Source organism: Monomorium pharaonis, chromosome 1, assembly GCF_013373865.1.
Source record: "Monomorium pharaonis isolate MP-MQ-018 chromosome 1, ASM1337386v2, whole genome shotgun sequence".
Classification (NCBI taxonomy): Eukaryota; Metazoa; Arthropoda; class Insecta; order Hymenoptera; family Formicidae; genus Monomorium; species Monomorium pharaonis.
Window position 1 is genome coordinate 31,909,212 of NC_050467.1, and position 69,184 is coordinate 31,978,395.

At 33.6% G+C, this 69,184-nt stretch overlaps 2 protein-coding genes and 2 pseudogenes across 4 annotated transcripts; 2 read left to right on the forward strand and 2 right to left on the reverse strand.

Annotated features, from left to right (window-relative positions):
* Window positions 1–23,291: 23,291 nt before the first annotated feature.
* LOC118646130 lies at window positions 23,292–28,241 on the reverse strand. Of its 2 annotated transcripts, none has more exons than XM_036288434.1 (11): window positions 26,671–28,241; window positions 26,165–26,313; window positions 25,828–25,968; window positions 25,590–25,649; window positions 25,224–25,375; window positions 24,912–24,978; window positions 24,598–24,745; window positions 24,272–24,465; window positions 24,077–24,179; window positions 23,757–23,887; window positions 23,292–23,652 (listed from the first exon to the last, which is right to left on the reverse strand). In XM_036288434.1, the coding sequence occupies exons 1-11, from the start codon at window positions 26,735–26,737 to the stop codon at window positions 23,317–23,319; spliced, it is 1,548 nt and encodes a 515-aa protein (XP_036144327.1). In that variant the 5' UTR covers window positions 26,738–28,241; the 3' UTR covers window positions 23,292–23,316. The 2 variants fall into 2 exon arrangements, with proteins under 2 accessions (XP_036144327.1, XP_036144329.1); XM_036288436.1 differs by having other exon boundaries at window positions 26,183–26,313; window positions 26,671–28,240.
* Window positions 28,124–34,430, forward strand: LOC114255275. Of its 2 annotated transcripts, XM_036288444.1 has the most exons (5): window positions 28,124–28,260; window positions 31,179–31,330; window positions 32,247–32,609; window positions 32,694–32,888; window positions 33,274–34,430. In XM_036288444.1, the coding sequence occupies exons 2-5, from the start codon at window positions 31,183–31,185 to the stop codon at window positions 33,765–33,767; spliced, it is 1,200 nt and encodes a 399-aa protein (XP_036144337.1). In that variant the 5' UTR covers window positions 28,124–28,260; window positions 31,179–31,182; the 3' UTR covers window positions 33,768–34,430. The 2 variants fall into 2 exon arrangements, with proteins under 2 accessions (XP_036144337.1, XP_036144341.1); XM_036288448.1 differs by lacking the exon at window positions 28,124–28,260 and having other exon boundaries at window positions 30,699–31,330.
* Window positions 34,431–36,296: 1,866 nt separating this feature from the next.
* Window positions 36,297–37,263, forward strand: LOC118646053 (annotated as a pseudogene).
* An 18,565-nt stretch (window positions 37,264–55,828) lies between these two features.
* LOC114254128 lies at window positions 55,829–60,637 on the reverse strand (annotated as a pseudogene).
* Window positions 60,638–69,184: the final 8,547 nt, after the last annotated feature.

Below are 69,184 nucleotides of genomic sequence, written 5' to 3' on the forward strand. Positions count from 1 at the left end.
TCTCTGTCTCTCTGTCTCTCTGTCTCTCTGTCTCTCTGTCTCTCTGTCTCTCTGTCTCTCTGTCTCTCTGTCTCTCTGTCTCTCTGTCTCTCTGTCTCTCTGTCTCTCTGTCTCTCTGTCTCTCTGTCTCTCTGTCTCTCTGTCTCTCTGTCTCTCTGTCTCTCTGTCTCTCTGTCTCTCTGTCTCTCTGTCTCTCTGTCTCTCTGTCTCTCTGTCTCTCTGTCTGTCTGTCTGTCTGTCTGTCTGTCTGTCTGTTTGTCTCTATCTGTCTATATATCTATCTATTTTTCTATCTATCGATCTATCAAGAGGCACGGCAGTGCCTCGCGCCAAGTATACGCGCAGCGAGGCACTACCGTGCTTCTTTTACGCGAGACGTCGTTTGCGATAAGACCGTAATTATTGGATTCTCAATAACGACTGAATTAATTAATTTCTAAATAGGTTTAATGGATAGCTTACATCCGCCCTGCTAAAAAAATCCGATAGAATCAGATAAGAAAAAGTTCTATCTAATTGAATCGTGTTTTTGGTTCGTAAATATTAGATCGGTTATCTGAAATATACGATAGGCTTTCTATATTTCTGTATCGTATTTTTCATATAGTTACCTATCGTTTTTAATCAATTTCTATCGTCATTTTTTATATAAATTAATCGTGTTCTATCGTGTTTTTGGTTCGTAAATATAAGATCGGTTATCTGAAATATAGGATAGGCTTTCTATATTTCTGTATTGTATTTTTCATATAGTTACCTATCGTTTTTAATCAATTTCTATCGTCATTTTTTATATAAATTAATTGTGTTCTATCGTGTTTTTGGTTTGTAAATATTAGATCGGTTATCTGAAATATACGATAGGCTTTCTATATTTTTGTATCGTATTTTTCATATAGTTACCTATTGGTTTTAATCAATTTCTATCGTCATGTTTTAAATAAATTAATCGTATTCTATCGTGTTTTTGGTTCGTAAATATTAGATTGGTTATCTGAAATATACGATAGGCTTTCTATATTTCTGTATCGTATTTTTCGTATAGATTACCTATCGTTTTTAATCAATTTCTATCGTCATGTGTTATATAAATTAATCGTATTCTATCGTGTTTTTGGTTCGCAAATATTAGATTGCTTATCTAAAACTTATAATAAACTTTTTATCTTTCTGTATCGTATTTTTCGTATAGATTACCTATCGTAAATCTAGTTCAAAAAATGTAAACGTTTTACTTTTCTTGTACAGAATCGTTTACTCAATTAAAATGAGTAAATTATAAAAGTAATGTGGCAGTCGTCTTCCACATCGTCCTCTCGTAGCGAAAGAAACTGATTATTGCTTGTCTTAATCGTATTGCGGGTGGTCTTTATATAGCGGGTCGGCTGCATTTGACTCACGAGAGAGTAATCGCCTACCAGCCTATCGGCGGCGCCGCGTACTAACTAAAAAGTTGGATAGAAAATGATAAAAACATATAGAAATTTGATAGAAAATTTATAAAATTCTATCGTTCTTTATCGTATCTTAATTAAACGATTAAATCTTTATCTGAATATGGATACTTTCCTATATGATCTTACCTAATTATCTTACTGACCCAGGTAGCAAGCCCACGTCATTTTGACATCCCAAAATGGTCATATCTGGTCATATGTCGTCAAAATGACCATTTTTTTACATGGCCTAAAATTGACGTCATGATGTGACGTCATTTCGAAAGCATATTTCAGTCATGATCTGACGATTATTTTCCCAGACAGCACGCATCCAAGATCGGGACATAAAGACGTCATTAAGACGTATTTTAGACACGGTCTAAAGTGGTGTCTACAATGAGATTTAAGGCGTAAGGTATTAGTATATTACATAAGCATATTAGATTCAACTTTAAGGCTGGTATTCATAGTCGAATCTTATTTCAAGATCGTCTCAAGCAATATCTTAAGATGCTAATACAGCTCTGTGATTGGCTGATGGCATCTTAAGACAGTACTTAAGATGATCTTAAATATAAGATCTGACTATGAATACTGGCCTAAGAGAACTTTTTTAAGAAAACATTTAGATATCTTGGAAATGATGTCAAAATAATAACATTTATCAGAGACGTCTACTAAGAGCGGTCTTTGAGATATCTCATTGAAAATGTTATCCTTATGATATCCGCTAAACGATATCAGCTTATTGTCTCATAAAAGATATCACAATGCTGTTCGATTTTTGAGTCGTTTATGCGCGTCGTAGTTGATTCAGAAATCAGACAACACCATGGCTGCGTTCCGATATTCACTGCTAGTACTGAAAATCTATAGTTTACGTCACATATACTGTAGATTTTCAGTACTGACAGTAAATATCGGAACGCAGCCTATAACATCTTGAATGAGAGATATTAAAAAAAATTATCATAAAGATAATGTTTTTAAAAATAACGGTTTTCTACAATTACTGCGCACAAAAAATGCACAAAATCTAAATTCATCATGTACTGTATAAAAACAGGATAATAAATGTACTATAATTTTTCTTAGAATGTATGATCTATATAGTTAACTATCTAATTAACCATTTGCACGCTTCGAAGTATTAGTGCTAAATAGATCGCAATTTCCATCAAATTATTAAAGTTATGGAAAAAGATAAATTTAACAATGAAATTAATAAGTAAATAAATTAATGCTATTTATTTTTAATGTTTTGCAAAATTTAATTGCTTTTATAAAAAATAATATAGTTGCGTCAGTTTATAACATATAGGTATATGTAAACAATAACAAGTACTCATATCGATGAGTCAAATTGGCGTAGCAGATAGAGTACAAGGTTCGTCATCCTAAGGTCTCGGGTTCAAACCTACCAGCGGCAAGTAAGAATAAAATAAAATAATATAATTTAAATTTAATTAATCAATAAAAATTTGTCCTAAATTTAGTATGTGCTGTTGATAAAAATAATTTAAAAAAAAATGAAATTTTTATTTTATTTTATTTTTCTCTACTTGCATTAAAGATATCCAATTTAAGAAATCTTTTAGATATCAGTTTCATGATATCTTTCTTTTTTCAAAAAACGACGCATTAGTTACATTCTGACATTATAATATTATCTTTTAGAAGTCTCTTTATGTTATTATATTCAGAAACAGGATAATTTAAGAGATTTTTTTGACTACATATTGTTCACGTCATTCCATGACGTCAAAATACGGTACATTTCATGACGTAAGGAATTTGTGACATTCGGCCGTCATTTTAACGTCATAAGGACGTCATTTCGTGACGTCAAGAATAGTCAGTAAATGACCATTTTGGGACGTCAAAATGACGAAAAGCTTGCTATCTGGGGAATAGAAAAATTACGATTTAAAGTCTATACAAATTAATCTGAAATTGTCTCTATCAAATATATGTTATGGAACAATAATCGTTTTCTATCGTTGTCTTTATAATAGGAGATATTTCAAAGAAGAACAATTATCACAGGCACACAAAAAAAGTGATCCGGCGGACCAGACTAGTCAATCCTTATGTATTTTGACTCGCTGAATCCGAATTCAAGGTCAGAATTGCAAAGTTAGCTCGCATTTTCTAACCTTAAAAAAAATTTTTTTTAAATGTTGGTCTGGCGGACCAGACTATATAATCAGTCAATCCTTATGTATTTTGACCCGCTGAATCCAAATCCAAGGTCAGAATTACTAAATTTGCTCATTTTTTCTAACCTCAAAAAAACTTTTTTTTAATGTTGGTCCGGCGGACCAAAGTAGTCTATCCTTATGTATTTGGATCCGCTGAATCCAAATCCAAGGTCAGAATTATTAAATTTGCTCATTTTTTCTAACCTCAAAAAAAATTTTTTTTAATGTTGGTCCGGCGGACCAGAGTCTATCCTTATGTATTTTGACCCGCTGAATCGAAATTCAAGGTCAGAATTGCTGAATTGGTTTATTTTTTTCTAACCTCAAAAAAACACCTTGTAAAAGCAGTTTGGATCTTAAATGTATAATTTGGAGCGTGCAAGCTTGGGTAAGCACATTATCCGGGGAAAATTCAATACTTATAACAAGTCTGAGCTTCTGTGAATGAATAGCGTAGAAAATTCACTCCCTTTTCCTATTATATTTAACTCTTTTATTCTGATCTTGGATTTGGATTCAGCGGGTCAAAATACATAAGGATTGACTGATTATATAGTCTGGTCCGCCAGACCAACATTTAAAAAAAAATTTTTTTTGAGGTTAGGAAATGAGAGCTAACTTTGCAATTTTGACTTTGGATTCGTATTCAGCGGGTCCAAATACATAAGGATTGACTAGTCTAGTCCGCCGGACCAACCTTTTTTTTTGTGTGTCTGTGTTATTTTATAATTCTGCCGGACAGAACATTCTGATGTTCTTTATAGTATCCGAATTAAACGATTAAAACTTTATCTGAATATGGATATTTTCCCCACTAAACACAGACTGTAACAGTTATATACCTTTAAAATAACACGTAATGTTACAAATTTTACGTTTGTGCAATATAACGGTGGTATAACTTGTTATCCAAAAGTAATATAACCATAATAATGTACAAATGACGTATAAGTTTTGTAACATAGTCTCCATAAATGTTATGTTACAAATGTTACATTTATTATGTGTTTCTGCAATGAATTCGTGCAATATGGATGCAACATTTATGTTACATAAATGATATATAATATATTTGCTGCGGATGCGCAAAAAATCTTGCTTTCCAATTGCACTATATTACAATTAATGTCAATTCTTGTCGCTGCCTAATCTTTTTACATTCTGAGACCTGCATTACGTCGTCGTAGACCACGTTAAAGCATCTTTAACGTGCCCTGATTGGTCGACGCAAGTTACGCATTGCGTAAGTTACATACCGCATGTGAAAGCGGCCTTATTTGTGTTTTACCTGGTGCATTGTTAGTTGGCTAAAAGTATTCTTTTGTAGATTGTTGTAGATCTGATATCACGAATCAATTAAATTATATCATACAATAAAATATCATAAATTATATCATATCATAAAAAAGAAGGTACAATTGATCTGTGTCGTGGGTCATCATTCTGTGCAGTAAGTTGTCATTTAATTATATATTATAGTTTTATATATATAAACTACATTGTAACGAACCTCCCGTCCGCCGGCATCACCAACCGCGCGCGGTCCGGCCAAACACCCGCCGGACCGCACAAACGGGCACCGGCCCGTCCTAATCGCCCGCAATAAAAAGCGTTGAGACGAGACATCGTCTCCGCTCCGCGTATTTCCCCGCACGCTCCCAACCTCCACGGGAGGGGAGCGAGTGCGGGGAAACCCGAAGATCCGCGAGGATCCCCAATCCTCCACCCGAGTGGGTATAAAAAGCCGCTCCGGTGGAGGCTGCGACACTTCTCGCTCCGACCGTACGCTGGATTCCGATCCCGACCAGAGTACGATCCTGAGAAGCTTCCTGCGACCGGCAAATAGGGTAGAGTGTTCTCCGCCTTAACCGAGAGCTCTCGGTACCGCTCGCATTCTAGATCCTAGTCGTCTCCATAACAGAGGATAGAGCGTACTCCGCCTTCGCCGAGAGTTCTCGGCTACGGTCTTTCCTTAGTCGCCCGATCACCCGGGTCGAACACAACGGGGGTGGAGAGTTCTCCGTCTCCCTCGAGAGATCTCGAGATCGACCGGCGTTTCCTCGATCACCAGAGAAATCACCGCGCGGCATAACACCCCGCGATTCACGCCGCGCACCGCGCACCACCGATCTCGAGGCACCGACAATTACCGCCCGCCATACCGCTCGCCTCACCGCGCCACGAAACGCCGCTTAACGCGCCAGGGCATTGCCCGCCGGCCCGTCGCCGCGCACCGCGACCGTCACCAAGCGAACTACGCGCCCGACAGCAAAACAGCTGTTTCGGCCCGTGACGCGCAACTTACACGAACACACACACACACACACTACACTTGTAAATAACGCATTCCGTCACACGACTCGTCATACACGCGGACACACCAACGATTGTAAATAGCCTGTACATAGTCACGAATTATTAAAATATATATCTATTCTTTATTCCGGAGAAAACTGCGTCTATTGTCTCAGCGACCTTCCTACACCCGATCCTAGCAGATTAAGCCCGCGTAGGAAATACGGTCCGTTACAACATTAAAAAACTTTTTCGTTACATATACAATATATATAAATTTTTAAATTAACTTTACTTATATATATTAAACAGTAACCTAACCTTGAGACCGTCCACTAGGAGCTCCCAACATCCCGAAACATCCACACCGGCGGAGAAGTCCAGAGAACTCCCCAAAAAGATTTTCACAACGACCAGAACCGAGAGAAAGAAGGTCGATGGTAAGACCGTTCTAAGCGTCACGGTAGAGCGAGCTAAGACGTCAGTCGATGTCGAAACTACGCCGAAAACGGCGTGAGAACGCTAAATTTTATGCAAAGCAATAAGCTTAATTATCATTTATATTTTCTATTTTATCATTACGGAAACTATTTTAGTTTATCTTGACTGCGTTTAAATAATTCTTTTATTTGGCCAGAGTCATGACCAGTATTTCCTAACAGTCATATTTTTCAAATTTTACATATTCTAAAGTTTGCATTTGTCATTTCAAACTATTAGCTTAATCAAGCAAAAGATTTTATGTCTACTATTTTCTTTCTGTGTGTTATAGAAAATTCATTTTCGTTCAAGTAACAAATTTTATATCTAGTTTAAGTTTTAGGTTTAAGTATTGAATTATGCGTTAAAAAGTCATTTTATTATTATATTTTATTATTTAGTCTACGCACGAAAACTTTGTGATTAATTATGCCAAAAATCGAGTCATTACTCGTACAATATACATTAGTATTATTTTTTGCGTTAATTTTGCAATTGCTAATTTCTTTTTTAATTTCTTACGTTTTGTATGTACGTGTGTGTAACGTAACCTAAAATGGTTAAAGATCAATCGTTTACTAAGATACAATCATTTCTGTTGATTGCACTTTAAGTGTAATGTAATTGCACTTTGAGTGCAAAAGCGAAAATATGCTAATTTTGAATAAAACACCGAAAATACAACTCGGTGCATCACTACGGACCGTCTACACTCATTTCCTATTGGCCGAGACGACCACAGAGGGGAGAAAGCGGCTCCCGCGTGCAGACAGGCGCGAGATGGCGCGCATTGGCCAACGAGCACGGAGTGGGGGAAGCGCGGCTGCCCGAGAAGCGTCCCAGCGACATCGGACGCGGATTGGCGGAGGAACAAGGAGTGGGGAGACAGGACGGCGTCCCGTATATAATCAGGGGGAAAGAGCTCTCGTGAGCTTTTCCCGCTCGATTTTACTGCGCTAACATCGCGACGAACTAAGACACGTTTTCGCGCGCAAATTCTTTCATCACCGAATGCGAGTAAGTGACGACGGGCGGAAGTTCCGCGAATCGAACGACTCTATCGTTTCGCGTAATACGAGTTACCCGAATGCGAGTAGGTGTAACAAAATCTGAAATCACGTCAAAAGACACATTCGTTTACTTGTTTGTGAAGAAGCGTCGCGGACGGGATTTGTGCATTCCGAACACCCGAATGAACTTTCCGTTTACACGTATGTGAAGGAAGCGACGCGGACGGGTAGTGTCTGTGATATAAAGGAATATTTTGACAATTTAATAAATTTTATATTTTATTATTAACTAAATATCAAAGTGAACTGATTTACTTACCTTTGTGTTGTGCGACGATCCTGATCCTGGGAGACGATCCTTGATTAACCTAAAAATAAAATAAAAGGAATTAAAAGAGGAAAAATAACGCTTCTCGAGACTGTGAACGCGGGTTGAAAATAAATCATTAGATACTTACCTGAGACTGTTCCTGGGGAGAGAGCCGATCCTGATACGTTCCTGGGAGAAGCAGCAGCACCTGAAAAATAAAAGATACAATTAGTTCTAAATATTAAGTGCAGATCCCGAGTGTGCGTTGACCGCGAGTGTCATAGGATTACGTTCGAGTTTGTATCCAGCCGAGACGTCGGGAATCCGTACGAGAGCTCGAGACCGTTGCAGTTACCACGAGGCCATCGAGGCAACCTTGCTTCTGGTAAAGGTGAAAGAAGCTGGCGACCGTGTAGGGGACCTGTTAACAGAGCGACGAAAGGTTTGTGAGTTTCCAATTATCCGAAAGTTCCAATTCCGTGTATCATATTTCCGGTCACAGTGAAAGGGTGTATTCGTAGGGTAAATCCTGGGCTTGTAAATTCGAGGACGAGGTCCGATGCTAAAATTATCCTCTGGCAAGTCGTAAATCGGTAATTCGCCAAGTAGTCCATTTAGACGCCAAGTAGACTCATTTTACAATTTTCCTTGGCGACCGTGACAGGACGTTACATACCCGAATAATTAAACTTCGATTTAGAATCGTGAAAAAGGTTATCGGTGCAGCGTAACGGATAATAATCTTGCGTATACAGTACTGAAAAGTGCCGAGTTTTTTTTTTTAAGAGATAGTAAATCGGAAACGAGGACAGGATGAGTAAAAGCGACGACAACGAACCGAGCGCCGTGCACGATTATACGAAACCGCGTGTAGCGCATTCGCCGAAAAAGAAGTCCAACGACGAGAGAGTAACGAGGTCCAAAGCTAAAAACGTGACCGAAACCGAAATCGAAATGAGTGCCGCGGATATAAATCGTTTAATTGAGGAGAACGAAATCCTGCGTAAACGCTTGCAACATAGCGAATTGGCACGCAAGGAGGAGAGTAGTTCCGGTAAAAGTGACGAGATCGTTTTGCTATTGGCGGAAGTACTTCAGAGGTTAGAGGTTTTAGAAGCGCGTGAACAACGGTTGCACGAGAAAACCGAAGACGAGCGTTCCGAACGTGAGTCAACGAGGGGATTGGAAGTTGCACCGACGCGCGAGCCGACGGCCCGCGACGGAAATAACGTTATGCAAGCGAAACTACCGAAAGGGGGATGGTTGAAAAGCCCGTTTGAAGATTTAAAATTTTACGGGAAATCAGACTCCCAAAACCCGATGAAGTTTATAAATCGTTTCGATAAGATCGCGAAATACGAGGAAATCAGCGAAACCGAGCAGTTGTACTTTTTCGGAAAGTGCATGCGAGGTAATGCGTCGAGTTGGTTCGACGTACGCGAGCCCGAAAATATAAACGAAGCGAAAGAAACATTTATAGAATACTTCTGGAAAGAGGAACAACAAGCGAGGTTCCGAGAACAAATTTACGCTGGAAGTTACAGGGAAACCGAGCATAAATCCATGGCCGAGTACACCCTGAACTTCGCAAAGCAAGCTAAACATTTAAGTCCACCGATGTCAGAACTCGAAATCATTCGAAACGTTAAGAGACATTTCGGTCGAGAAATCGCGAGGGAAATACGTCCGACCACTGTAAAGAATGTCGAGGAATTTATAAAATTATTGGACGAACTCGAATACGAGCGAGAACGTAATAAAAAACAAAAATCGCGTGACGAAACCCAGAAAACCGCGAAGGAAAAAACCGCGATAACCAAGCAAGCGAGCGTGTTGAAGCATGCACCGTCCGTTGTAAACAAACGTCGCGAGTCAAGCGATGAAGGGACGGAGGAAAGACGCGTAGCGAGCTGGAAAAACAAATCGTGGCCTAGCGAAAACAAAAGAAGGGAACGTACCGCGTGGCAACCTAACAAGGCGCGTTTCGAAAAAAACGTCTAAACCGGAGATTACAGAAATATCCGACACGGACGAGGAGGAAACGACCACTCGTGAAATCGTACCGTACGATAGAAAAATCGCGAATAAAGCCAAGAAAGAGTTAGCGTTAGCCGAAAGAAAAAAGTCGAATTTTGACAAGCGAATTACGCTCGAAAAGGGCGCGAAGGAAAAAGGAAAGGTTGCAGCGATAACGTCAGTCGTAGAAAATGTTGAAAGTAACACCGACGACGAAACCGTTGACAAAACCGCGGAGGAAAAACATCTAGCTATAATTCGGACAAGGGAGATCTTACGCGATATTAAAGAGGTGTCAGATTTAGACCAAAGCGCGGACAGCAAAAAACCCTCACCATACGTGGAGGTTACTATGCAGAACATCCGTATAACTGCATTGATACCGGGGCACAAATTTCCGCGTTAACGAAGGACCTGTTCGATCGGCTAAATTCCGAAGCAATTAAGTTAAAGATTATACCGATAAGAAAATTCTTGTTACGTGGCGCGTTCAACGACAAGGGACAACCGATCGCGAATCGCGTGCAAATTGAATTTAAAATCGGGAATCGAGATTTCATTCACGAGTTCTACGTCGTGAAGAGCCTATCATACGACATGATACTCGGAATGGATTTCTTGATGGATCAAGCCGTGATACTAGATTGCAACAAAGAAAAGTTTGCGGTGAAATTTAACGAAGCGAAAATCGAAGGTACGTTGTGTAATCTCGAAGTGTCAAACGAAGAGAGCGCACGCGAAGCGGAAAGACTGCTTAAAAAGACCCTAAGTCGATTTAGCGAGTTATTTAAAGACGAAATCGGTTGCGTGACGCACTACCAGCATCGCATAAAAATGAAAACGGAGCGTGCGTTCAAGACAAAAGTCTATCCGATCGCAGAAGTGCATCGTGAAAAGGTGCGCGAGCATATTCTCGATTTAGAAAAGGATGGTATCGTCGAGCGAGCGCCTACGCAATATATTAGTCCGTTAGTAGTAGTAGTGAAGAAGTCGGGGGAAATACGACTTTGTCTCGATGCGCGTGAATTGAATAAACGCATGGAAAATGATCACGACCAACCGCCGACGATAGAAGAAGTTTTTCGCAGAATCGGAAGTAAACAATTTTTTACTACGCTGGATATCGCGAAAGCTTTTTGGCAAGTACCGCTCGAAGCGGAAAGCGAAAAATTCACCGGATTTATGTACGATAATCAAACTTACGTGTTCAAACGAATGCCGTTTGGGTTGAAGACCGCAGGGGCATCGTTCACTCGCGCGATTAGAAAGGCGTTGGGGGACGAATGCGATGCGTTCACGATCGTTTATTTAGATGACATATTGATCGCGTCTAACACCCTTAAGGAACATATATTCCATTTGAACTACGTATTCGAAAAATTACAAAAGGTAGGTTTTCGACTTAATCCGGAAAAATGTGACTTTATGAAAACCGAAATTAGGTTCCTCGGACATACGTTCGATCAAATTAATGCCGAGATGAACGAGGACACCAAAAACGCTATAAAAAATTTCGAACGTCCTAAAAACAAGACGGGAATTCAGGCCTTTCTGGGACTAATAAATTGGGATAGAAGATTCGTGAAGGGACTCGCGAGAATGGCGAAACTGTTAGAAAATTTATTGCGGAAAAACGTCAAATTTGCGTGGACCGATAACGAACAAACCGCGTTCAACGCGATAAAACGCGCGTTTGACGAAGCGGAAAAACTTTTTGTCATCCAGCCAAACAGAAAATTCGGAATTTTCGTCGATGCTTCTAAATATGGTTTAGGTGCGCGATTGTACCAATATAGGGATGACAAACCCGATCATAAATATACAATAGCTTACGCGAGCCGGTCTTTGAAGGGCGCCGAACTAAATTACACAGTCACCGAGATCGAGTGCCTGGCGCTCGTTTGGGCGCTAAAGAAATGGCACACCACTCTTTTGGGACGAAAGGTTCGCGTTCACACGGACCATCGCGCGCTAAAGTTTTTGAAATCATGTTCGAGTGACAGCGGCAGAATTGCCAGATGGATGTCATTTCTAAACGAATTTGACTTGGAGATATGTCACATTCCGGGAAAAGAAAACACAATAGCAGATACTTTGTCTAGAAATAACGTGCAAAATGGATACGCGAAAAAAAACGAATTAACCAAAACGATAGCCGCGATACAACAACCCAACGACGAATTAGAAACAAGCGAATGGGTAGATTGTATTAAAGACGCGCAAGACCAAGACCTAGATTTATTAGACAAGGCCGCGAATGAACCGGAAGCGTACATATTAAGAGACGATTTAATTAGATTAGCCACTAACGAAGGGGACAAAATAATAGTTCCGGATAGCATAAGATGGCGACTCATGAATAAAGTGCACAAATATCTTTTACACTTTGGCACTGACAAGACACTAGATTTTGCTAGAAGACACTTTGCAATAAACAATTTGGATAAATTAGTTAGAGACGTGGTAGCATCGTGCGACGTGTGTCAAGCGACTAAATATTACACTCGCGCGACAAGAGGTATCGAATATTACGACCTGCCAGAGAAACCGGGTGTAGTAGTATCAATCGATATTTTTGGACCACTTCCACAAACGGCAAATGGAAATAAATACATATTGGTAATCATGGATCAATTTTCGAAATTAACTAAATTATACCCGATGCCAAATCAAAAATTAGATACGATTATTGATACTTTGCAGCTAAAGTACTTTAACAAAGTCGGGATTTTAAATGAAATTTTGACCGATAACGGGGGTCAATTTATTACGAATAAATGGCGCGAATTTTCGGTAGAAATGGGACTCACAATCCGTAAAACATCGCCTTACAATCCCCAATCTAATCCCGTAGAGCGTGTGATGCGAGAAATCGGTCGCATTATTCGCGTCTACGCGTTTGACCGTCAAATAAGATGGGACAGAATAATTAAACGTGCCGAGGACACTATTAACTGTACTACGCACGCGAGTACGGGGTGCAGACCCGCGGACTTACACAGGATACATGAAGATCTACTGCATATCGATCAGCGCTTAAAACCGCGAGAGGAGATAGAAACGGAGGACGAAGAAGACGCGGAGGCCAAATTACAACAATTAATCGGACAAGCAGCGGAAATCCTAAGGAAACGGGCCACTCAAAGAAAGGTGCAAACAGACAAATCGGAAGAAGCAAAACCATACGAGATCGGCGACAAGGTTTGGATAAAGCTTCATCGAAGAAGCGACGCGAGCAGAAGACTTACCAAGAAAATCCACCTCGTTTACGACGGGCCATATAAAATTGGTCAAATTATTCGAACAAATGCATACCTGATTGTGGACAGCGACGACAACGCGTTAGGAGTTTTCAACGCACGACAGCTCAAACCGCACAGGGAAGCCAGAATGATGGACACAATGGAAGTCAACTCGATCAGCAAATCCAGCAGCACACCAAACGCCACGAAGAAACCTGAAAAAGAAGAAAAAGGAATTAGTAACATTGACAAAGATGTAGTAACGATAAACATGCTACAAGCTCCGGTTGATATGAACCGAATAACGAAAGGAAAAATCGATAAATATATAGAACAACTCAAAGAAAAACCGTTGGGAGAGAGATTACTTTCCGACGATTCCGACAACAGTCACAAATCATCCGAAAACGGGGTTATCCAACGTCGAAGAAGACGAAAAAGCCATTTGATAAGCGAAAAGGGTATGAGGCATACATCCCGCATACGAAATATATTATCAGGACAGTTAAAAACAAACTGGATTACCGGGATAGTAGAAAACAAAACCCTAAAGATCATCATGGATACGCAAGGAGAATTCAATGTGATTTCAAGCAAAGCGGTAGAATTGATTGAATCAGACGGAAGAAGACTAGTAAGAACAACCGAATCTGATAACATACCAGCTTATTTAAAAAGAGAAAAATGGACAAAAATAGAAGCAGTCACAGTGCAAGCAAAAATCTTCTCGAAAAATCTTAGCGTTGAAGCCATGATACTAGAGGAATCAGAACCATCTCTGTTAATCGTACGAAATACACGAAAAATACTAGCGGGAATGCTAAGGAACGAAACAAAAGACAAACCGAAGCTCGAACGTTGGAGAAAATTTAAATCTAAATTGACTGTGTCACGAATCGACAAACAACTATACGAAGCGGAATACGACGCTGAAATGAAAAAACCAGCGAACACCCAAAAAAACGACTTAGCGACAAAGAAAGCTAATGACAAAACGCAACAGCGCACAATTAAAAAATCAAATAACAAATCCGAATCAATAAACGAAGACAGCAGTCTCGAAATAGTTCAACCCAGCGAGATATCCATATCGGACGATAATCGATACAGTCCAGCTGAAGAAACGAGTAAATCTCGGAAAAACACACCCAAAAATAAGAAAATTCCAAACTACACTCGAAAGTGCAATGTAATGACCGAAATTCCACTCGAAAGTGCAGAAATCAGAAACATCATAGAACAAACTATACGAGCAAGCTTCAGTGAAATTGAGGAACAACCAGACGAACCATGCAATAATACCAGCAATTCAGACGTGGAAATCACAAAAATCGAGTATAACCTCACCAGTGATAAAATACGTGATAAAATATATAAGAAGAGCTTAGCAAAGCAAAGCGAAAAAATTTGCGAAGAACTCAAATTACCTCATCCACACGAAAAAAGAAATTCTGATAAAATAACGAGATTAAATATCGCGAACAACAAAACATCTGTTTTTGAAATTATATGCGATCCAGACGAAAACGCCTATGAATGGTTTATACGCGACAAAATTGACAATAAAACACGAAAAGTGATAAACCTTAATAAGAATAACGACATTTCAAAATTAACAGGTGGCACAATCTCACCGGAATCATCTGATTCGATATAAATAAGCCAACCAATCAGCGCTAGCCCAATCCCAAGAGGCACCAAGCAATCGCGAACGACTTCGCAGAGCGAACCAAAGCCCTGTATAAATAGCTCTGAAGAAACGAGCAGAAGACCAGTAATCGTCGAAACGTGGAGTATACGACAACCAACGACATCGTTGGATAGTGGAAAAGCGGAATTTGAAAGTACATCGCGAGTGCATAGAAGAAAACTATTAAAAATAATGGAAGCGCTTAAAGATATAAAACTCGATAGCGACGAGAAAATAATAATCGACCAACTATTAAAAAGCATTCTTAACCAAGAATTAGCAAACCGGAAGGAAAAAAGAATGGCATTTCTGAAAAGCCTCGTGAAAAAAGATGACACATCCGAAGAACCATACAACCCCGAGAAAGCAACGGAAATAATCCGAGAGGACATGAGGAAGAATAGTGCCATAGCCAGTTTAATAAACGATCACTACAAAAAGGTGGCAAAAAAGAACTGCATATTCGATACAGCATTAATAAACGACAAAAAGGGAAATCCCATCGGGAAAATAAAAGTCATGATCGAAATCGAAATGTTCGACGAAAATAAGTACAGACCACCTAACCTAGAAATTTATATCACGGTTACGGACGGAAACGTACAACTCCAGTATTACAAAGTACTCGAAAAACAACCACATACAGAGGAACAAGAGGAGGAAACAAACGACCCTAACCTAGAAAAGGAAACAATTCCTGAGCCAGCATCGCCCTCAGAAATAGCACCTCAATCCACAGAAGATGCTAACCTAAAAGACAACGAACAACAAGAAGCTGAGGCCGAAGACAGACAATCACCTGTTCTGAGCCAAAATAACGACTCAGAAAGCGAAAAAGAAAATCGCCTCTCAATTAAGCAAAGGCGAATCAGCGAAATCAAACCAACTCCATCCACAAGTAAGGGAAGGACAACACAAAAGAGGACGTGGACATTTAGAAAACGTCTAAGCCCTAAGGGAAGAAGACAAAAGTACCTGGAAGAATCTTCCGAGGAGAGCGACTCCGAATACGACTATCCACCCACACCATCGAAGAAAGGTAAGGCGCTTAGCCCAGACCGGAAGTCTAGGCAAAGCACCTTGGAAGGGGTAATGAGACCGTCCACCAGGAGCTCCCAATATCCCGAAACATCCACACCGGCGGAGAAGTCCAGAGAACTCCCCAAAAAGATTTTCACAACGACCAGAACCGAGAGAAAGAAGGTCGATGGTAAGACCGTTTTAAGCGTCACGGTAGAGCGAGCTAAGACGTCAGTCAATGTCGAAACCACGCCGAAAACGGCGTGAGAACGCTAAATTTTATGCAAAGCAATAAGCTTAATTATCATTTATATTTTCTATTTTATCATTACGGAAACTATTTTAGTTTATCTTGACTGCGTTTAAATAATTCTTTTATTTGGCCAGAGTCATGACCAGTATTTCCTAACAGTCATATTTTTCAAATTTTACATATTCTAAAGTTTGCATTTGTCATTTCAAACTATTAGCTTAATCAAGCAAAAGATTTTATGTCTAATATTTTCTTTCTGTGTGTTATAGAAAATTCATTTTCGTTCAAGTAACAAATTTTATATCTAGTTTAAGTTTTAGGTTTAAGTATTGAATTATGCGTTAAAAAGTCATTTTATTATTATATTTTATTATTTAGTCTACGCACGAAAACTTTGTGATTAATTATGCCAAAAATCGAGTCATTACTCGTACAATATACATTAGTATTATTTTTTGCGTTAATTTTGCAATTGCTAATTTCTTTTTTAATTTCTTACGTTTTGTATGTACGTGTGTGTAACGTTGAAACCGTCCCCCAGGGTCAGCCTACGCCCCGGCCCATCAACATCGGCGGAGGACATAGCCGGGACAGCCACAGCAGAACCAACCGAATCCAAGGGGGCCCAGGTAAAGGAAGTAGTCAGCATTGTCCTGAAGCGCACAGAACACCACATGGGCGAGGAAGACAGCGGACAGCTGCAAGCCCAAACCCCCTAGCGCATCCGAGCACATAGTGCATTTAAGATTTTACATTTTCTTTTTCCGCGCGTTAACCCCTAATTTTAGAACTAACAACAAACGCGCGTTCACAGTTCCTGTTTTCTAATAAATAAATATATTGATTTTTGTTGTGCGTGTCGACCTTAATTTTAAGTTAGACGTAAACGCTCTCACATTACCTTATTTTTATATACTATTATATGTTAATCATATTTCATCATTTTGTGTGCTTAAATATTCTTTCAAAAATATAAAAATGTTTTATGTGCTTATTATGACTCTGCTTACGCTAGTCATCATATTATTATTAGTCATTCTTGTAATTGTCTTATGCCTTTCAGATTAGTTATAAAAATGTTATACTTACCTACTATTGTCATAAGTATTTTAGTAGTCATCCTTTTGATAGTCATTGTCATTATAATTCTATGTTTGCCAGTATTCGCGTAGCAGCGATTATCATTGTAGTTTCCTTAATTCTAATTACGTGCGATACAGTCAGATTAAAGTCATTCATAAAACAGTTCATACTGAGCCATATTATCTTTGTTTTAGTCCACATAGTAAAAACCTGTTATTTTGACATGTTAGAAGCACAACTATTGTGCTACGTTTATTTTCTTTCCAATATTATTATTTTAAGGCTCAACATAACATTCCTAATTTCTTATGCATATTCAATGCACTTCTTAGTATCATGGCTTTATCAGTATCATTGCAAGTGCAATCTCCACTCGATGAAGGGGATACGCCAAGCTGGAGGGGGCAACATGCACGATAGTGATGGGCGATACAGTATCGATATTACAAATATCGATACTTCAATACTCAAATATCGGTATTTTTGTATCGATACTTTATTATTCGATATTTTGGCATATCGATCCCTGAATATCGATCTTCGATACACCTATGAATGTGGTCTATTCGACGCTACAGACCTAGTTTACACCGAGCACTTGGTACGCGTATCAAATAGTAAATAACTAGTGAATGTGTTTAATCATTGGCTGATCAGCTTAAATTCACTACTTGATACGCGTACCAAGTGCTTGGTGTAAACTAGAGCATTAACTACAAATGCTTCGAAGCATTCTTAGATTGGTTAACTCATAAAATTCTTTGTTCTAATTGGTTAATCAAATGCTTCGAAGCATTTGTAAAAATCAAATGGATCGCATCTGTTTGTCAGATTAGCGTTTTCGATCAGCCTGGGTTAATTGCTCCGGGAGCGATTAATGACGTCACAAGGCCAATTACAGCTATTCTTCCGAAGAAGGGAATAACTGTGATTAGCCAGTTCTAACTTACATTATATTTAGGATGTATAACATAATAATCTGTACCCAGATAGCACAAAATATTTATAAAATGTTTATAAGAAGGAAAAATATTTATGATAAATATTTTGTACATATTTTTATGTCCGATTTGTCAGGTATAAAAAAAGTATATATATTCTTTAAAAAATATTTTTTGAAAATAAATTTGTAAGATATATATGAATATTTATGATAATATTTTGTGCTATCTGGGTAATAACAAATGTAATAATAAACAAATTCAATATTTTAGTTATTCTAAGTTTCAATTAGTTATTCTAAGTTTAATATAGAAAATAAGTTAATATAGGTTTAATATAGAAAATTCTCAAATAAGAGATAAATACATACTATTTACATAATATTTGTGATTTTTAAATTAAATGCAATATACCCAATGTTATTTTAAATTAATATTTTGTTTATGTAATTTTCAAGTATCGATATTAATGATATCGATACAAGACGTTCGATATTTTCTGCGTATCGATGTTTTTATCCACGATACATATCGATATGATGTATCGATACTTTTAGCTTGTATCGCCCATCCCTAATGCACGATGCCCACAGCGCAACCAGACCGCGCAGCCGAGCAAGCCGCGAGGAGTGGGAGCCTCAGGAAAGTCCCGCGACCGGGGGAAACCGACGCCACGCGCGGTTGGCGCAACCCGACGGGAGGGGGAAACCCAAGCGCTCCCGGCAGCGGCGTGATGGAAAATGCGTGCGATTGGCGGATCCCGACGGGAGGGGGTAGCATCTCTCTCCCGAGTATAAAGACGCGTCCCGCGAGCTCTCAAGAGCTTTCGTGCGCCGGATCTTTCAGCATTAACAACGCGGACAACTGAAAAGGAGTTTTTGCGCGCTTTAACGATCCTTGAGCTAACATCTCGAGAAACATAAAACGAGATATCGCGAGTGCGAATGTTCCGTGCTATGCACGTTAAAGTAAAGAGCTTTCGCGCGCAGGAATTCATGGCGACAACACCGCGAACGACCAAGTTAAGAGTTTTCGCGCGCTATACGTATCCGACAGCCAAAGTCACGGAAAGCGAGATACGTGACTTAGCGAGTGCGATCGTTCCGTGCTATGCACGTTAAAGAGAGTGAGCTTTCGCGCGCAAGATATAACCATCTCTTCGTTAAGAGAGTTCGAGCGTGCGTGCGCAAGTGATAAAAAACACATTAAATCAACCGAATGCGAGTAGGTTGGATTTTCCCGAGTTTAATAAGTGCGTTTACTCGTTTGTGAACAAGCGCCGCGTTCGGGATATATGTGACAGATGTGACATTGGCAAATCTAAATAAAGATACTATTTGTTATTTGTTACGAAAAAACAATCTAGTGTTATCTCTCACTTACCTGCATACCAGACAGAGTGTCCGTTCCTGAGCCTGTGCGATTCCGGGTATCCTAGAAAAAGGAAATCCTATTAACAAACGGGACCGCGGGTAAACCTGAAAATAAAAATATACTTACCTGGCGAAGTTCCTGTGGGACGACGAAGGCGATCCTGGATGATCCTGAGACGACGGCGGCACCTGAAAGAAAAGAGAAAAGGAATTAGTAATAAGTTCGTTCGAAGTTCGTGTGTTGTGAATTTCCTCTGGGATATAATCAAGCTAGTGGTAGCTGTCCATCCGACGGAAGCAACACCGACGTGCGTTCCGGCGTTCCTGAGCAGAGCGGCGATTCCGGGACACCACACCTTGCCTCTTGATAAGGATAAAGGGGCTGGCGACTGTGAAAACCTGCAACAAAAGGTTTGTGAGTCTTTACTTGTCAAAACTCGTGAGTCACGTCATTCGGAAATCCGGTCACAACGTAACCTAAAATGCTTAAAAATCAATCGTTTACTAAGATACAATCATTTCTGTTGATTGCACTTTAAGTGTAATGTAATTGCACTTTGAGTGCAAAAGCGAAAATATGCTAATTTTGAATAAAACACCGAAAATACAACTCGGTGCATCACTACGGACCGTCTACACTCATTTCCTATTGGCCGAGACGACCACAGAGGGGAGAAAGCGGCTCCCGCGTGCAGACAGGCGCGAGATGGCGCGCATTGGCCAACGAGCACGGAGTGGGGGAAGCGCGGCTGCCCGAGAAGCGTCCCAGCGACATCGGACGCGGATTGGCGGAGGAACAAGGAGTGGGGAGACAGGACGGCGTCCCGTATATAATCAGGGGGAAAGAGCTCTCGTGAGCTTTTCCCGCTCGATTTTACTGCACGGAAAAAAATATTTAGTTGGATCAATCAGAAATCTGGATATATTAACCAGATCGTCTGGTAAAATATGGACGATCCATACTTTTGTTTAAGTTAATCAGACAAATTTGGTAACGCGTTTCTGATAAAGACAACCAGACAAGTTTGGTGACTTATATTATGGTTTAAGTAACCAAATAAATCTGGTTGAATTCTGGTGAAAATGACTACATTGTTAGTTGTAATATGATGGTAATATCTTATAAATATAACTAGACTTCTGATTGAAGAAACAAGTATAGTGTAGTTCATTTATCCAAAGTACAAATAACAAAATGTTTTCTAGCAATTATAAAGAATATTTATTTTATACTTTCTTTTACAATAACAAAATAATAATTACAATAATTATATATTATACATATATATAACTTATAAGTTTACAAGGCAAATTTAGTTGCTACTAACAAATTGCCGCTCAATGGCAAACGTGCTACTATCGCAGGAAAAGGGTTAAACAAATGAGATATATTTACAGCGGTTAAGCCTACGGCATCCTGAACTTCGAAACCATGTAGGTTTTCATTAAATCCTATGGTATACATATTTTGACATACTAAACACAAATCATCGCTTTCATTGCATAAAATTTTTTGTATAATGCCAAATTGGGGAAGATCATCTAAAATATCAATAACTACACAGAGATTAGGTTTGTATATTATACCTCTATGCTGAACCCAAGTAGTTTCCATGCATTTTCCAGTGAAAGTAGGGGATAAAGAACTTTTAATTAATTGATATTCGTCAATTAGAAAAATGGGACCAATAAAAACAATAGGTCCCATTTTCTGATTTTCACATAATATAGTGTTAGATAAAAACCTGTGACATAAATTGAGCTGTTCTTTTACGATTAATGTATGAGTAATATTTTTGCGAGAACAAGTTGCATTTGCAGCAAGTTTAAGTAGACGATTTTTAGATTCAAACCGCATAACACTTAAATGAGATAAAGGTCCGCTTTTTTTCATTACTGTTTTATAATGAGTTAAATTGTGATGTTTACATTTAAGATTGTCACAGAAAAGAGACATATATTTTTCGTTATGTTCTGCAACTAATACTTCTAGTAATTCAGCACATTCTTTCTGAAGGTATTTAGCATTAACAATGTCATGTATCTTGCGTAAACTCAAAAAATATTGCCATACATCATCATGAGGTACATCCTCGCCAACAAGAAAAGGAAAAAGAAGTAAAAAATTACTCATTTCACTTGCTGAAAATTTTAAATCCTTTTTTCTTATTTCGTTATCAGTTATAAGAGGTGGCTTGTTTGTTATATTATTGGAGCCATAATCAAATGCTTTAAGTCGTTCATTTAGACAGGATAAAGAAATTTTTTTGGTTTGAATTATATAGTGATACAAAATGTGAGCCATCCCATATTTATAGACACCTTCATCGAGATCATGCATCTTGTCTACCATGGCATTAGAAGTTACATGAAAGTAATCAATTTTGTTCCATATACTATTTTGTTTGATGCCACTATCTTTAAAACTTTTAGTTTTTATGTCATCATTATAATTAATTTCAGTTCTTAAAAGATTTTCTTTCTCAATAACACACGAATGAGCTTCATTTTGTGACATTTTGCACAAACGACAATAGTATGTGGCATTGAATCCTTCAGCAAAATCTAATGCGGAATTTAATCCCAAATTGTCTCCCAAAATAAGGCCTAAAGCAAAAAATACTTGAATAAAACCAGTCTTTGTTGGAATATATAAACCTTTTCTCTGTAAATCATTTATTTCATCAACGAGAATACCAAAGATACTGCTATTTTGAAATTGATTTCTATCCGCCGAATGAAAAAGTAAGGCAAGGAAAATGTTATTTAGTTGAGAAGAAACCTGAGGAGGCATACAAGGTATAGAATAAAAAACAGCACCAAGCTTTTGAATAGTAGCATGAGAACCGAGAGGGTTATTTACCTCGAAATCGTCAAAAAAAAGAAAAAGAGGGATAACAATTTTATCCTTATAATACAGTTGCTTTTTTCTTTGCCATATTTCACCTTGAATAAAATTTGATAACAATTCTTTCTCATTCTCTAAACTTTCCATGTAGTTAAGAATAATATCCAATACTCCCGAAAGAGATAATAACTGTTGTAAGACTGCTTTTATAGATATAAATTTAGCTTTGACATCGCACATTTCTTTTCTAATACAACCATTAATAAGTTTCTCATCAAAGCGACTTCCAACAACATAATCTGTCGCCTGTATAAAATGTTTAGTAGAAAACAAATTTTTAAATCTTTGGTATTCTGTTTCCATAGACATAAATGGTTTTGTAAGAATATTTAGTCCTTTCTTTATTCTAATTAATACATTTTCATCGACAGACACATTCTTCAAGTCATTCATAATGGAAGGTATCACAAATGATGATATATTATTGAGAAGATCATGCATCTCATCCACTATTATTTGAATAATATTCCGTGGAAGGCCTGGAGTGGCATACAGCTTACTAATAAAAGACATGACAAAATCTTGTACCGAAGTACTTGTAGCTAATTCAAATGATTTGGTATTGTCATCAATCAAAGATACTGCATCATCAATCACATCTTGATTGTTAATTGCAGCGGCCATATTCTGATCGTCGCAATCAGGCACGATACCGTTGTTAATATTACTCTCTTCGTTTGATTTGTAATTAGAATGTAGTACAGAGGGTACTTTGTGAAATGATATCAAATGTCTGCGGAAAGTACGCCATCCTTTAAAATCTCGATAACATTTTTTTTCTGGACACATAATCTTTTCATTAATATTCCATTGATGACATATTTGAATGTGAAGATACAATGCCTTAACAGATGCAAATGCATTATACTTACAATCTTTGACAATACATCGAACCATGGTGACAATCACAGCAATAAATGTATGCTTTAAATAAACTACTAAATAATATAACTAATATAAGTATAGTTCAACAAATTTAATGAAATAAAACTTAAAAAAATCAGTAGCTGAAAATCATAATACGTTTACTACTAGTTACAACATAAAAAAACTTCTTACTTTTCGGAAAAAGCTTTCAACTGTTTACTTACTTGAGGTATAACTTTATCCCACTGAGTATGTAATTCATATAATGCAAATTGCAAAAAATACCAAATATTTTCACATTGAGGAGAATATTCAGCGTGTAAAGCATGCACGCACTTAAAGCATACATCTATTGCCGTGCGAATATCATCGAATCTGTAATAATTTTTGTCTATTACGACGTAAAAGTCCTTGCATAATGATAAAGTTGAGCCTACAGCAACAACAAGCGGTTGAACTTTTGTTTTCAAAGCTTGGGCTCTGCATCTAACTCTTTCTAAACTCGGCTCCAAATCATTCATTACCTACATAGTAGAAAAAACTTTATGAAAGGACTGATACAAACATTAATTTACATACGAAAAAAATTGTCATTGCTAGTTGAATTAATAAATTATTAATAACTAACTTTAACATGAAGAATAAATCCATCTATCATTTCCTGAGTACTTGGCTTCCACTTTTTTCTATTTGCTAGTGGTACAGGTACTGGAGTAAATAGATGTCCTAAGTTTAGCATAAGGCACAAATCAGAATCTCCTAAAAATAGAAATTACTTTTTAAAAAAATCAATATCATTTGTATTGCAATACAGAGTTAATGTATATTCTTCATTAAACATATAGAAAGAATTTTATGCAAAAAATATATATTAATGTGTGTAAATGTCACATTAATGTTTTCATGGCACTTTTTACTATTGAAATTATTCTATTTGACGGACAATACCTTCAATAGATAATAACAGTGAAACTTTCCTTGTGAATTCTCCCCACCTACTCCACATTCGTGTGTCGTACTCAGGATATAATTTTTTAAAGTCTGATAGAAGCTAAAAAGTTTACAACAAAAAAAATGGTTTTTTATCATTCATTAAACATTTTTATATTTTGGAAGATTTATGCAAATGTATCGGACACTTACTAACTGGAAGCCAGTTGCTAACTGAAGAGCACTATATTCAGTTATATAATCATACACACTACTTGTTCCCTGTCGTAGCTGCGCCAATCTAACATCACGAGTAGCATCCCATTTTTCTTTTACTTCTTCGTATGGTTCTTTATGAGTACGAAGCCACTCAAGCATTCCACTCAAATCATCATTTAAAGTTACAACTGTAAAATAATAAATTGCTCATACTTTACATAATAATAGCAATTTTTTGAAAATATATAATTTAAAAGATTTTAAATATATATATATATATTTTATTAATTTATTTTATTTTATTTTATGAAGAATCTAACCTGGTTCATTGTTTGTCGAATTTGAAATTTTTTGTCTTAAACCACTTTTACGTAGTTCTTTTACATAATTTGTATATTTATCGTACAATTTGCCTTTGGCATTTACTTTCTTGTCAGAATGCTTTTTATAAGGAATATAATATGTCTCCTGTACAAAAAATATGATAAAAAAGGCGTAATATAAAAAAAGAATATAAGGATTATAAGATATAAGGAGATATAAGAAATATTATATATATATATATATATATATATATATATATATATATATCTTATGTCTCCTTATTATACATATAGAAAGCCATATTACTAACTTGAATTTCTCCTGGAATAGCGTCCTGTATTTGCAAGGCTAATTCTTGCCATCGTCTATGACTTACTCTAATAAATACATATATCGTATTATTATTAACAATTATTTAAAAAGCACATTAAATAAATAAATTTTATCTGTTAAGATAAGTATAAAGTACAAACAGGTCAAAAATTCTAATATAAGCAATCGAATATCTCGTAAACGAAGTAAAGTGTTTTAAAACATAAAGTTTAAGACAAAAGTATCATAATCATCTCTTAATATATAATAAGTAATAAAGATAGCAAACGCACCCTAAAGTTCAATTTACCTTTTGTTCTCGTTTTCTTTTAACTCATTTTTAATAATGGCTAAACACAGTTTGCTTCTTGCTGCGTCCTTTTGTTTATAACTACAAGTACTATTTAAAACAGTTTTGGCAGCTTTTGCATCTAAATCAGTATCACAGAGTTGTGTAATAACCTAATAATAATTGAAAAAATTATATATTTACATAAAAGAAAAAATATAACACATTTATAAAAATATACTTTCAAAAAGTACATATGTATAAGATAAGTAATAATATAATAAAAAATATAATAATAAAATAAATAGTACAATAATAAAATAAATTAATTAATAATTTTCGTACATTTTTATTATTAATAAATTAAAAATTACTGACTTTACTTACATTTGTTGTAGAATGTATCTCTTCTGTCTGCTCTCCTCCTTCTTCATTCAAAGTGATTACCTAATAAATATGCAAAATGTAAAAAATGATGACGAAAGATGTATGCAAACACATTTTAAATTTTACATAAAGTAAGTTATTATTACTATTAAGAAATTAGTTTATAAAATGTATATTTAAAATGTTATTAAAAATTAATTTTTAATATTTATTTAAAAAATTTATTTGTTTGACTTACGTTTAATACTGTTTCTTTTATAACAGTGTTATCAGTGTCATAAACATCATTGTTATCAGAAATTACAATTGGAGGATTTAAAGAATCGTTTTCTGTTGATATGTCATTTATTAAGGATGATGCTTGTGAAGAGATTAATTGCTAAAAATAATATTCTTAAAATATTAATTGCTAAAAGTAATCTAATTATCATCAACATACACTCTTTATATTTAAATAAAAGTAATAGTGAAGTAACAATCCAAAAGTTATTATTAGAATATTTGCAAGAAAAAGTATAAAATATACAAAAAAATTGTAATATTTGCACAGAACAAAATATTGTAAATATACATACCAAAAATACTGTCAATACCTGTGTAAGTAGATCAGCCTTATAATGGTCTAATTTATCACAAAATTTGATTCTAGGTCCTATCTTTGGTATTATAGTCTGAAAGTCGGAAGGCTTCATAATTTTCAAAGCTGTATAATCAATTTCATTTGCTAAAAAAAGAATAATTTTAGCGCTAATGCTGATAAGAGTCTTGTTGAACTAATTGGACACACACACACACACACGCACGCACACACGCACGCACGCACACATACAGACAGACAGATGTAAACTAAACCACAAATCATAATACAAAAAAAGATCTATTGTGTATATCAACATAATAAAGAAGTATTTTCGAAACAACATTTGTTTTACTTTTTAGTTTATGAAAAAAAATATGAATAAGAGGCAAACAAATGCATCTGTAAAAAAACTGTTAATAGCTTGCTAATACTGACACGTTATAATCTAACAATGTAGTATGCTTCCGAAATCGAACTTTTATCATATCAAAATATACAAACCTTTAAAGATGTCAATATAATCTTCAAATCCCCATTCACGAAGTAAATCGCATGTTTTATCATCCATTTTTAATATATAATCGTTTTTGAGGTTATTTTTATCCAACAACACGTCCACAACACGTCCACAACACGTCCAACACGTTTAACACGTCCAACACGTCCACAGTCCAAATTTATGATTTTTGTGAGGAAACTCACGACAGTGTTTCCAGTCTCGACTCTTTTCACAGCAGCGTGCTGTAAGTGGAGAGGATAGCGAACAGCTTGGTCGACGGCACTCGACTATCTGCTGTTTCCTTTTCTCTCGAGCTGTCTCCTTCATGGAAAAAAGACAGCAGATAGTCGATTGTCGATCGCTTGCTGCTGTAAAAGATTTGAGACTGGAAGCACTGCTTACGATCATCAAATGAAATAAGAACTGCGCGTATAATTCCGATGCAACATCCACACACGGTATCCAATGAACTGTTACGGATATTGTAACAAAATATTCTGGTTGGTTACCAGAATATTTTATTATAATAACCAAAAATTGTGTTTAATTGTATTAACTATACATATCATGTTTATCTATCTATGTTATATAGTTATAATAACCAGACACTTAGATATTATAACTAGATTAGTAATAATCAAAATTTTACCATTGTCACACCTAAATATTCTGGTTGGTTACCAGAATATTTTATTATGATAACCAGAAATTCTATTTAGTCCAACTAAATCTTGTTGAACCAAGCATGTCATGTTAATATAACTGTGCTTGTTTTTTCCGTGTGCGCTAACATCGCGACGAACTAAGACACGTTTTCGCGCGCAAATTCTTTCATCACCGAATGCGAGTAAGTGACGACGGGCGGAAGTTCCGCGAATCGAACGACTCTATCGTTTCGCGTAATACGAGTTACCCGAATGCGAGTAGGTGTAACAAAATCTGAAATCACGTCAAAAGACACATTCGTTTACTTGTTTGTGAAGAAGCGTCGCGGACGGGATTTGTGCATTCCGAACACCCGAATGAACTTTCCGTTTACACGTATGTGAAGGAAGCGACGCGGACGGGTAGTGTCTGTGATATAAAGGAATATTTTGACAATTTAATAAATTTTATATTTTATTATTAACTAAATATCAAAGTGAACTGATTTACTTACCTTTGTGTTGTGCGACGATCCTGATCCTGGGAGACGATCCTTGATTAACCTAAAAATAAAATAAAAGGAATTAAAAGAGGAAAAATAACGCTTCTCGAGACTGTGAACGCGGGTTGAAAATAAATCATTAGATACTTACCTGAGACTGTTCCTGGGGAGAGAGCCGATCCTGATACGTTCCTGGGAGAAGCAGCAGCACCTGAAAAATAAAAGATACAATTAGTTCTAAATATTAAGTGCAGATCCCGAGTGTGCGTTGACCGCGAGTGTCATAGGATTACGTTCGAGTTTGTATCCAGCCGAGACGTCGGGAATCCGTACGAGAGCTCGAGACCGTTGCAGTTACCACGAGGCCATCGAGGCAACCTTGCTTCTGGTAAAGGTGAAAGAAGCTGGCGACCGTGTAGGGGACCTGTTAACAGAGCGACGAAAGGTTTGTGAGTTTCCAATTATCCGAAAGTTCCAATTCCGTGTATCATATTTCCGGTCACAACCTAACCTAGTCATTGTAAGTATTATTTTATACTACCTAACCTTATTTTTATTCTTTTTCACATTTATCAAAACTTCTTTTTTTCCTACGTATAATTTTTAATTAATATTTTAAAACTATTTTTTTAGATTTATATTAATAATTATAAATAATAAAAATGCCAAAAGATATACGTTTCTTATCAAAGCGTAGAAAAAATCAATTGATTCGTTCACGAATACAATTTTATAGTACTATTGATAATAGTTTTGGCAATGTTGAAAATAATTGTGCCTTAATGAATGAAATACTAAATAACATAGAAAACAATATTGTAGTCACTGCTACATCCCAAACCGAAGATGTTACATGCAATTTTCCAGTGAATACATTTTCCAATTCAGTTAATTCAGAAATTATATGTTTTACATCAGATAATAATGATATAGAGAAAGATAAGAATTTCAGCAACACGTATTTAGATATAATTAAAGTTAATAATGAATCACAGACTTATGAAAATACTTCTAATTTACACGATAGACTTATTTCATGGGTAATGCAAGAAAATGTAACACAAAAATCTATTAATTCATTGCTGCAACTATTACGTGATTGTGGTCACAATACATTGCCTCGAGATGCCCGGACCTTAATGCAAACTCCAAAACACGCTACACGACAAATTAAGAAAATAGCAGGTTGTTCTTATATACACTTTGGAGTAGCAGATGGTCTTCTACGATCAATAACAAAATATTTAAAAATATGTCCAAACAGTATTGATATTTTAATTAACGTTGATGGTCTGTCAATATCAAAGAGCTCAACAAGTCAATTCTGGCCTATTTTAATTTCTATTTTTACTAATAATATTAATACAAAACCATTTGTTGCTGGGTTATACCATGGTATGTCAAAACCGAATGATGCAAATCAGTATTTAAGTCCATTAATTACTGAATTGATTGCACTTGAGGAAAATGGGATTTATTACAATGAAAAAATATACAAAGTTTTAGTTAAAGGAATTGTCTATGATGCTCCTGCAAGAGCATTTATAACTTATACAAAAAATCATTCAGGTTATTTTGGCTGCAGTAAATGTGTGCAGGAAGGAGAATATATTAATTCTGTTATTTTCCCTTAATTAAATTGCCCTTTGAGAACAGATTGCTCATTTCGAGAAAAACAACAAGAAGAGCATCACACTGGTGAATCTATTATAGAATCATTAAAAATTAATATGATTTCACAAATTGGAATAGATTACATGCATCTAGTATGTCTAGGAGTCATGAAAAGACTTCTTCAGTTTTGGATTAAAGAATTTAAAAATGTACGCTTTTCTAAGGATCATCAAAATTCTCTTTCTAAAACATTATTATCTTTTAGAAAATTCATTCCATGTGAATTTTCGCGACTACCACGCAGTTTACATGAAATAGACAAATGGAAGGCCACAAAACTCAGATTATTTTTATTATATATTGGCCCAATAATTCTAAAATCAGTGATGTCTGCAGAATATTATGAACATTTTCTTACTTTAAGTGTAGCTATAAGAATTTTATGCCATCCGAAATTATGTCTTACGTTAAATGAATATGCTCATAATCTTTTAATTTGTTTTGTTCATTATTACGAGAATTTATATGGTCGATAAAATATGTCGTATAATGTTCATAACTTATTACATTTAGCTAATGAAGTAAAGACATTTGGTTGTTTAGACAAATTTAGCTGTTTTCAATTTGAAAACTATTTAAGAATTTTAAGACTTAAAGTTAAAAATTCACCTAAACCTTTTGAACAATTAATTAATCGGATTTATGAAGAAAATTTATGTCCAAATATAAAAGAATTTAACAAATTATATCCAGTTATTCACTATTCTAAACTTAAATCTAAAATTATTTCGGTAGAGTTTGAAGAATTTACAATTTTTGTTAAAAACCCGAATAATGTATGTTTATTAAAAGATAATTCAATTTTTATGGTAAAAATAATTTTTATCTCAAACCAAATTTTGAAATTTTGCGGTGATCAATTTACTAATACTGAACCATTGTTTATAAAACCATGTAACTAAAAAAATTTAAATATTTCTACAATTAGTGATTCTGCCACTGCTTATAATATAATAATTTCTTTTTTACAAATACGAGGAAAATGTTTAAAATTAACATTTTCTGACAAAGAAGTCATAATTCCTCTAATACATCATTCAAATTAATTTTTTATATTTATTTTGTGGACATTTTATTTATAAATGTGACAGTAATTAATATTCTGTATAAATATTATATTAAATAAATATAATAAAAAATTTATTTTATTATTTATGTACTATATATATATTTTCTTATGTTTTTCAAATAATAAAAACAAATTTTTTGTTTATATATATGCATAAATTTAACAATGTAAGTGTCTTAAACATAAATAAAAAATGTATTTTATTGAAAATATATCACTTTTTTAATCTATTACTTTTGTAATGAATAAATTTCGCTGTTATCGATGAGTGCGTTCAGGAAACACAAGTGATTAATATAGTTAATGATTATTGGTCTTTGCTGTTAGATCTATAAATCTAAACCAATTACGTAAATGATTTACTTAATCATTGTGAGCGTTGTATTTTCTGAACACATTTGTTTTCTGATGCTACAAGAACGAGATAGGACAGGTATAATTATGTATATTATAGAAATTACAAATCTGTTTAATAAATTATATGTATTTTAAAATTGTTCTCTTTTTATAATATGAAATTATGAAGTAGTTTAATTTCATCTTATAAATCTATGAAAATAACCTTGTTAGTGCATTCAATAACTTAACCTATGTTTTGCTTTCTATCTATTTCGAAATAGTAAAATGGCTTATGCAGTTGTTACATTTGATGATGATCTCGTGTCTGAAGTACCAACGAATATGAAAAATGTACCATCTCTAATATCCAAACGTACTGATCCTGATATTCAGACATGGCAATTACTTACAGTGAATATAGAAAAATACTGTGGTAAGAATTTTTATTTTTAAGGGATTATTGATAATAAATATTAATAATAAATATTTTGGAATTTTTACATTTTAATTTCTCTTTGAAATGGAAAAATTATAAAAATTTTAAGTTAGATTCTGAGTACAATAAAGAAAATATTAGGAAGAACAAAAATAAATATTAAATATTATTAAGAACGATTTATAATTATTATACTTTGTTGGATTTTAATATATATTTATATATAAATAACGTATTTAAAAAGTCCGTGATTTAATTTATTTAAAGGACATTAACAATTTGAAATAGCAAACAGTAATTCAAAGATAGATGACAATAGTTAACATCATCTTGAATACATTCATAGATCGACATTGCATAGATCAATACAAATTATACACTCACATACTTAAATCAGAAAAATGACAGAGCTTATTTATTCCTAACATTCTACTCATCACATTTCTAATATTTATTAATCTATTCTGTTTTCTTGTTCTGAAATAAAGTAATTCCAAATTACTCTTTGCATTTAATAATCAATTTATTTTTATTTTCAGTTTCTAATATTTTTAATATTTTCTATATTATATACAAGTTCTAAATAACAATATATTTATAATTATATTATATTCTATGCAGTACATATCCAAAGTTACATAAGTTTGAACATAAGTCGTCTTAAGGAGTGTTCTATAATAAATTGTAAATGCCTTGTCGTCAAATTGCACATTGATTCGTCGATTACGGTTTTTGCAACTTGTAACGTAGCAAGGCATTTGCAATTATAGAAAGCCTCTAAAGACGATTTATGTCCCGATTTTGGACATTGTGCTTCTGAGATTTTACTGTAATTTAATAACATATTTAAAAATTATATCTGATTTTTGTAAATTAATTCTATTTATTTCTTATTCTTTTTAAAATTGTTTAGCTTCCCTTGATAAAGCACGAAAAATAGCAGACGATAAGAATTATACTTCTTGTGAAGAATCCCAATTAGGAAAAGGTTGCAGAACTAAAATTCCTAATAAACAAATTTATTCTGATGACGATTCCGAAGAAGATAAAGAAAATGAAAAAAATAAACAAGTGAAAACAAAGAGAAACAAAAGATTGAATCAACAGATACATAAAGATAGTAGCGGATCAGATAATAATAGTAATAATTATAATAAGGAAGGAATTGGAAAAAAGACACAACTTAAATTGCCACAATGGCCAGATATTAATAATCAGGTCGACGAGGCAATATCTTTACAATTGAATGAAAGTTCAAATGAAAACAATGATGATGGTAAGTGTAGTTGGAAAAATTAAAAATTTATTTTAGTTCAAATTGTTATTGATTATATATTTATTATACATATTATTTGTATAGAATCCGAAAGAGATTGTAGAAGAGACCATTCACCAAGTAAACATTCACCAAGTTACCGTTCACTGGAACGTTCACCAATGTCTTCACAAATTAAAACCAATCAATTAGAAAATATGATATATAACATGCGAAAAATTAAAGAAGAGGTGCGCAAAATAAAAAATGACGTAATGCCACTAGTTCGAAGAACAGACGGTAAGATAATATTTAAAGTGCTTTAATCGATTTAAACATTCACTATATTCTTAATGAGCTAAATATTTTTAAAACCTACAAAATTAATATTTTAGATTTAAAAATGACTCTTTTAAATATCAATATCAATTAAATATCAATAATTATATTGAACTCAAAGAATAATAAACACAAAAGTGCAATATATTATTTTGTATGTACAAGAAATATTAATTCTAGGTGAAATATAATATTTTTAATATTTACTATTTATTACTATATATATCTACACATTATTAATACTATTTTATATAATAACAAAAAGAGTTAATATTATAGAGCATTAACAATATAATGTTTTAATCATATATTAGTTTAAAAAATTTTATTGTGCATTTTGTTACAGAAAACGTTCAGACATTAATGAGAATGGCTGCAGCATCCGATATTCACTTTACAAATATTCAACAACGTATTGATGATATTACACCAGGAGTACTACCACCCGTTTCTACAGATCGAATAACAAAATGTTTACCCTTAAAAACTATTGATGAAATACGTCAGATGGAGTCTATTTTAGAATTAAAAAATGAAGGAGAAAGCTTCGTCAACGAATATAAAACTTTTATTAAAAGAATTGGTGGTCATACTTTGCGCGAGATTGTTAAAAATGCATTGTCACAAGTTTTCACAAATGAATGTGCTTTACAGTGTTCTTGGAAAGGTCGTAAAGATAATTTTGGAGTTGCACCTTTATGTATTATAAAACATATAAGAGATGTGGTGTTAGATATGCATACAAATTATACTCAAAAAGAATTTGACGAAGCTGCAAGTGATTGGTTGCGTTTTGCTAAACAAAGACTCACAAGGCAAACCAGGATTAATAATGAATAGATTAAACAAAGTTGTTCCTCCATGTGAAATATTTCATCAAGTTTGTGTAAAATATTCCAAAGTAATTACTCCAAAGAGATAATTTTCAAAGATAAAATTTTATTTTATTATATATTTTATTATATTGTTGATTACAAATTTGAAAACCTTTAACTTCGCTTTTGTAAATTGCAATACTTTATGACAAGAAATACTTATCTTGATAAAATTTCATAAAATATCGCAATTTTGTAACAAAGTTAAACGATTTTCAAATTTGACAATATTTTATTTTATAGAGTTCTATTCTACCGAGAGTTTGAATCGAGTTGAGTTAGGCCAATTAGCCAATAGTTATACTGGTTACAACAGAATCTAATTTCCGTTGTGACCAGCATAGCCATTGGCTAATTGGCCTAACTAAACCCGATTCAAATTTTTGGTGGAAACCAAAATCATGGTTAATCTTGTTTTGACCATTTTTTTAAAACTTAAAGTAATTACAAAAGCTGGTTAATGTGCAAAAAATAAATAGTATATTTGTTACATCATCCATATAAAGCAATATTACACGCAATTAATATTATTATATTAAACAATATAAGCAATACTATATAAGTCCTAATAAGTTCTACTGAAAATGTACTTATTTTTGTAAAACAAATTGAAACAAAATAAAACTCGTATTTTTAATATGCATACATTTATAAATACTTATTTTGAAAAAGAATCCTTATATATTTAGATATAAATAAGAGTTACATACATTTAACATAATACTAATAACATAACAGAAATGTAACTTAATACGTAACCGTTATGTAACAGCTGTTATGTAACATGTTACATTTTTGAGTGGGAAATAATAATGTTGCAGTAACATATCATTAACATGCATGCAATACAACTTGTAACAATTGGTTTTATAACATTAATGTAACATTTATATAACAATGTTTTGCGGGTCCTATATTATCTTATCTAGTTATCTTATTGAATAAAAAAATTACGATTTAAAGTCTATATAAATTATTCAGATAATTCTATATTCAGATAAAGTTTTAATCGTTTGATTCAGACACGATAAAGAATGATAAAATGTTATGTTCGGCAAAATTGCGAAATAATTTTTCCCTGTTTAAAATATCTCCAATTATATAGACAATGATAGAAAACTATTATAGTATATAACATATTTTTAATAAAAACGTATAGGGACAATTTCAGATTAATTTATATAGACTTTACGTCATAATTTTTATATTCAGTAAGATAGCCAGATAAATTGTATAGGAAAGTACTCATATTCAGATAAAGATTTAATCGTTTAATTTAGATACGATAAAATACGATAGAACTTTATGTCCGCCGAAATGGTAATATATTTGATAGAAACGTATAGGAACAATTTCAGATTAATTCATATAGAGTCTTATAGACCTTGAATCGTAATTTTTATATTCAGTACGATAAGTAGATAGGATCATATAGAAAAGTAGTCGTATTCAGATAAAGTTTTAATCGTTTATTTCAGATACGATAAGAAACGATAGAATTTTATAACTTTTCTATCTGGCAAAAAATCTAGTGTCCGATAGAAACGATAGATTCAGATAAAATTATAATAAATTTCTATCAAATTTCTATATGTTTCTATCAGTTTCTATCGTACTTTTTGAACAGGGCGATTTATATAATAAAAGTGTTTTTATTTTTCCGCTGTATTACGAGCGGAGATATCGCGATTATAATTTTTCGCTCAAGAGTAAATTTAGTTTAAGATACGTCGTAGTCGTCATTATTATCGTCGTCGTCGCCCGGCGCTTAGGACGAATGGTGGAGATTTGTACTGTTGTATCCTCCTTTATCTTTTGTGCCCAAACGTTTGACAACAAGGATAAACGATGCACTATGCGCCATGAAACGGAACGCACCCTGTGTATCGTGATTGGTGATGATCGAGTCCGCCGCCGCGTGTCAATCGAGTGACAGTTCAGGCTATTCTACAATTGCGTAAGCGTAAGGTTGTAGGAGTAGGAGTAGTAGTAGTCGTAAATGTGATACAACGGATCAATCTACAATAGCGTAAAGATACGTTGCAAATTTGATTACAGCAACCAATCAGAGTGCAGTGGATATTTCTAATATGGATGGTGTAGTTGTTCATCATGATTGATATAGAGACAGAGTTGTTGTTAATATTACTGCTATTATATTGTGAATTTGTAAATTTATTGTGTGCAATATATATAAAAGTGACAAGACAAGTGTTAAGGTGGTGGGTGCGCCCAATCAATCGGCGACGAGATGCATTGGGGTTTGATTCTAACCTTGTATCAGAACTATTGTTGTCTGACCATGAGGAGTTTTTCTCATATTGCCGTATGTGGCCTGAACAATTTAATATTTTATTATCTTTGGTGCATTCCCTTCTTCTAAAAAGAAGCCGGAGACGGGCACTTTCTTCAAAACTGAAACTTGCAGCCACTCTTGCGTGAGTAATTTTTTTGTTTCATGATCTTGGAAGATATTCTCTTTTTTGCAAGATGTTATTTTTTAAAACAAGATATATACCTGCACAGATTTCTTGCACATGGCGACAGTATTAAGTCGAAGGCATGGGAATTTCGGATTGGTAAATCTACCATGTATAAAATTGTAATTGAAGTGTGCCAAGCCATTTGGACAGTTGTGCAGCTTTTGTATCTGCCTGAACCTTCGCTTGAGTTATGGACGCAAATTGCTGAAGATTTCTACTCGAAGTGGCAGTTCCCTAACTGTGTTGGGGCATAGATGGACGTCACATGCAAATTCAAGCGCCTCCTAATTCTGGTTCCGAGTTCTTTAATTATAAGAAATACGTCAGCATTGTATTAATGGCTTCTTGCGACGCGTCATACAAATTTACATGGGTGGATATAGGGCAGTACGGTAAATATATATTTCAATTTTTTTTCTTTTTTCTATTTCAGTCTGAGTATTTCCATTTAGGATTATATATATTTATGCATCTTTTCCAGCAAACACAGAACATTGCAGCAGCATTGCGGCAATGTTGTAATATTGTAGCAACATTACAGCAATATTCTAACATTGTCGCAATGTTGCTGCAATGTTCTGTGTTTGCTGGGTCTTTTATTATATTCACATTATGTAATTACAGGTTCTATAAATGATGGAGGAGTCTGGAATAATTCTGCATTTGCTGATGCTTTGGAGCATGGAGAAGCAAAGCTTCCTCCTCTTAAAATGTTGCCTGGAAGTCAAGTAAAATTTCCTTATGTATTTGTGGCAAATGAGGCATTTCCGCTCAAGTCTTATCTTATGAGGCCTTATCCGCGTGCTGCCTTGCAAGATAAACAGCGAGCCTTTAATTATAGACTCTCCCGTGCCCGAAGAGTTATAGAGAACACTTTCGGCATTCTTGTATCTCGATGGCGCATTCTCAGAGGTGCATATGCAACCACTCTCACAATGCACAAATCATATTTCAAGCTTTAGTGTGTCTGTATAATTTCGTAATGACAGAGGAAAGTAAGGAGCCACCTCAGCTTCGTAGCTACTGCCCCTCTAATTATGTAGACCAAGAAGATGAAAAGGGAAATACAATTCCTGGAACTTGGCGGAATGAAGAAAATGAAACAGGACTGCATAGGATTGGACGAATCGGTGCCAATAATCCAGCTAGAACTTCTGTTCAGCTACGGGATACACTTTGCAACTACTTCATTTCTGAAGTTGGTGAAGAAGCTGCCCCTTGGCAGTATCAGCGAGCATTCCGCGGTGATATTATAAATCCGCCACATTTTTAATATTTTCCAAATTTTGGCAAAAAGAAACTCAACATTCTAAGATACATTCTACGAGAAAATGTTTCTACCTAAAAAAGAATTTCTGCCAATAAAGGTAATATATGGTGACTCTTAGTAATATTTGATATAGTTTAAGACAAACATGCTTATACATATTTGATACATTTTCAGGAAAGATTGGTAACATCACGCCGTTTGCAGAATATGAATACGCTATGAATGTGCAAGATTTTCACTTTTACAAAGGTCAAATTTTTTATAGTGCGGCGCAGTTTCTGTTTATCAGATCCAAGTTGAATTTACATATGTAACTTTTGTGGCTTAATTGCTCCTTTGTAAATAATTTATTTTATGTAAAGTTTGTTTGAAACATTATCCTGTATCATAAACATTATCTTACTATAATTATTTTATGATTACTGTAATCCTTTATTATCATATATTTTATTGCTATTACTATAATTATCACATACTCTAACTTTTACTATAATTATCATTTTATATGAAAGCATTACATGTAATTTCATGTTTCAATTATATATAAGTAATCTTATTTTGGTAATTAAAACAATTTTTAAGAAATTAAAAATGCTTTTTTTATTTAAACTACATTGTAGAACAAATTTAGATTTATTAATACATCACATATTTTAACAGAGGAATATATCCTAAATCTTATTATATCTTATACTAAATAATTTATGTCATCAATATATCAGGTTTTATTATTATAAAAATATCTTATATAATCTTATTTACATGTTATTATATTTTATATATCTTATAAAAAAATAATACAATATTGCAAAAAATAATTTTATATTATTGCAAGAAACTAATTTTATGTCTATTAATAGATATTGCTTTCTTATATTGAACAAAACTCAAAATGTGATTTAAAAATGATTAAACTGTGATATAGACTTTTTTTATATTATATTTAAAGTGTTGTTAGTTTACCAACACACCAAAAAGTAACTTTGTTCCAACCTGTTGATTAACTAATTAATAGTTAAAAGTCACGTGTTTTTTTCTTTAAATTAGACAAAAATAGACATATGATTTAACCATTAATTAGTTTACCAACCTGTGTTGATAAACTAACAGCACTTTAAATAGTTCTTATATTGAACAAAAACAAAACTCAAAATATGATTTTTAAAATGATTAAACTGTGATATAGGCTGTGATATAGACTTTTTTTATATCATATTTAAAGTGTTGTTAGTTTATTAACACACCAAAAAGTAACTTTGTTCCAACCTGTTGATTAACTAATTAATAGTTAAAAGTCATGTGTTTTTTTCTTTAAATTAGAAAAAATAGACATATGATTTAACCATTAATTAGTTTACCAACCTGTGTTGATAAACTAACAGCACTTTAAATAGTTCTTATATTAAACAAAAACAAAACTCAAATGTGATTAAAAAAATGATTAAACTGTGATATAGACTGTTTTTTTTATATAAACTATTTAAAGTGCTGGTAAACTGTTAGTTTATCAACACAGGATGGTAAACTAACTAATGATTAAATCATATGTCTATTTTTGTCTAATTTAAAGAAAAAACAAAGACATATGACTTTTAACTATTAGTTCACCAACAAGTTGGAACAAACTTACTTTTTCATACTACTTCTAAATTTCTAAGTTCTCTTTTTCCATGGTATACTTTTGTATAACCTGTAATAGTTCAATTACACATTTTAAACGTTTTTCTTGTGGCACTGTAGCTAGTGCTGCTGAGACAGATGAAAATAGAGAATTTTCTGGCTGATTTTGTTGAGTTCTAGGGGTAGAAAGCAAACGTTCATTAACTGTCTTTGTTAGCGCTGTTATATTAGATGAATGCTTCTCTATGACAGTAGCCACATTTTCCTGCATTTTCTTTTTTCTTATATAAGAGTAGTCCGGTAGGGGAACAGTTCGTTTCAAAGATGGTGAGCTCACAAACGGAACAGTGTCTCCATCAGGTTCTGTAAAAAAGAGAGCATAACACATAAATGAGAGCACACATAAATGATAATAAATAACTAACAATTTAATGTACTAATTACATGCGTTAACTGAAAATAAGATAATACCTGTAGAATAAATGCTGTTTTCTAAATCAAAGTTCCATAACGAGGAGCCAGGAGATGAACTGTTCTCTAGTATTGCTGGACTTGCTGGTGCTACAGGTGGAGAAAATGATGGATCTGGCCTCTGAATATTCTTCGGAAAGTTGAATATTGTTCTACAAAAAAGATAACATTGTCACGAAACAATTATATAATATAAACTAATAAAATTGACAAAGAAAATAGAATATTCTATAATTATCTTACCGTCTGGGTTTAATCACATCTTTCAAAAACTCTAAGTCTTTATACAGTGGCCAGTTACTAATATATGTTGGTTGTCCTGCCCCAGCTCCAGATCGTGAGGCGCTTTCTTTCTCTTTTCTTGCTTTTCGACCAAATTTTTGTCTCAATTTATAAAATTCTTTCTCTGCATCCGGACCGGAAACACATACAGAAAAAAATAAAACAAAGAGAAAAGAGGTAGCACAGCAATAATTGATAGTACCCTATATAGCATAATATCTTTCAGAAAGCTTTTTGAATGATATCTGACAGAAGATATCTTTTAGATATCTTTCAAAAAGTTTTCTGAAAGATGTGTGCTGTGTGGGACTCAACCTCAAAAAAAAGTTAAATTCACAACAGCTGGGTTTTCACCGTGTATAATAACTTACCGGAAAGTACAGAGGTCAAGGCACATCCAATACTCGTCCAGCACATACTTTTCATTTGTTGATCTTTATGCGAAACGCATCGTTTTTTCCACAATAACTCGTTGCTCCTCACCAGCCCAATCAATTCTCTACACGATATTAAATTTAAACAAGTTTCATCTTCGAACTGAGCCTTTCCTCGTATGCCATGATAAATACGCACCAAAAATACTACAATAGATAAAAAGAATACTTTCGAATGCCGAGAAAGAATATTATAATTTGAGACTTTATAGCGGTCTTCGGATCACGTGTATTTCGGCCAAATTATGGCGGTGTTGAGCGGTGTGTGGCATGATGACGTGACAGCACTTTGATTGGTTGGCTTTTACATTCACATCTGTTGTAGCCGTGAAAGATAAAGTTCAACCATCTTCCACAACACGCTCTACAACCGGAAATACCGCTTTACAACGACGCCTACAACACTCTTACAACCACTTGCGACCACGCTTACGCAATTGTAGAATAGCCTTTCGAGGTTAAAGACGTGTTGACGTGTGCGAGGTTAGTTGTGATTTATGCATATTTGCATATTACATCGTGAATTTTATCGTGGAGAGAAATACGGCTGTGCCTAAATTTGAAGATCAGTATAACACTGCGTTGTATAATCAGATAAGTTGCACAAAATTTTTATTTTTTGTATGGAATAAGTATTCTAAGATAAGAGTAATACTTTGTGTTGTTTTATTTTTAGTTATTAAAGAGAAAAAGAAACACTTGATTTGAACCGGAAAAAGAATAGAAAAAGAAAAGAGTGGATGAGTGAAATATCAAAGTTCGGAATTTACAGTGTGTGCTGCTGTTGATAAGAATTCACGGAAGTTCATCCCCTTTTAAATTGAATGAACTATTATACAGAGAATTGGCAGGTTAACCCATTACTTCCCAAGCGGACATTTTATAGTCGATTGGTTTTCGGCTCAGAAAAGTGATGAGATCACATGAAAACTTAAAACAAAATATGCTCTTCTACGTAAAAAGAGTTGCTCTTTCAGATTCCGGGGTCAAAATTTCAAAATTTTTTATTGGAAATTAAATATGGCGGCTCAAAGTTGATATAAATTTTTTCATCGACTATTGACTTTTTATAGTAGAAAACTTTGAAAAATTTCGTCCATGACTGTTGTAAACGATTGAAGTGACGGAGTTTGCCTCTTTAAAGTATAAACTATGATTATTAATTGATATTTTTAAGTAGTTCAAGTAGTTCAAGATGGTGGATGCAGTATGGCGTCCAAATACATGGAAATCATATTTTATTACGATATATGTGTGTGAATAGTCATTTCTCACATTTTCGAGATCGCTGAGTACGAATCTTTAGTCAATTACTCATTTTTCAAAATAGCGGATACAATATGCCATAAAAATCATACTTTATTAAAAACTATGCCTCCAAGTACTTATTTTATGTATTTGTGAGATCGCTGAGAACAAGTTTTGGGTCTGTTTTTTATTTTCCAAAATAGCGGATACAATATGGCGTCAGAATACACAAAAATCATATTTTACTGTGAACTATGTGCGTGGGTACTAATTGTATATGTTTTTGAGGTCGCTGAATACGAATCTTGAGTTTGATTTATATCTTTCGAAAGGCGGATGTAATATGATACACATAGTTCGCAACAAAATCTAATTTTCATGTATTTTGACGCCATATTGTATCCGCCATTTTGAAAAATGACTAATTGACCAAAGATTCGTACTCAGCGACCTCGAAAATGTGAGAAATGACTATTCACACACATATATCGCAATAAAATATGATTTCCATGTATTTGGACGCCATACTGCATCCACCATCTTGAACTACTTGAACTATTTAAAAAAATCAATTAATAATCATAGTTTATATTTTAAAGAGGCAAACTCCGTCACTTCAATCGTTTACAACAGTCATGGACAAAATTTTTCACAGTTTTCTACTATAAAAAGTCAATAGCCGATGAAAAAATTTATATCAACTTTGAGCCGTCATATTTAATTTCCAATAGAAAATTTTGAAATTTTGACCCCGGAATCTGAAAGAGCAACTCTTTTTACGTAGAAGAGCATATTTTGTTTTAAGTTTTCATATGATCTCATCACTTTTCTGAGCCGAAAACCAATCGACTATAAAATGTCCGCTTGGGAAGTAATGGGTTAATTCATAAAATCAGAAGGATATCAAAATAATATTAAAAGGATTATTTGAAGATGTACTTGCTAGTTTTTCAAGTATGCCATTATCTTATGGCAGGCCAGGTAAAAGAATAGTTACAAGTGTTATATTTTTGTTTTAAAAAATATCGTATTGCAACTGTGTGGCTCTTAAATATATCGTACAACCATCTTTTTTAGATTTTGAAATAGGTGAAATATGTGAAATCTTGTCTCAAATTATTACAACATATTATATAGGCTAGTGTCACCTAGCTGGCTTGCCGATGAAGTGGCCACAAGCTGTAATATTGGAGATGGATGCCAAAGATTACTTCTACGTCTGTCTATTTAGTAATTGTCATGCATTCTATGTGAACTGAATAAGGCACAGAAATATACAGATAAGGTTTTTAGTCAAATCGAAAATTAAAAAGTAAGTACTTAAATACTTTGTTTCCGAAACAATTTATTCTATTAATATAATTCTTTTCATACATTTACAAAGATCATATTTAAAATTTTTATCTATATTTTTTATTCTTTAACTTATTTTTTTGTAAATCAAAGCATACATGAGATAAAAGATTTCAAAATAACTATAAGTTGACTTTTCAAATATGGAGCGACATGTCATTCTCCTATATATTACTTTTCATTCTCTTTGCATCAATTTAATATACATTATATTTATTGCTATTTTACAATTAAGATTGTAGTTAAATTGTATGATACATTTATAATATTGATTATTCTTTTACAGTTGTTGATAATAAACATATTTTGCCCATATTTTAATTAATGCTCTTGGAATATATAATCATGTGCCAACTTGTAATGAGAAATAAACGTTTGGCTCTTACGGAAATTTCTCAAGCTTGTTAACTTTGTATGTGACAGCCTATGTTACTTAAAGGCCATCATAGACCACATTCACAATAAGAGCCACGCTTTTGTTTCCCTTATTACAAGCTAACACATGAATGTATGTTTCAAGAGCTTTAAGTGAAACACGGACAAAAAGATTTATTATCAATAATTGTAAAAGAACAGTAAACATAATTATAAACTTATAATTATAATTTAGCTACAAATAGCAAATTTTTTAAATGTATCTTTATGAATGTATAGAGAGAATTTTATTATAATAAATTGTTTTGGAAACAACAAAGTATTTAAATACTTACTTTTTAGTTTTTCGATTTGACTAAAAGCCTTATCGGTATATTCCTGTGCCTTATCTATCCGGCTTGCATAGAATGCATGAGTTACTAAACTAAAGCTGATGTTCATAGTTGAATCTTGTTTAAAGATTGTCTCAAGCAATGTCTTAAAATGCTAATACGACTCTGTGATTGGCTGATGGCATCTTAAGATAGTACTTAAGATGATCTTAAATATGAGATCCGACTATGAATACCAGCCAAAGACGTACAGATGATCCTTGGACATCCATATAAACATATCACCGACATTGTAGCCTGTGACCATGTCATCGGCAGGCCAGCTGGGTGACATAGTCTGTATTGTTTCAGACAAGATTTCATGCTTTTTACCTATTTCAATACATTGCAAAAGAATAAACTATTCACTTTATTCTATCTTTTTTTTAAACTACGTTATATTTGGTACCTTCGAGTAAATAATATATTCTGTTGACTAGACTGTTATTTCCGACCTTTGATTCTAATTATATTATATAATATTCAGAGAAAGAATTACTTACACAAAGAGAGAGAGAGATAAAATACACACAAATGCATATATATGTACATACATGCACATATGTATATACATATGTATATGTATAGACATTACTACACTATGTTATTTCTCTCTCTCTCTCAATTTAACAATAATACTCTTTCTAGCACAATAATTATAATTTATTTATGTGTAAATAACTTACTTTATGTTACTTTTCTTACTTTTTCTTTTTATTATTTCTTAACTACTTCTAATTTTCTTTCTCTTTCTCTCTAGATTAGATTACAAGCCAGCACATGATTATATGTATGTTCTAAGAGCATTAAGTGAAACACGGACAAAATAGATTTATTACCAATAATTGTAAAAGAACAAAAAATACATTTTAATTTAACTACATTTAAAAAGAATTGTATTAATTATAATAAAGTGTTTTGGGATATTCAATGACATTTACAATGCCAATTACATGTTTTAATTCTTTAACATGTTAAGTCTTACCTAAATTGATTGCTGCATTAATTTCACAGATAAATTTACTAAAAAAATATGTTTTTCTTAATCTTCTTAAAAAATAGACCTCTGTATATATATATATATATATATAATTGTTTAAGAAATTACAAAAAGAAGGAACATATCAATTTTGGCAACGCTATTAAGAAAAAGTAAGTATTACTTAGGATTAATTTAACTACAAATAAAAAAAAATTTAATGTGATTATTAGATTACATGCAACAGTAATTAGGAGAGAAAATAATAATATTTATTATGCATGAAACTATATATTTATTATTCAAATTAAAAATACAGATTATATTAGTATCAGATTATATATTATTAAAAAACAGATTATTATCAGATTAGTATCAGATTATATTATTAGTATCAGTTTTTCACTCGTGAAAGAAGACCAAGCGTCTTGTGATGAGATCGTCAGAACTGGAAGAATAATAAAAAATATTATTTATTTTGTACGCGTAAAAATTACTGTAATGTGGTAGTAGCTGCGGATCAAGATTCTTTGATGATCCACAGCTACTGTCACATGACAGTTTTTGTACACGTATTAAAAATTACTGTGATGTGGTAGTAGCTGCAAATCAAGGAATTCCTTGATGATCCACAGCTACTGTCACATGACAGTTTTTGTACACGTATTAAAAATTACTGTGATGTGGTAGTAGCTGCGGATCAAGAAATTTGTTGATGATCCACAGCTACTGTCACATGACAGTAATTTTTATGCGGATCAAAGAATTCCTTGATGATTCGCAGCTACTGTCACATGATAGTAATTTTTATATTTAAAAATCACTGTGATGTGGTAGTAGCTGCGGATCAAGAAATTCCTTGATGATCCGCAGCTACTGTCACATAACAGTAATTTTTGTATCCATATTACTTACCTTTTAATTATAATATGTAAAATATATATTCCGTGGGCCGCCTCTTCCACGGCCTCTTCCACGGCCTCGCCCGCGGCCTTGCGCGCGTCCTCTTACTTTTTTACCAGCGCGTTGCCAGCGAGGAGCTGTAAAAAGAAATAAAAACATTAATAATAAGATATTAATAAATATTTTATTTTATAATTTTTTTTTTTTTCAAGAGGCACGGCAGTGCCTCGCGCCATTTTACTTACGTTTTGGCCACGTTTGCTGTGGCTGTGAGGCTTGTGGTGGTGGCGGAGGCGGCACAAATCCTCCCCATGCTGAATAATAATACGGCCACCACGAAGTTGAAGAGGCCAACGTCGTCGTCGGCTGTGGGGTCTGTGGCGGCGGCGGTGGTGGTGGAACCCATGTCGTCGGTGGCAGTGGTGGTGCGGCCGATGTCGTCGTCGGCGGCGGCGGCGATGGGGCCGATGTCGACGGTGACGGTGGCGGGGCCGTATCCTTCACAGCATGCAGCTTCTCAGATTGAGAAGTCTGCACATGCAGCTTCTCAATCTGAGAGAAGCTGCAGCGGCTAGAATTTCATCATCCGTATCCATCATTCTGAAATAAAATGGATTAATTTTAATATATTTCTTAGAATTTTTTAATCAAGAGGCACGGTAGTGCTTCGCGCCAATTTATTTTTACGAGATATGGTATACTTACAAATTAATATCTTCGATCATGTCTTCAGATCCCTCTGCGTTCGCCGCCATGTTTTTTTCTTTACTGAACTTTTACTAAACTTTTGACGCTATTACGTCACTTAGTATAGATATTAAGGTGCACTCGAGTAATGTTTGCAAATGCATCTTTATAAATTTTATGGTTGTTCGGATGGTGTCTTTCATAGATATGGTATATCTAGACCGAGCGTATCCAAGAGACGAGAATACGGTCTACATAAATTACATCTATGGTGGCTTCATTGTTGATAGATTGTTTATGGCTGCGGTTTGTCTTTAATATTGATCATTATTGATACAGATTATCAATATAATTGTCAATATAATTTGATTATTAAATCAAAGGTGAGAAGAAAACATTGAAAATAATATTTTAATAAGTATCAAGGTAAATGTGTAACTATTTTCAAAGTAGACTCTCGAAATTTTACAAAATTAGATAAAAGCAAATGGGCATTAAGAGTAAAACACGGTTATGTTATTCTTTATTTATATAAGATCTACGTATCTTTACGTATATAATTACTGTGTTTTCAATCTCAATCTTTGTTTGCCTCTGTCTAATTTTTACATTGTCATAATTGAAATAAATTGGAAAAATATTAATATTTTTATTTTTAAATAGAGCGTCTCGATCTTATTTCCGGAATCTCGTAAACGGTTTTAAATACGAAAAATGTTTTAAATGATAGTTGTAGGTACGATATTATGGAAAAAAATGGATTTGATTTTGATGTGGCCTTGTCAACGTTATTCAAAGTCAAGTTCACCAAGTTCAATGTTTATCATGTTTTAAAGTCGTTTCTGAGCTTTAGGACCTTAGCAGAATGGCTGACTTAGAACAGAATTCATAGACCGATCTTATTCAAGACCCATCTTAAGCACGATCTTGAAATGTCAATGCTGTTATTTCATTGGTTAAGTAAGTCTCAAGTCGGCTCGAAGCTAGACTTAAAATACAATTCTTGAACTTAAAATCGGTCTATGAATTCCGTCCTTATAATCTTAAGACATGTTTTATGGTTTAAGCCTTGTCTTGAAGCAACGCACAATGGACGGGATTTATAGACCGATCTTAAGTTCAAGAATTGTCTTAAGTTTAGCTTCGAGCCGACTTGAGACTTACTTAACCAATGAAATAACAGCATTGACGTCTCAAGATCGTGCTTAAGCTGGAACTTGAATAAGATTCGACTATGAATTCCGGCCTCTAAAACAAAAATATTTTTTTTCATTCTAAAGGCCCTCGCACACACACTTTTGCATAACGCATAACATAAATGCATAAGAAATTCGATTGGTTGAATTTCTTATGCACTTTGCTTATGGACCAATCAATTTGCTTATGTACATACGTTATGCGTTATGCAAGTGTGTGCGGGAACCTTTAGAATGAAAGAAAATATATTTGTTTTAGAGCCGATCAATAAATCGAATTTCTTATGCATTTATGTTATGCGTTATGCAAAAGTCTGTGCGGGAGCCCTTTTCTAACTTCCCAGGTAGCAAGGTGACGTCTAATTGACGGCATTTTTTGGTCATTTTATGACGAACCAGACGTCATAATGTCGAGATAAAATGACGTCTAAATGTCGTAAAACTGACGTACATTTGTCTCATCTTAACGACGTCATTTATTGACGTCAAAAATACGTCATTATTTTCATATTATTGACGTCATTTTCAAGAAGCTAGTATCGTACATTTGACGGTATTTTATTGTTATTTTTATGACAAAACATAGGTTTTTAGATTACATTTAATAAAGACGACATTTTAACGTCATTTTTATGACTATCCCAGGTAGTAAAAGCCGTTATTTTGACGTTTTAGAAAATATTTCGGGTACATGTCCTATATATGCAGTACTTGCATTATAAAAATATCGAAATAACATAATTATAATGTAAAAAAAAATCTACGTTGTTTCTCAACAAGCATCACGACTCACCACACCATAGTCACATTTGGAATTGCCTAACTTCCGCGGTCACCCATCCAACTCTGAACCGCCGTCGACGTTGCTTGACTTCGAAGATCGTACGCTACCTAGCCCTTTGTGATGATCCATGAACACTTGATGATCATGAATACATATTTGTTATAGATCAGTTAAATAGATGCGAGAAACATGAAACTTGTAGTTAACTAATATATTTATAAATAAATATAAATTTACAGTTTTTTTCCTGATTTTTACATATGCAAAATAACATGTGGAATAACTTATAGAAATATGTTTTTGCTCTGTTTTTTTGATAAAGCTAAATTATACCTCAGACAAAACGCAATATTTATAAAATATTTATAATATTTATTTAAATATTTTATAAATATTTATCCAAATATTTTATAAATATTTTTGTGGTCTTAGATTTGACAAATCATAAAGATTTATCATAAATATTATAAAAATATTTATGAAATATTTATAAATATTTACAAAATATTACTTATACAAATCTTTATCTTTTATTTACCATAAATATTATATAAAATATTTAATCTATATTTTAATATGTTGAATAAAGATTTTTTTCTTCGTATATATAAAATATGTGTAAAATATTTATATAATATTTTGAAAAAATAAATATTAATAAATATTAATAAATATTTATCATAAATATTATGTGCTGCCTGGGGATGATTCTAAAATATTGATAGTATTAATTATATAAAATATTATATTAATTTTAATAATGTTGTTTATTAACCAATCTTTAAATAATGATAGTTATAGGTAGCAAGGTGTCGTCCACTAGACCTCAATAATTTGTCATTTGAGGTCAAATCGTCAATTATTACAAAGAATTATAGTTAACGTCAGTAATTAGTCACTAATAAAATCTTATTAATACGTCGTAAAATGATCAATTAACTGACGTTATTAATTAGTCAAGAATATGACGTCGGAAATACGTTGTAGGATGGATAAATGACTGACGTAATTAATAGGTCAAAAAATGACGTTACTATTACGTCTTAATTTGGTAACATGACGTCTGCGACCTTAAATGACGAATTATTGACGTCGTATTAACGTCACCTTGCTACCTGGGTTAATATTGCACTATGGGCGTTCCACTTAACGTCCGCAATGCTCGTGAGCGTCGTTTATCCTTGTTTAATATTTAATAAACAACAAGGATAAAATGATTCTACGGTCATTGCGAGCCTTAAGGACCATTCTACAATAGTCGCAAGTCGCCAGTTGCTTCCTATGACAATCAAATTTCTCAACACGGTTGATACGTTTAAACTGGTTTATACGTTTAGATCTAACAGGAACTAAGAGCAAGAACCAATCGTGTTGAAGAATTTTACAACAGTTGCAAAGCTGCTTTTTCTGCTGAACGCAGCCACTGATCATCGAGCTCTATACGTAAAGCTCAATGTTCATTGGCGGTCGCAAAAGGCAACTGGCGACTTGCGACTATTGTAGAATGGCCCTAAGTGGAACGCGCCCTATATACAGCAGCGAAAATGAACAGACTTATGTAAGCGCCTCTGCCCGCTTGTGTACGGAGACGGACCGCTGGCCGGATTTCCGCCCAAGAGCATTTCTGTCCACATCTCCCGCCATTGCGAGCATCAAATTGAAATAACACACATACGTGGCATCGCATTTCTTGGATCGGATCAAATACATTACACAGTCCCTCTGCGAAAGCATTCTCAGGCTGAGAATCTCAGGTTCTCTGTTCACGTCTTATTATAATTTCTTGATCGTATTCTCACCCGAAGAAATTTGAATATTGATCTCTATCTTTGCCCGATAGCAGCTAAATGAGGCATATATATAAGGAAGAAAAAAAGAAGTCCGCATATCTCGACAAACACAGTATGTAAATAACGGATCACATTCTCTACGATAGCTGAAGACCAAAACGCTGTGTAGAGTGAAGTTATACCAGCAAAAACACGTGGCAAAATCGTTCTAATTATTTGCAACATGTTCGTGTACGTCAAATATGAAGATGGATTGAAGAAGGCTATCAGTGTAGATAGAATAGGAAATTTTGATATAAAAAATATCGATTTTGAGAAAAAATACAAAATAAAGTGGGATGACGGTAACTATTATAACGGTATTATTGGAAAAATACAGGGGAAAGCAATTTATGCAGGTAATATATTTTTTAAAAATTGTATCACTATAGAGCAAACACAGGTAAGTTAAATTTTAATGCAATTTTCTCTTAATAGAATCAAAAGAAGAGGTAGAAGAGAAAATAAAAGGCAAAAGAGTAGAATTTTTACCGTTGACTCTGTGTGATACTGCAACAGATTTCGACACAGATTCAGAACTTGAACGATCACATGTAAATTGTTTTCTCTGTTATATTTAATTATTTATTTGAAAGTATTGCATGCGTTTATTTCTTATATATACCGTTTAGTCCAAGCTGGTTTTTTTATGGTAAAATTTCAACTTTTTCTAACTAAATATGTATACGTAATATTTAGTTAAAACAATATAATTTAAGTGGAAATTTGTTCGATAATTTCAATTAATATTTCCATATTTGTTCAATACTGAATATTTAATATATGCCAATTCCAAAGTCTTTTTTATGTGAACATCACACATAATGTTGATTGAGCTTGAGACAATTGAGTTGATTTAGCTTTATAAAGACATATATTTAACATTCACTTTGCATGCAAAATGTAGTCTTTGTTCTCATGATCAATTTTATCATTTTACCAATAAATTTTTAGAGTATATTCTACAAACATGAAAAGTTACTTAATATAATGTTAATTGCCAAAAGTGTAACCAAATCTGCGAGTCTCTAGCAGTTTATAAATTGTTAGGGATTCGCAGATTTGGTTACACTTGCTTGTAAAATGTTTACAAACATTGCTATTTATATACCATTGCTTATATGTTGCAATTTTGAATGATTGGTAAAAAAATGATTAATATTCTGATAGGTGTAATATGTGTACAATTCATAATCCAAGAATTGTTACATTTTGTATAATAATGTAACGTTTAAATAAATTCATTATTTTTTAGGTGTTTACATATTTCATAATAGCAACACTTTTAGCAGTTTACATAATATTAGGTAATATCTGATTTCTAGCAGTAATATTATGTAACACGTGACAAATTTGACTGCCGGATGTATTATAAGTTCACATAAACGCACATTAAGGCTGATATAATTTTAGTTCCGTTTTCATAAATTATACGGATAATTATTTTATTATTTTGTCAGCTATGTAGCATCAATATCTGAACATGATAATTAATGACAGGTACTGTTGTTAAACTTATTAATAAATACAATATAGTATTTGATAACTAATTATTATTCTTATGTTGATATTATGTAATCTGTATTAAAATTTTGAGAAATAAAATATTGATAAATTCAAATGTGAATAATAATGGCAATATAAAGTATGTGGATAGGTTATAATATATGGCATTTGGTCTACTGAAAATTATATAAAGGATACATAAAATTTAACATAAACTTTTACATATGTATTTATCTTTATTTTGTACATTATATTTTTTATATAATTGCGGACAGAATATGTTACATTTTTTAAATAATTTACCAAATAGACAAAAATCGCCGGACAACTGCTGTGTTCTCGCAGATAAACCAATCACAATTTTTGTGAAAGAAAGTGTGACATATATTCTATATCTTTCATATAATTTTCAGTATGGTATTTGATATTTTTCTCATAAAACTGATTACACGCATAAAGAAAATAATTAAATAAAAATAAATTGCTAATAACCGATAAATTTGTACAAATAATATATTTGTTGTTTAGAACTCAAAAGGTGGCACAAATCTAAAAAACTCGAAAGGTGATGTAAATTTAAAAGAAAGAATACAGAACAAAATTGCTAAGATAAAAAAGAATGAAAATGAAAAAAATGAAAATGAAAATAATGAAACATCGGATGAAAAAAAAACATATAGAAAAGATAAGAAAGAAAGCACATGTAACAAAGAAAATAAAACCATTACAAAAAATTGTACTTCAAAAACTGGTATAAAGAAAGTAAGTATTTTGCAATTACAATATTGAATAGTACATTGTGCACCACGGAGAGAAAGCTATGTTTTTCAGACCTTGTATGAGAGCGTCCCAGATGCGCACAGTAACAAACGGACACCAATCAGATCATTGCTGGGTTGGTTAGGGTTAGGATGAATTTATAGAATTTGATTGGTGGTGTCCGTCTGTTACTGTGCGCATCTGGGACTCACTCCCTTGTATGAAGTTTGGCGCCCTTACCTTCGACTCGGGCGGCAATCACACGAGTCTGAAAAAGCTTTCGATCCGTTGTGCAGGGAGCGTCCCATTTGCCCACATCAATATTGGCTACGCGTCAATATTGACCACGTTATTATTGCCCACGCATCAATATTGGCCGCGTCATTATTGCCCACGCGTCACTATTGGCCACATCATTACTATATATGGGTTTGCGACTTGGACGGGGTGGGTAAGGGAGGGGGGCCGAAGGCCCCCCTTGCACCCCCCCCCGGTGTGTGTGTGCGCGCGCGCAAAGCATTTCTCTGCACCACATGGGTTTGCGACTTTCCACGCTAAACAAAAAAAATTGATTAATATTGACGTGGGCAATATTGACGCGTGGGCAATAATGACACGTGGCCAATATTAACGCGTGGCCAATAGTGACGTGGCCAATATTGACGTGGCCAATATTGACGTGGCCAAACGGGTGCCACTCGTTGTGCATACGATATTTTTCACAACACCTTTACGGAAATGTTTAACTTTCCAGACTGTAGAGCATAAACGGAGTTAGACCTGTTATTTTAGAGTAGAGCGTAAACGGAGTTAGACCTTTTCGTTCGCTATACGAAGACAAAAAACATCACTTTTTCTTCCTAGGGACGAAAGTAAACTTTGGGTATTAATCGTGTAATTTTCGGAAATTGAAAAATGAAAAGTTTTACGTGAACTTAATGATTATAGCCAATGGAATTGTTGTGTTTACTTTTCACTTTTCACAAAATTTTATTTTCCAAAAATTACATGATCCATATCTTGGCGTGAAAAAGGTCACTTTCGTCCCGCTCTATAGGCACGGAAAGTCGAACTTTTTATGGAGGAGTAAAAATTACAGTTTTTAAAAAAATAAATAAGAAACATTTGTCGTCTTAAATACAAAAAATGTGGCGATCCAACTCAAACCTAATTTTTGTCAAAACCATGAAAGCTTACAATAACAAATTCTCTCTTTTTAAGAACAATCATACAAACCCAATCAAGTCTGAAAAATTAGTTACAAGCAAATCAGATCTGACTCTAACAAGAAGTGCTGAAATAAAAGGAAAACAAAATAACTTCTTGAAGAATCCCCCCCAAAAATGTAATGAAAAAAATTGCAGAATCTGTAGTAAGTAACGCTAATTCTACTACTATTATTTATTCTTATAAAAACTATTAACCTAAGAAGAATTATACTGGCTATGTAACAGCCGATGTAAGTTTTTAGTGCGAAATTTAAATTGAGAGACTAATAATGTCTGAAGTGTATTAAATGTACGTTTTCTCAGGTTTACAACACAGAATTACTTCCTAAAGAACAAATGTACATGGTATCCAATTGCTCGTGTAGAATAACTCGTCAAACTGATTGTGAATAGAAAAGTCCTGTATTATTTTTTAAACAATCATGTAAATTTTTGGATATTGATAAAAGAAGATTGCAAACGATGCAGTGGGACAAACTTTACAGCCAAAGTGTCATCCAAGTCTTATTCAAATCTGTCTGAATTTCTTGGCAAGCTTGCAGTCTCGTGATGCTGGCGAGTACATAATATATTATATGCCTTCACTGTCCAATATACGCATCGCCCGCCGTTGTCAAAAGGTTATCAAGAGATTTAGATATTTTAGATGAAACTTCGGCTAAATAACTTATCCTATGCACTGCATCGTGCGCATTAGCTTGTCAATCTTCTTTCATTATCATACGTGATTGTTTGAAAAAAAAAAATGGTAGAAGAATTTGCTACTCACAATTAGTTTAATAAGTTTTATATGTCTAGAAAAAAATGTTTCATATAAAAACATATATGGGCTGGTATTCATAGTCAAGTCTTATACTTAAGATCGTCTTAAGGCCATCAACCAATCACAGAGCCGTATAAGCATCTTAAGACATTACTTGAGACGATCTTAAAATAAGATTTGACTATGAATACCGACCGATAGACATATTTTATATATATTTATGTTTTTATATAAAACATTTTTTCCCAGGTGTATATAAGCAATTGAACAATTAACTTCAGACACCCTATATATAAAGAAGTGCACTTATAGTACAGGATCAGTACATTAAAGGCGAGGTCCTATTGTAGATATAGGCTGCTTTAATTCCTTTTAGTGACACAAGTCGACACAAATGTCGTTTTGTCTTTGTTATTTATTGAATGCCAAGAAGGATAGAATGACGTTTGTGTCAATTTCGTCACTAATAAAATGAAAGCAGCCATAATAACATATCAAGAAGAAAGATAAAATAGCATCAAGTGTACACGTTCTCTCACCTAAATAAAATTAAAATATAAAACTAAAATATCGTTGTTAAACTTGTATTTTTTATAAATTAAGATATATTATAATAAAAATATTAAATGTAATACATAGTAATTCTTTTTTATTTAATTCTCTCTATTTTATTTAAAAATTACTACAACAATAAAATAATTTTTTAATTGTGCAGCTCAAAAGCAAGATTCTAATGGAAGTGATATAGAAAAAAAAGTATGTATTTCGGTAAAATAAAAAGTAAGTACATGAATAAGTTGATGTTTGTATATATATGTGTAATAAATATTATAAAAAATTATTCAGTACAAGTATAGAATATTATAGAATATCATAGAATAGGAAAATTGAATATTATAAAATATTGTTTGGTACAAGTACAGAATATTATAAGATATCATAGGATAGAAAAATAGAATGTTATAAAATATTATTCAGTACAAGTACAAAATATTATAAAATAGAAAAATTGAATGTTATAGAATACCATAAAAGGTAAGAATAGAATATCATTAAATATTATATACTAAGAGAATAAAATAATATTAAATATCATTGAATAGGAGAATAGAATATTGTGGAATATCATAAAATAGGAAAATAAAATATTATAAAATATTATTCAGTAAAAATAGAGAATATTATGGAATTATCATAGAATAGAAAAATAGAATATTATAAAATATTATAGAGTGAATAAACAGAATATTATTGAATATCTTAGAATACAAGAACAAAATATAATAAAATATTATAGACTAGAAGAATAGAATATTATAAAATATTGTAGAATAAAAGAATGGAATATTATAAAGTATTATTGAATAAAAGGACAGAATATTATGGAATAATGTAGAGTTGATCTACTAGAATAATATGTAAAATAACGGATCCAAAATCACGAATGATTTGGAAAGGAGCATGTTTTTATCATTTTCTATCCATCATTTTAAGCAGGGTCGTCTTCGTCTGTGAATAACCATCTCGTTTTCGGAAGCAGCACCTAATAATAAATTGATAAAACGTTACACAAAAATTATAATACAATATTTACAGAATCAGTCAAAAATTGTCAAGTATTTTGTATTTTAAAATTAAATTAATTATAAATTTGAAAAAAAAACCGTTAAATATTTATAAATATTTTCTTTAAAATATTATCAAAATATTTAACATTTACTTAAGAAAAAAGTTTATACAATTAAAAGAATTTTTTAAATTTAGTTTATTAAAAGTCCATGTCAATATTTTTCTTAATTATAAATATTTATTTCAAACATTAACGATTATTTAAATTCAATTAATAAATGTAAAAGAAATTAACATTTCAAAGAAATTTTATTTCCTTTTATTTGTTATTAATAAAATTATTGTAAGACTTTTCTTCCAAAAATTATTTGTTAGCTTTGGTTGCCTATAGTTAAAAAAAAAAATTTATTGCACTGCAATGATGCAAACTTTAAACTTATTTAAAATGTTGCATAACTTTTGCGGAGATTTACATTTCATTGACTAAATTTTATTGTTGATCTTATGGGCTATAATCTATTACCTGGTCCAGCATCAGCGCTCAAATTATCTTGAAGGAAGGAAACATTTTCCAGACTATTATTTTCGTCCAATTCGTCGCCCGACTCAATGTTTTCTCCGACTACGTTATCTGGACGTCTAATGTTTTCATTATACATAAATACTAAAAATTGTAAATACGGCGTAATTAAAAATTCTCTTTTAATTTCAAAAGTACTGATTATTTAAGTAACAAAAAAATAATGTTAATACTAACCTCTCGCTAAATAATACCGTCTCTGAGCAGCAACGTTAGTTAAAAAATCTTCAACAGTATAGCTAAAAATTATTACAAATTTTAGTAGTACAGGATAATTGTTTTGCATTTTAGCTGCTAAGGTAAAAATTAATAATAAATAGTTTCAGTTACCGTCCCAATTCAAATTCTATTTCAGCCTGCTGAATCTGGAAGTCCGCTGCTTGTAATTGCCGTGGACGATTGTAGGCTATTCTACATCCAGCTTCTACGCTTCTATAATTTGAATTGATCTTGCTCATGACTTTACATAATTCATCTGGAATTTCCATCGATATTTTTATTTTTAACATTATCAAATCTATTTTAATAATATTTTCTTATTTACAAATTTACATTATTTTCATAATTACCTAGCATTTTCCACACAGTTGGACGATTTCCTATTGTTTTCGATGCGTGTAAATGAAAATTTTCACACGTATTATTTGTTCGACATGGTTTTTTATAAACCGATATAATATTCGATAATGGGAGCCAATATGTTCGCATGTACGTCCCGAATCTTTGCAACTTCTCTCTGGCTGGTTCGTTCCTTTGCCATACACGATCTATCAGATTTATTATATGTGCCATTCCTTCGCTTATTTTTTCAGATGGCAAATGAGCGACCGCATAACTTTTTTCCAAGATGTAATCATAATCCGTAGATATATTTAAGCCTCCCCATTTCTTTGCAAGAGCCTATAATGAAATATTATATTACTATAATGAAATATTATTTTTTTCAACAATCAAATAAATATAAACAATTAATGTTACTTTTTACACGCTATAAACAATAAAAGTCAAAAAAGATAATTACTTGTTTAAAGTGGAAAAGACACCCCGCGATTCTTGCTGCAGAGAAGTTATCTTTTGCACTGTTTATCTGCGCCCTTTCGAAATCGCTAGTGATCATTATAATGTTATTTTGCATTTCAGGAATTAATTCAAATAATTTTTGCCAAATAGCAGTATACGTTGCTCTGGTTTTTGAGCTAGTTAATGTAAAAACAGCTGGAAAACCCTAGTAAAATTATTAATATTTTTATATAATTTCAGGTAAACATTTTTCTTTTCTAATATTTTCAAAATAATTTTACAATAAAATAATATAAGTTTGTTTGAATAACAATATATCAAAATTTAAGATAAGATTTATCTAATAATTGTAGTTACGCACCAAAGACATCTTTCTGAAATGGATAATAAAAACTTAGGCACAATGTGGTCGCAATGGTCTTATCTGTAAATTTAAATTAATTACAATATTGTATAACAGTTAAGACTATTTGCATTATAGATTAAAAAGGTTCTAACTTTAAACGTTCCGTCGCAATATAATTGCGTACACCTGGATAGTGCCTCTATCATATTGTTGTGTATAAATATTAAAGCCAATGAACCATCGGTGCCAACTACGGATCCTTTATAAATATTTAACAATGGGGAGTATTCTTCCAACATTTCTCCCAATTTAGCTAAGGTGTTTGGAATTGGCATTATCTTTTTCCTTCTAGCTGTTTGCATTTTGCATTTTAAATGCATAAAATAGCTCATTACACCGTCTAGTGGACGATACCTATAATTTGAATTATTTTTTGTTATCCCTTGTACAAATTGTAGGTAGAGATTTTATCTAAAAATTCGCTATTTTTTCTAAAACTTGTTTATTTGTATTTAGTGAATTACTTAGAGCTTGTGTAAAAACGACATACATTTAGATAGTATTAAATGTACACTTTACATTATTTAATTACTCTAGACTTAGGAAACTGTGATACAAAAAATTACTATATCTTTTGTAAAAAAAGAGACAAAATTGTCATTTTATGAAATTTTTCATTACAACTATGAACAATTGCTATTACAGATAGGTTCAAATAATATATATATATGTTGCTACACACACACACGCACACAGCACACACAAATAATTTGTTTACTATTCTAGTGGTAACTTTTTATAGTTTTAATGTAAATATTAAAAAATAAGTCTATCTTTTTTTACAAAAGATATAGTAACTATTACTAATGCAGTACTCTTCGTGTAGAAACACTTACTTTTCTTTTCGTTTAATTTCATCGTAGATAGTTTTTAAATCGTTGAAGGAAGTTTGTGCATCAACTTCATATTCTTCGATAAATTCCGCTTTTAGTAAAAATAACGGATCATTTGGATGATTATGTTCCTCCACTATTTGAATTTGTTAAGCCTCTAGATTTCGAATATCTTCTACATAGATTCGTGCGCGACAGGTTAATGAATTTTTCATTGCGCAACGGAATATTGTTCCGGCACCCCTGTATCTATGTAATATACGTATCCATTATAAAAATATTTTACAGTGTTTGTTTGTTTCCCAGGTAAACGTTGCATTACTATCTGTAAATGTAATAATAAAATATAAAAGGTTAATAAACGATGTAAATGAGTCAACTTTAAAAATTAACTTGTATTTTGTTTCAACGTTTCCACGAACATTTTTCGCCTTTATCAGGTGTCTTAATTTATCCTGTCACATAATAAATATTTTATAACTATGTCAATTACTTATAACAATCTTATGTTTCTTTTTTCACATCATCAGTAAGTAGTTAAATATTATAATAAATTAAACTATACAAAATAAATTGACATACTATTATCAATAGGACAGTCAAGTAATTTTAAAATAATAAAGTAAAAGACTGCACAACGTATAAACTTTACACTTATATTACAAGCTGCTAATATTACATGTCAATTTATTTTTTGTGCTATTAATTTATTATAAAATTTGAGTATTTATTGATGATATTTAGGAATAGAGAAACAAGATTTTTATACGTGATTGATATAATTGACAAACTTTTAATTGATTTAATATATGTTACAGAATAAATAAACGCATCTAATGAAGGTGAAAAGTGTTCGACGATACGTTGAAACAAAAAAAATTAATTTTTAATTACTCAAGTTGATTTATTTATATCGATTTTTAAAAAATTAAAAAATATCGATTTAAAAATTAATTAAATGTATCAAGTCGGGATACAACATAGTATTTTGCATAACTTCAATACTTTCTATGTCAGAAATAATCAAAAATTTTCTTCGTAATTGGGTTACTTTTAGTATGCGTGTCAAAGTGAAAACGTATTTAACAAAAACAACGAACGTATTTAACAAAAAATTACACACAAAAGATTTTAATTTAGAACAACGGGACATTGTTGAAAGTAAAGAATGAAAATGAGATGGTTAATAAATATAGCAACAATTTAAGGTTAATCACAAAAACAAACTTGCAAAAGTTGTCTAGATTATCAAATGTTTTTTCATAGACGTTAAAAAAAAGCAAAAAAGTTTTATTTCAATGAATTAAGCACTTTTAGAGAAACGAAATAAAGGAAACAAATTTTTAAAAATATAATAAAAATTGTATTAAGAAGAAATGCTTCTTTATTGCAAAAAGCCTATGTATATATGAGTGAGTATATATGAGTATGAGTGAGTATATCTACGTGATTTAAAGGTTGTATAATTGACGAAAACTTCACAAAGCGGTTTCAATAATTTGTAGAAAACAAAATTCTATTTTTATCAGCGCAATGAAAAGTTTTCAATAAAGTAATAAAAATCATACATCTTTTACCGATAATATCTGGGAGAGAATGACAAAATTCTGATTTCGTGGAAGCGTAATGTGCTCAGGACCGGAATAGGACCGGATGTTCTGGTGAATTCCTCTACCGCGCGTATTGCAACGATTGCAACCGATAAAGTTAGGCTGCTGGCGCTTGCCCCCCCCGTCGTCACAGCCGTCACAGGTTGCGCGAGCGGTGGGAGATCTCCTGTCCTTCCGCTTCGAGTTGTCTACTAGGAGAGAGGGAAAGAGACGGCAGATCTAGTAGTAGGGTAAGGCTCGATGGTTCTCGAATGATTCTCGTGATAAATTTTTAACGTATGAAATAGACGTCTTTACTATTGTTAAACAAACACGAATAATTATTGAAAATTTTCGACATCTTCATAAAAGAATAAAGAAAACAATCTGTATAAAAGAAAATTCGAAGAAAACACTTTTAATTCAATACTTGAAACTGATATTATTAGCAGCCGCGTCGAAACCGGTGAAATTATTTTCGCAACAAAAAGAAACAAAGAGAAACTCTGTATCGTTCGCTAATGATACCTATGCAGGAAGGATAACAATAAAATTCTGATCTCGTAATGTTTCCTCGACAGCGCGAATCTCCTGAACGAATTTCTCTGGCCCTCAAAATCGGCAGGTCGGGACGAGTTCTCAGCTCTTCGAACGTTCGATAATTTGACACAAGGGACAACGACCGCACGTGCTACTACCGATAGAGTGAGTCTGCCCCGCGGTGAAATGACGATGTGGTTGGGGATGCGAAATAAGGATCGGCAAAGCGGCTGATAGGCCAACCATGTGAATTCAGATACGTCATAATCGTTGCGCGGGCGGTGGGAAATCTGTTGTCTCTTTCCCTCTCTCCTAGTGAAAACTCGAAGCCGAAAGACAGCAGATCTCCCACCGCTTACCCCGCGCGATCTGATCGCGTCAAGACTCGCGTCAGCTCATTGGGTAGTAGGTAGTAGATGTGAGATCTGCCACCTAACGCGAGTCTTGACGCGACCGGACAGGTCCGATTTTACATCCCCGATTTTACATTTTTTCGTGTATAATAATAATGTGTATAATTCTTATGTGCATAAACCACTCTGTGTCATATTTTTGGATGGTATTTGTCGAAGAAATAAAATTTATTAATAAATTTTAGTTTGTTATAAAAACTCTATAAAAAATGTTACGGGATAGGCCGGCGCCATAAATGATGCTAAAAGTTTTACGTCACCCCTATCGAGTGGACGCCCCCGCTCCGAAACGGGGACAAATCCAAACCTCGGGCTAGACGGTGCCAGAATTTACCCTATCTGGCTTCGGGTATGAGGAAGCGGTGACCGAACGATCCTCCACACATGCGCCCACACACGACGCCTTCAACTCCCGAATAGGCTCCAATCCGACCGGCGGTCAGAGCGGTTTTCCCACATGCCCCCGAGGTTTTACCCCCGAGGGCCAGGTACAGCCAGGTACACACACACACACACTCACGCACGCACGCACGCACGCACGCACGCACGCACGCACGCACGCACGCACGCACGCACGCACGCACGCACGCACGCACGCACGCACGCACGCACGCACGCACGCACGCACACGCACACAAAAGACACGTACCATTTTCTGACAACACGCTAGCGTCTGGATGCTCGACGTCTTCTTCGCTTAAAACGTCAAGCATCCAGTACGCCAGTATCTTCTTAACAGGTCTTCCTGACGGATGTATAGTCATCTGAAACAAAAGAAACCCAAGAATGTTACATTATACGCGCGAAACATTTAAACTTACCAATAATACCTACAATTGTTTTTGGCCGCACTTCAAATTGGTTTTGCTGCTGCTGCTGCTGCGCTGTCGTTGCCGCTATAGCTGCTGCTGTTGCTATAACACGTCAGTCTTTATGAGTAAATAATTTCAATCGGTTGGCAATATATCTCTTAGTACGAAAGAGTAAAAATTTTCACTTAAAAAATACCGTAACTCGCAAACGGTTGGATACGAGTTCGCTCGTGGTCTCGTTCGAAACATCTCGTCGAGATGTACGAAAAAGGTCCTTTGCTCGAACCTCGTATCTCTAACCGTTCGCGAGTTACAGGACTTTGAAGGTCGGTTTTGGGGTATCTCTCGGGAGCGCGGAGCTCTACCTCTATCGACAAGAGCGCTCAACAGAGTGACCAGTGAGGCTCTCGTTTGAACACGAAGGCTTGGAGATACAAATTCGGGGGAGAGGATCTTTTCGGACGTAATCGACGAGGGCTATCACCTCCCGCTGTCGTTGTCCCCGTAGAAGACGTTCCTGATAAGTTTTTCGACGTTACCAAGTCAGCGTTTCATAGGTCTTGGAGTCTAAGTGTCGATCCTTTAGGTACTCGACGAGCTCTATCTATCCCCGGTGTCGCCGTTTTCGTAGACGACGTTCCTGGTAAGTTTCTGCGCTTCACCAGGTCTGCGCTTTGTAGGTTCCGGAGTCTAGGTGTCCATCTTGGTACAACGCGACGAGGGAAACAACTTTGGTCCTCTTGGCCAACCCCGTATCTCTTACAGTTTGGCCGGTGCAAATTTTTAAGCACTTGCAAATTTTTTATTTCGCATGTCGTACATTGTAAACTTTTTCCATCTCTATTTCCAGCTTTGGTGACCATCTCGCATGTCGTGAAATATTATTAATTGTTTTAAACATTATTTCCAGCTTTGGTGACCATCCCGCACGTCGTGAAATACTATTATTTGCTTTAAACGTTATTTCTATTTTTGGTAAGTATTCCCGCATGTTGTGAAATATTATTAATTGCTTTAAACATTATTTCCAGCTTTGGTAACCATTCCGCATGTCGTGAAATATTATTATTTGCTTTTAACGTTCCCAGCTAGCAAAATGACGCAAACTTTGCGCGAAGATTGCCGCAAACTCGAGCAAACCTTTGCAACAAAATTACAACAAGGTGTGTCCGCATTAAGCTTAGCTTTTGCTGGCAAGGCTTGTTGTAAATAGTATGACGCATATTTTATGCAAATAACAAAATTTGCTTAAATTTTGCATTTTATCGTGTCGGAACAAATCTTGTAATTTCTATACGTAATATTTATGTACAAGTCTTTCTCTGTTATTTGCAGCATCGTGTGATGAAAACTTTTGCCGTAAATTTGCTCGAAACTTTTAGAAAACAAAGCAACAGACAATTACTTGTCATAAAATTGTTGTCAAAATTGAAACAATCCTTGCTGTAAAGCTTTCACGATATGTGATTTTAAGAGGCCTGGCTAGCTGGGTTATTTCTAGCTTTGGTAAGTATCCTCGCATGTCGCGAAATATTATTAATTGCTTTAAACATTGTATCCAGCTTTGGTGACCATCCCGCATGTCGTAAAATATTATTATTTGTTTTAAACGTTATTTCTATCTTTGGTAAGCATCCCTGCATGTCGTGAAATATTATTAATTGCTTTAAATATTAGTTCCAGCTTTGGTGACTATCCCGCATGTCGTGAAATATTATCAATTGCTTTAAACATTATTTCCAGCTTTGGTGATTATTCCGTATGTCGTAGTATATCGTCAATTGCTTCTATCTTTATTTTCAACTTTGGTGAATATTACCGCATATCGCGAAATATTATTAACGTTTAAAATATTATTTCCAGCTTTAATAAATATCCCCGCATGTCGTGAAATATTATTAATTGCTTCAAACATTATTTTCAGCTTTGGTAAATATCTCCGCATATTGCGAAATATTATTAATTGCTTCAAACATTATTTTCAGCTTTGGTGAATATTCCCGCAAGTCGTAGTCTAACGTTGATTGCTACTATCCGCATTTCCACCTTTGGTGAGTATCCCTACGTGTCGAAATCCTGCATAAAGCTCCCGTACAATTACTTTCCGTTTTCGTGAGTATCTACATATCGTAGTCTCGTCGTTAGCTTTTAATTAATGTTTACGGTTTAAATGGACACGACAAAGTTCATACCTTTTCTGGGACGATCCAGGGAGCGGTCAAGGCCAATAAACTGGACGATCCTCAATTGTCAAAATTGTTTAAATAATAAAATTTTCCATTTATGATTTTTAATCCCAAATTTATACAAAATAAAAGATTTGCGATAATATACAAGTATACCTACGACGATAAGAAAATAATATACAATACAAAATCGCTCTACACGCGATGCTTGGTCTGTTGTAGCTCCCGGACGAGAACTTGTCGATATCATGCGTCCACCGACTCCGTCCAATGACGACGCCCTGATTATCGACGGTTGGGTCCCGCCTAATCCTGACGACGATCTACTGTCGACGGTATCAATTAACGCCGTGTCGTCGTGGAGCGATGACGAAGATTTTTTGGATATGTTGGCGTCGGTCGAGGAGCAGCCGGTTAGCGGCAGTAAGAATGACGACGCCGTCGACAACTCCGCCGCCGACGACGACAACGATGGCGACGACAAAGATATCCACCGCCGAGGGGGAGCCTCCGATAAAAAGACAACGATGCCGTTAAAGAAAGACGTTCGCACGCTGTCCAAATCGGAGAATGACGGACGGACGGACAGGGCAGGGAGGGTTTGGAGTCGTAAAATACCGCGGAAGTGACGAGCCGTGGGGTCCTAATCCCTGCCCATTTAAACGAAAACGGATGACACCACATGCGCCACCGAGTGGCTGGACAGACGGACGGACGGACGGATCATTTTTCTCTTCCGATGGTGCGCCACCTTGTCGTGGTGGGGGAGCTCACTCTCGCGACGAAGCGGGGATGCTAATAGCGCACTTTAGACAAAGGGCAAATGTATAAAAGAATTTTGAAACTTTTCCACAAGTTTAAGGGACATTTCTGTATTTTTTTCGAGTTAGCATTTCTCTCGTATTACTGAGGACTTCGAAGCATATCCTGACGTTCGTTTTATGATTATTTTGCTCTAGCGTACATGATAATTCATTTTATCTAAGCTTAAATTTTTAGTTGTTTTTTTATATAGATGTGTTTTGACATTTTTTCCTTATAGACGTCGACGAGAGGAGCAAGTTTGGTCCTCTTGATCAACATCGTATTTTACCATTTGGCCGTTCTAATTTGTTGAAATTTTGAAAAATTTTTCCAAGTTCCAAAAGTCACTTTTTTCGTATAAATGGCATTTTTGTTGACTATATCAGTTGATTCAGGAGGTTGAGAAACGTGTTTTGGCACTACAAATTTTGAATCGATTTTTGAAATTTTTTTTTGGGGGGGAAATTTTTCAGTCTTTAGTCTTACAAGGGTTTGAAAAATCGGTCAAGTTAGGATTATTTTATTTGATTCAGAAGGTCGACAACGTGTTTTGGTACCACAATTCATAGATCGATTTTTGAAATTTTTTTGAAATGTTTTTAAGTCCTTAGTCTTGCAAGGGGTTAAAAAATTGATTAAGTTAGGACTATATTATTCAATTTAAAATATTACGAAATGTTTTCCTCTTTTTTTCTTTTTTAGAGCCGATTTTACCAACTCCGGTTACCTTATTATAATTGACCAATCGTATTTGTCATTAAGCAAAATTAACAAATGCGATTGGTCAATTCCAATGGAATAACCGACCGGTTAAGGTAACCGGAGTTGGTGAAATCGGCCCTTATGCCCGATTTCTTCACGTCTAATTATCTTACGGTTAAAATTATCCAGGAGATAAACTACCAGATCCATGCACGTGATTGGTTAAACTTGAGATTTATCTTTCGCATAACTTTATCGGGAAGTGAAGAAATCGGGCATTAGTCAATAAAACATCGCGCCGAGCACTGTGTCGTAGGCGCACGACGGAGAAGAGTGGGGGACACGACGTAGCAGGTCGTAGCGCGTAAAATACTTTTCTTTAGTTTACATAAACAAAAAGATTCAAAGCTTTGATTTTGGCGATGAATGTAATAATCCTACTGAAATAGTAAAGTCACAAAAAAAGCTTATAATTATGTCTTCTGCCGGTGTTAAATTTTGTTAGAAATATCACAATTATGATATGTGATAAAGTGACTGATAAAACAAAACATTGGGAGTTACTATACTTATTTTAAAAAATTGTTAATTTTGTTTGCAGTATTATTGTTAGTAAAAATATTTATGAATATTTAACTGCGACAATTTGCGATTATTTATCTTTTCTTTCAGAACTTTTCACTAATAGCATGAAACCAAAGCATCATTTACTAGTACACTACCCATAATGTCTTTATGGAAAATAAGTTCTATGAGATATGAAAGTAATAATGAAACATAAAGAAGGAAAATCGGTAGCAAGTTCATGTGTGAGCCGTGTTAATGTATGTCGCACTATTGCATTAAGAGATTAAGACATCAATTAATTTTAAACAACAGATTTTTAGAACAAAAAGGTTCTTATGATACGTTTTCTTATAGAAATTTAAAATTTACAAAGATATTTGATGTGCCTGAGTATTGTAAATTTCCAAAACTAGTTTTTAATTTTTTAGTATCAAAGACATATCTTACAAAATAAATTAAAATTAATGGAGACATACTAAAATTAAATAATGTTTTAGTTATTTTTACAAATAAGTTTCCTACATTTTATTTAATTCAAAAAATTATTATTAATAATGACAAAAAATATTTCTACATTATAACAAAAAAGATAAACGATGTATTTTTAAATGAAGATAGTCAAAGTTATGTTATTTATGATATTAATGACTATAGTTAGTGTTTGTTAGAAATGGAAGATGTATTAAATGTTATAAAATCAAATATTAATAAAGACTAATATGGGCATTATCACGTAACTTATCATGGATTTAAATGTATATATATAAAAATAATTAAAGAATAAATTTGACTTGTGTTTCAATTAAATATTGTGTATATATTTTTACTCAAATTCTAATTTTCCAAAAAAAGTTTTTCTTAAAATTAATAAAAAAATAACTTATTTTTATAGATAACAATTACTTATAAATGTTACATACACACATACACAAACGCGCGCGCATACGCACGCAACATGCAAACACATATGTATTTATCTAGTATTAAAAAATTTTAATTTAATTGCTAAACTTACATTATATATTTAAAAGAAAAAAAGTATTTATATTGATTTTTTATACAATCAGTCGCGATATTTATTATCAGTTTCAAATGATTAATGTATTCACAATAAATTTTTTTTTTTTAATTGGTCGATTATACCTCCGTAATTAGGTCTTTTGCGAATAGAATAGCGATGGTCCAGCGAACAGAACGCCTGCTTGTCACTCCATAGATTGTAGGTTTGAATCCTGGGTTTACTTTCTTCAGAATTTGTACTAATTTCTCTATGTTTCAGATAATTGGATTTCATTAAAAATATAAGTATGTGCATAAATATAAAAAATAATATTAATAATGTACAATTTCCATAATTGTTAGTTGAAGAAACAGGAGAGAAAGAAGAAAAAAACAAAATTAATTTTTTTGTCATATTATATTTAAAAAAATCCAAATCTAGAAAGAAAAAGGTCAATACAATTTATAATTTTTTGCTGTAATTTAAATTTAAAAAATCCAAGTAAGAAAAAAGTCCAATCTAGAATTTAGTAAATATTCAATTTAAGAGAATAAGTTTACCAAGACTACAAATACCGGATAGGAAAATTTCTCGTAAGAGTAAAGCATGATATTTAATCAGTATTGGAAATATTACAATGGATTTTTTTCCTATACAGAATAGGAAATATTAGTAAACTAATATTAGTAAACTCAATACCAGCTTCCAAAAAAATTCTTATAAAAATAACAAATATACTAATATTATTTCTCTCAGTGTACAAAAAAAGAAATTACTATAAACTTAGATGAACATTTTATATGTATATGTTCTTATATAAAAACAAATTTTGCCCGAGATGTCATATTTTTTAAATAAGAAACGTATATGTTGGCCAAGAATGGATCCATACATTTACAAATTTTAATTTTTGTATTTACTTCGTACTTGTAAAAAATTATCGAGTATATGTATAATAATTCTATAAATTCATAAAAAGCTTGCTGGAAAATATTCCATTTATTATTACGTGGCGCGTCGTATCGCCAAGACAATTCTAAGATCCGAAATCATACGGCTATAGCTGTGAGAGAAAAGGAGAGTCGAGAACAGCTCGAGATAAAAGAAAACAGTTCGAGTGAGAAAGAGACGGAGCTAGGAGCAAAGGAGTCGGTAGATGCTCCCACCGTTCGACGCTGTCCGAGGAGTGAGGGTCCCCTCCACGGGCGTTGCATGCAGGCAGTGCAGGTAGATTTACTGGCGAAAGCATCTGAACTGGAATTGTTGTCATGCAGTTCTACTACATTCCTAACTCCGACTTGTCTTAGTCTCTCTCCGCGTTAGCGCGCCGTTCACTTCTCTTAGAAGAGTCAATCTATAAGTTCTACCATTTTATTGTGTAATCAAAAGTAGTGAATAAGCAACTAATCTTTTGTAACGTAACAAGCTATTTGTATTTCTTATTAATGTTTAAATATACGCGTAGTGTTTAACAATTATCAAAGTGAGTGATTCTCGAAAATTATCCTCGCATTCACGCCGATCTCAGTATTTTTGCAATCAGAGGAGCACAGTCCAAAGCATTCACAAAGGACGATCAAAGCATGCAGACCTGCAAGGGAGAAGTTCATCTAAAGGTAAGACCATCTCAATTATTAATTAACAACGCTAACAACAAATTAACTGCGACGTCTCGCTCTAGCCATGTTTCAACGGGTATGATCATTTGGAACTCCCGATCACAAAGCTACTGCTCGCGAATTAATAATCTCATCTTAACCCATTTCACAGTGACGTACAAGCTAATTCCATTTTTCTCGTAATTGATCATTAGTAAAGC

Coding starts and splice junctions, on each gene's coding strand:
- LOC114255275 (XM_036288444.1), top strand. CDS start 31,183: ATGGCTTATGCAGTTGTTACATTTGATGATGATCTCGTGTCTGAAGTA. Junction 32,610..32,693: donor AAATGAAAACAATGATGATG/GTAAGTGTAGTT, acceptor TTATTTGTATAG/AATCCGAAAGAGATTGTAGA. Junction 32,889..33,273: donor ACTAGTTCGAAGAACAGACG/GTAAGATAATAT, acceptor ATTTTGTTACAG/AAAACGTTCAGACATTAATG.
- LOC118646130 (XM_036288434.1), bottom strand. CDS start 26,737: ATGGATGATAAAACATGCGATTTACTTCGTGAATGGGGATTTGAAGAT. Junction 24,746..24,911: donor CTATTCCAGGAGAAATTCAA/GTTAGTAATATG, acceptor TTTTTTGTACAG/GAGACATATTATATTCCTTA. Junction 23,888..24,076: donor ACTGTTATTATCTATTGAAG/GTATTGTCCGTC, acceptor TTCTATTTTTAG/GAGATTCTGATTTGTGCCTT.